We start from the raw sequence: 68,699 nt of genomic DNA, 5'->3' as shown, positions 1-68,699 counted from the left end.
ATATTAACATTTTGAAATGTTAGGCTGAATAAACTAGGCTTGTACTCGTTAGAGTTTAGAAGAATGAGGGGAGATCTCATTGAGACGTATAAGATGATGAATGGGATGGATAGGATAGAGGTGGAGAGACTCTTCCCGCTCAAAAAAGACAGTAGGACTAGGGGGCACAGCCTCAAGATAAAGGGGAGGCGGTTTAGAACGGAGTTGAGGAGGAACTTCTTCACTCAAAGGGTGGTGAATCTCTGGAATTCTCTGCCCGTTGAAGTGGTGGAGGCTACCTCGCTAAATATTTTTAAGAAGCTGGTTGATGGGTTCTTGATAAGAGAGGGGATTAAGGGTTATGGGGAGAGGGCGGGAAAGTGGAACTGAGCCACGACAGATCAGCCATGATCTTATTGAATGGCGGGGCAGGCTCGAAGGAGCAGGAGTAGGCCATCTAGCCCTATTTCTTATGTTCTTATGTTCTTATGAAATGGATTATATAACAAGGGAAATTCCGTAATCTAGTACTGAATTCTTCTGTGCTTTCATTAAGCTTCTTGTGTTTAATTTTACTAAGGTATCTGGTTTGGAGCCAGTGACTTATAAGCTGATATGAGTGCTCCAAGGCAATCAGATAGTGCTTACTGTGGTAAACTGTGTTATTTACAGAAATACCTCATTAAAACAAAGTTCGCTGTTCACCTGGTGCCTCATTCTTCCAGAATACTTCATATGCAGGCAGCATGGGTATGCGTGTGGAACTGGACTCTTAAATTGGACATGAGAATGATTGTCTGGAATCTGCCTGAGCTTGTTTTTATTCGTACATGAGATGAGGACATCACTGTTGCCCATCCCTAAGGGCCCTTGTGAAGGTGGTGGTGAGCTGCCTTCTTGAGCCGCTACATGTACTGTAGGTTCTCCTACAGTGCAGTTAGGGAGGGAGTTCCAGGATTTTAACCCTGTGACAGTGAAGGAACGGCGATATATTTCCATGTAAGAAGTCTCACAACACCAGGTTAAAGTCCAACCAGTTTATTTGATAGTAATCCCACACGCTTTCGGAAACGCTGTTCCTTCATCAGGTTTATGAAGGTTCTGATCAGAGAAGGGCATATAAAGACACACACATCACGATATATCTCCAAGTCAGGGTTTGGAAGGAAATCTCCAGATTGTATGGTTCCCATGAATGTGCTGTCTGTTGTTGAATGCAGTTTGTAGGCCTGAATAACTCTTCATAATCATATGTAGGTGAACTGTAAGAGCTTCTTGACTCTTAGAACTATTTATAAATATACAGTAAACGGTACAAGCCAGGAGCCAACTCCATACTTGCTGGTACACACAACTCTGCCCAATACTCAACTGCCTCTCGGTATTGGTTCTATGCCATCTTACATCACTCTGTGGGCAATACTTTATTCAGGCACAGGTTAACCCTACATGTGCCAGAGCCATATACTACACTGCCCTTGTTCCAGGTGGTAGAGGATTTGTATGGTTCTGTCAAGGGAGCCTTGGCAAGTTGCTGCTGTGCATCTTGTAGATGGTACACACTGCTGCCACTGTGCATCGTGTAGATGGTACACATTGCTGCCACTGTGCATCTTGTAGATGGTACACACTGCTGCCACTGTGCATCTTGTAGATGGTACACACTGCTGCCACTGTGCATCTTGTAGATGGTACACACTGCTGCCACTGTGCATCTTGTAGATGGTACACACTGCTGCCACTGTGCATCTTGTAGATGGTACACACTGCTGCCACTGTGCATCTTGTAGATGGTACACACTGCTGCCACTGTGCATCTTGTAGATGGTACACACTGCTGCCACTGTGCATCTTGTAGATGGTACACACTGGTGCCACTGTGCATCTTGTAGATGGTACACACTGCTGCCACTGTGCATCTTGTAGATGGTACACACTGCTGCCACTGTGCATCTTGTAGATGGTACACACTGCTGCCACTGTGCATTGAGGTTGAGGAAGGGAGTGCCTGGTTAATGTGGATGGGATGCCAGTGGGCTGTTTTATTCTGGATGATATTGAGCTTTTTGAGTGTTGTTGAACATGCACTCACCCAGGTCTAAATTGTAGAGAGAATTGGGAAGAACACCAAGAATTGTGAATCAGATTTGGCCACTGAAGCTCATCAGGTGATGTATTAGATCTGATAAATAAATGGAATAACAGATTGAGGAGATTGTTTTCTATTCTTCATTTCACCTTTTATGATCAACGCATAAATGGCTCGACAAGTCTATCTCTCTGTTTGCTGTCCACACTCCAGTCTATGTAAAAGCAGCAAAAAATCTTCTGTTTAACTTGCGACTCAAATGCAGTGTTGGTTTCAGATTTTCCTTCCAGAGTATAGAGCAGACAAGAAGCCCAGTAAACCCAATCTCATCCTAACGACACTGTTTGATCTGACATGCCAGCTGGATTTGCCTCTCCCTTTCCAAATTCCTTTCCCGTATTGAGATCCCCTGACCCTGGCACTGGGTGGACAATACAGCCTTCGTGACTCTCATACAAACATAGAAATAGTTACAGCACAGGAGGCCATTTGGCCCATTGTATCTGTGCTGTCTGAGAAAGACCTCCCCAACCTAATCGTACCATGCAGCATCGACGTGCAGGCACAAGGAGCATGTCCACGCATTGCACTTTCTTCAACTAATTAAAAGCTTTGGAGGGTCAGCCATTTCCTGATTCATTCCCCCGGCACGGCCTTGACCTGTGTGGTTTGAATTTGAACAAAAGCTTGGCAGTTAACTGTTCTCTGGTGCAGTCTCCACTGGCAACACCTCTACCAATCAGAGTCTGCTTGCTAAACAATCTCTTGCAGTATAAATATTTGTTCCCTCTACTATTGACATTGCTGCAAAGTGTCCTGATGAGTGCAAAATGAAAAGCTTTGACACCATGGGCGGGATTGTACAGCCTCGCTCATCCTGAAAACATAAGATCCTGTTCGAGGAAAACGGACTTTCCCATTGTCCACCGCTCACCCACTCTGACTCCCGATAAAATTCCGGCCCACCTCTCTTTTTTCCAACAACTTGTATTTATATAATGATTGAATCTTCAGAGGAGAGTTCGGGAAGATGGCCAAATCTTGATTGAAGTAGTTTGCTCTGCGAACTTTGGAATGGTATTGGTTGATGTTCTTGGGTTGTCGTGGAAAACAAGGGGTAAAAATCAGAAACAAGGCAGATACCCTTCCAATTGTCTATTCCATTAGCAGAGCGTACAGCAAACTGCTGAATTTATTGCACATTTCACGCACCAGTCAAGGCCAGTTTCCAGAGAGGTAAATGTCCTCATAGAATCATAGAATCCTTCAGTGCAGAAGGAGGCCATTCAGCCCATCGAGTCTGCACCAACCACAATCCCACCCAGGTCCTATTCCCGTAGACCCACACATCTACCCTGTTAATCCCCCTGATCAATTTAGCACAGCCAATCAACCTAACCCACACATCTTCGGACTGTGGAAGGAAATGGGAGCACCGGAAGGAAACACAGGCATGGGGAGAATGTCCACACAAGACAGAGCCCCAAGCTGGGAATTGAACCCGGGTCCTTGGCACCGTGAGGCAACAGTGTTAACCACTGTGCCACCATCCTCAGTCTCAATAATGTCCCTCTGAAATAAGTCCCATGGTGGAGTGAAAAAAAGATGGTCTTGTGGGTGATTCCATCTACACGTCTTGTTTACTTAGTCGCACAGCTAAGACCAGGATCCCGGCGTGGGTGGGGACTATCACACATTTTGGAACGCTTCACTGAATTATGTACGAAGCTAGCAAACTCTGCTTTGCCTTTGAACTGAAAGACAGAACCTTACTCCCACTCTCATTATTCTGCAGAAATATTAATCTTCCTCTAAGGTTTAATACAGCCATGTCTGCCAGTGAGATTTTAGTGAGCTGGACTGTTTTCATTGCTCTCCCTTTCAGCCCTGGCAAACTCAGCTGAGTGACAAGTTTCCAAAAATCTCACAGAAGATGCTGTTTCTTCAAGATGTTGGCACACTTTCTGAACATCGAATAGAAGCCTTACTTGTGAGTCGATGTATAAAATGTTGCCACATCCCATTGTGGCTTAATCATTTCTATATTAATAGAGCTGTCAGCTTGAAGTGGTAAAAACAAAATGAATATTTACACTTTGGACATTGAGGAGCGCACAGCCAATGTGAGCAATCTGCACTCACCTCAGTTCACCTCACCGCACTGCCTTTGAGCTCCTGATTGTGTCAATCATTGAACAGCTTTGTCCTATGACCACAGGATAGGTACCCGAGAAGGTTAACCCCCCCCATTGTCCATCACATTAGCTCAAAGTAATCTTTTAGTTCTTAGCTTGTATTAGACCTGGGGGTCACGTGTGGCCCAGCAAGGTTCTGAGTGCGGCCCGTGAGACATTTTATTGACCGTTGCCCATGCACAAGGTTGCCACAAGTCTCTATCTGCATAGCTTTTTACCTACTGGCCTGAATGAAGTGATACCCACGAAAAACAAGGATCCTGAGACTGCCCTTTCTGTGGCCTCGTGGAGTCCGTGGACCATGTCTACGTTTTGTGTTATCGATTGCACACCCTTCTTTGTTTTCTCCAACATCTTTTACTGATGTTTTGTTTGCACTTCAGTCCCACGCTCCTAATCTACGGGCACCTGAAGCGGAGAGGGGTGTATCGGGACGCCGACCTCCTCGTGAACCTGCTCCTGGGCCTGGTGAGATGCGCCATCAATAGGTCCAGGCAGCGGGCGATCGGGGGTGTCATCCATCCCGACTGTCTGCCCCTCTATTGTGGCTACGTTCGCGGCCAGGTGTCCCTGGAGAGGGAGCATGTGGTGTCCACGGGCGCAGTTGATGCCTTCCGTGCCCGCTGGGCATCACAGGGGCTGAGGTGTGTTATAGACCCCGATAATCACATTTTGATTTAATGTTTTAAGTTTCCTTTGGACTTTGGTTTCTGTTTGGGCCGTTCCCTCCACCCCCCCTTCCTTTTGGGGGGCTGCCCCTTTTAATTTGTCCCCAAGTTAATTTGAGTTTGTTTACTTGTTAGGTATGCAAAAGAGGTACGCACGAAAAACAAGGACAAGTGATGTGAGGTGTGTGCAGATTGCTGACATTGACTGAGAGAGCCCTGCGCTCCTAAGTGTCCAATCTAATTTCGCCAACTTGGATTCTGCCATGACCCCATGTGATATTAAATCAAAGCTTGATTTACCTACTGAGGTGAGTGTAAAGAACCCCATGACATTGTTTGAAGATGACAATTTCTTCCGGTATTCCAACCAATATCTATCACTCAAACAACATCACAAAGCAGGTGATCTAGTTGTTATCATGTTCTGGTCTAGCGTAGCCTCAAGCTTAAGGAGCACAGTTCTTATCTGTTATCGGCTCTGTCCAAAATAGAAAACATTTTCTGGGATGTACCCGCTCAAGTTAAGGGGGAAAGAATATTTGACCAAGTTTTGCATCCAGTTCTGGCACTGAGTCTAAATTGGGTGCAGAGTTCAGATCCTTCAACCCTGTCTCAATAACATCACACAACGAAGGCACTAGCTCAGAGCATCCATTTTGGGTAGCGGGGGTGCTGGAGGCAGTGTATCTGGACTCAGTCCAACCCTGCACTGCAGTCTGCTAAAGCTCTGCTCTGGGAGTGGAGATGTGCAATGTCAGCTGAGGCTCAGTGGATGCTGTTCTCAGGTGTGAGCCCAGGATTCAGATCCTATCCTGGAGACTTCAGCACCTGGCCTGACACTCCTGGAGCGAATATTTGAGGGCAGCTTGGGAGGAATATTTGAGGGCACTTTGGGAGGCACAGTTCTCTGGATGAGCTGCTAAACTGAGGTTTTGCCCACCCTGCAGAAGACAATGGGGTGGAATTTACTGCAAGAGTAAAGGAGTCCTGGCCAATTTCTTTCACTCAGCCAGTACCATCGGGACCTGGCCATTATCATTTTGCTATTTGTAGGGCCTTTCTGTGCGTGAATTGGCTGTTAGATTTCATCCATGACTGGGGAATGACCAGGGGCAAAAGAGCACTCTTAACCCTCACATGGATTGGCACAGTGTTTAGCATTGCTGTCTCACATTGCCAGGGACCTAGGTTCAATTCTGGGCTTGGGTTACTGTCTGGGCAAAGTCTGCATGTTGTCCCCATGGCTACGTTGGTTTCCTCCAGGTGCTCCAGTTTCCTCCTGCAGTCTGAAAGACGTGCTGGTTAGATGTATTGGCCATGCTAAATTCTCTCTCAGTGTACCCAAACAGGCGCCAGAGTGTGACGATTAGGGGATTGTCATAGTAACTTCATTGCAGCGTTAATATAAGCCTTACTTGTGACACCAATAAATAAACTTTAACTTCTTTACAACTGTGACTGCACTTCACTATCGGTGTAATTAAGTGGTTTGCAATAAGATTATCAGAAAAGAATAGAAATACATGTCACTTTTCATTCAACTTTCTATGCCCCAAATGCATCAGTTTCAAATTTGGACAGGAGAACCTGACAGGAGAACCGCCTGCTATCCCTTTCCCCAACCAAATTCCTACCCAACACCCTCCCATGGCTTCCAAGATCGATCATCATTCTAATACTAACACAAGGAATTGGTCTGCTGAAGTTGAATTTGCTGTGGTAATTGTGGGGTGGCACGGTGGCAGAGTGGTTAGCACTGCTGCCTCACAGCACCAGGAACCCAGGTTCGATTCCCGGCTTGGGTGACTGTCTGTGCAGAGTTTGCACGTTCTCCCCGTGTCTGCGTGGGTTTCCTCCGGGTGCTCCGGTTTCCTCCCACGCTCCAAAGATGTGCTGGTCAGGTTGACTGGCCGTGCTAAATTGCCTCTTAGTGTCAGGGAGACTAGCAGGGTAAACGGATGGGGCCTGGATGGGATTGTGGCTGGAGCTGACTCGATGGGCCAAATGGCCTCCTTCTGCACTGTTAAGATTCGATGAATTGCTGAGGGAGGTGAGAATTTCTGCTATTGGTTTTGCAAGGCTGGGTAGGCGGGGGGGGGGGGCGAAATAATTTTACATCCAGTCTACCGAGCATCAGCTCCACCATCCTGCTTTTGATCTGTACCTCAATGAATAAACTAGCACTGTGCCCATGGCTGACCCCAGGGAGTGGCTGGGTATCAATCTGCTGCAGAACCAAGACTGACTTTGGTTAATATGTAGGAAAGTGAACATGGGCTCAACCTAGTGTCATACCATAACCCATGCTGCGTGGCTGAATAATAATTATATTTCTGTGTACACCGTGGCTGTCTGATTGAACGAGACTCCGGTGCTGACCATCTGAAGTGGAGAGAGCAGTGTGTCACTCAGCAGCTGTGCAAAGCAACAGCTTTCCGTTAGTGAACCGACCAAATGTGCTTTCCCAACAAGTGTCATGCAGCCAACTCCTTCGCTGTGTCAATACCTCATTGCCACAGCATTTTATTAACTTACAGTGTGCAAACAGAGACACACACACACACACACACACAGTCAAAATACACATAAACGCTCACAAACAGCATACCTGCAGAAAAACAGACTGACACACAGAGAAATATACACAAACATACAGACAGCACTCACTCAGAAAAACAGATTCACACTACAGCACACACAGATAAACACACACAATCAAAATACACACAAACGCACACATACATACAGCATACACACAGAGAAACAGACACACACTCACACACACAAAGAAATGCATGTCACTTTTCATTCAACTTTTTATCTCCCAAATGCATCAGTTTCAAATTCATTCAGGAGAACCTGCCTCCGCCTGCCATCCCTTTCCCCATCCAAACCCCTAGCCAACCCTTAACCCTTACCCACAGCTTGCAAGATAGATAATCATTCTGTGAACTAACACTAACACACAACAAAACAGAAACCACACACAGAAAAGCTTACGCAGACAAGCAGGCTCACCCATACAGCGAACTTAGGGGAGTCTAAAACTAGAGGGCCTAGGTTTAAGGTGAGAGGGGAGAGATACGAAAGGGTCCAGAGGGACAATTTTTTCACACAGAGGGTGGAGAGTGTCTGGAACAAGCTGCCAGAGGTGGTAGTAGAGGCGGGTACAATTTTAAAAAGCACTTAGACAGTTACATGGGTAAGGTGGGTACAGAGGGATACTGGAATAGCTTAAATGGTAAGAACTGAGTGGGCATGTACAAGTTGGGCCGAAGGGCCTGTTTCCATGCTGTAAACCTCTGTGAGTCTCAGTCTTGAACGACTGAACCTCCACAGATCCCAAACACTCACCACCCTCTGAGTAAGAGATTCCTCCTGGTCTCATCCAAAGTGACCTCCCCCTTACTCTGAGAATGTGTCCCCTGGTTCCAGAACCTCCCCCCCCCCCCCCCCCCCCCCCCCCCCAAAACCAGGAAAAACATCCTGCCTGTCAAAACCTGTAAGAGTTTAGTCTGTTTGAATGAGATCACCTCTCATTCCTTTAAACTCCGGAGAATAAAGGCCCTGTCTTTTTAATAATTCCTCTGAGGAATTCCTGCAATACCGTGGCCAGCAGCCAGGTTTTATTTCTTCCTGATAAGGCTCCTACCTATTTGCCAATGTTGCAGTCACTGACCCGACCATCTCCTTGTGCGCTTCCTTGACGTCCAATTTTTGGTGCCAACGTTCCCGCGGGGCACCGTGGGATCTCTGACTCCGTTAGAATTGCGATATGCATGAAAGACGTTTTAGTTGAATGAAATTAATATGTTTTTGAAAAGCTGCCTGTTTGTAAACTAGACTGGGGATGGCACCCAGAAACATAGTTAACTACCCTGATTATGACATAATGACTAGGTCACTGTAAGGAGTCACTTGCAGCCAAACTTGCAGTGGGGGGGGGAAAAATAAAGCAAGTGGGAGGAAAAAAAAATCGCGAGGGGAGGCGAAAAGGTTGTGTGGAAGTGAAACGGAAATCCAATGGCTGTCAACGTTTACGTTACATCTTCGACAAGTGACAACCTGAGTCGACATGACATGTTAGCCTGGGTCAATGACTCACTTCAGCTGAACTACACAAAGATCGAGCAGCTGTGCTCAGGCGCGGCCTACTGCCAGTTCATGGACATGCTGTTCCCCGGCTCCATCACCCTAAAGAAAGTGAAGTTCCTCGCCCGGCTGGAGCACGAGTACATCCAGAACTTCAAACTGCTGCAGGCAGCCTTCAAGAAGATGGAGGTGGACAAGATCATCGCGGTGGACAAGCTGATGAAAGGCAAGTTCCAGGACAACTTTGAGTTCCTTCAGTGGTTCAGGCGCTTCTTCGATGCCAATTACGATGGCAAGGCCTATGATCCGGTGACGTCCCGGCAGGGACAGGAAGCTTGTCTGCCGCCCGTCACTCACGGCCCAATGTTCAACAAGCCCAAGAAGACATTCAGCACGCTGAGTGCTGCCGCCAGCCCAAGCAGTGCCAGCACCACCATCCTGGACAGGAAGGTTCTGCGGTCATCGTCCTCGGGCACCTACCTCCTGCGCACCAAGGCGGCCCCGAAAGGGGGCAGCGTGGCAGCCGCGCCCAGTTCCACGCAGAAAGGTGCCTCCGAGAGGTCCAGTTTGACGGGAAATGGCGACACGCACATCGCAGAGCTGGCCGAGCAGGTGAAGAGCCTAAAGGCTGACCTGGTGGAACTGGAGAAGGAAAGAGACTTTTACTTTGGGAAGTTGAGGAATATTGAAGTGATCTGTCAGGAGAATCAGCAGGAAGACCATATGCTGATTCAGCAGGTGGAGAAAGTGCTCTACTCCATCGACGATGGATTCACTCCCCAGGAGGCTGTCAGTGAGCAGCCTGAAGAACAAGATGAATATTAACAGGGTGAGCCCATTGCCCTCCAACAGCTAGAGGGCAAAGCCCCCTCATTTGCTGCAAAGTTAGAAAGAATGGTTGTGTGTGCAAAGTTGCTAGTGTAAGCTAAATTAAAATGTACCTCCTTTCTCAATAAGTGGACTTCCTCTAATTGCCATCATTTCCATTCCTGTCTGACAAAGGTGTATGTTTTGGTGCATTCCTTTTTGGGACGTGGGTCCCACCCCAGGTAAGGTTTGGCATTCCTTGCCAATCCCGGTTGCCCTCGGGGTGGTGGTGGTGGTGGTGGCGAACTGCAGGCTGTTAGTTTGGGAGGCCCAGGACTTTGACCCAGCTGTGATGACAGCTGGTCAGCGTCGATGGTCGATGAGGGATACCAGCCTTGGGGAATCCAGCCAAGTGGATTAGAGCCTGTCATTCTCATTGCTCATGTCCGTGGGGAAGTTGAGGGAGCCTCTTACCCTCATGAACCGCGCAACCCAAAACCAACTTGATATATCTCCAGACAGACTGATGCTGCTTACAAATACCCAGATAGGAAGAAAAGCTCTGGGCTGGGGTGCCTTCGATATTGGCTGAGCACACGTGTGTGTGTTTTTTTTCACTCATTCATGGGATATGGCTGTTGCTGGCTGGCCAGTGTTATTGCCCATCCCTAGTTGCCCTTGGAGACTAGTTGAGAGTCAACTGCATTGCTGTGGATCTGGAGTCACATCTAGGCCAGACCAGGTAAGGAAGGCAGATTTCCTTCCCTAAAGGACATTGGTGAACCAGATGGGTTTTTTCCAACAATTGGCAATGGTTTCATGGTCATCATTAGCTGAGTTTCTGCATTAATAGTCTAGCGATTATACCACTAGGTGTGTGTGTGTGTGTGTGTGTGTGTGTGTGTGTGTGTGTGTGTGTGTGTGTGTGTGTGTGTGTGTGTGTGTGTGTGTGCGCGTACATGTATGCGCGCGTGCGTGAAGTGAACATTTTCAGCCAGTGCTTTAGTTGAGGCCTAACCTGAATAAAGTTTTAACCTAACCTCCTTGCTTCTTGTTCTCTGTTTATCTATTTATAAAGCCAAGTCTCCGGGTTTTTTTTTAAAACAAATTTCTCACCTTTTCCTTCCCCGTCAAAGATTTGGGGATATAGAAACCCAACCCCACCTTCTAGGTCTCCCTGGTTCTGCACCCCCTTTAAAATGAGACAATTTCCTTTAAATTGCCTCTCCTCGTTCTTCCTACCAAAACACATCACTTCACACTTTTTGGCAGCAAGTTACATTTGCCACCATGTCATTGCTCTCTGTCTTCCTGAAGCCTCCCCATTGTTTGCTTCACTTCCAAGTTTATTAACAAGATGGAACTGAAGGGAAGCTTCACTCCATGATCTATGGACAGGGTACTTAGCTATCAGGGCAAGTGATGGCACATTCTCAGATACTGAAAGTATACACTCAGTGACAAATATAGTCCAATATCTTCACAGTAACTTTGACTTGACCAAGTGTAGATTGGCTGATAATGGATCAGCCAGCTAATATTTGTTTATATTAATGAAAATTGGGAGTGATGAGGGTAATCTAACTGTTTTATGTAACAGGCTCGGTCAACGTTACCCCCCCCAGAGAGTTTCAAAAGTAACAAACAAAACCAGAACATTCGTGGGACATGGGCATCGCTGCCTAGGTCAGCATTTATTGCCCGGACTTAACTACACAGGAGAAGGTAATGGTGAGCTGGCTGCTTGACTCACTACAGTTCCTGTGATGTAGGTACACCCACAGTGCTGTTAGAGAGGGAAATCCAGGATTTTAACCCAGCGACAGTGAAGGAACAGCCGATGATATGTTGCGGGGCTTGGAGGGAAGCCTGTGGGTGATGACGATCCCATGCACCTAGAATCCTAGAGGGTAGTGGTCATGGGTTTGGAAGGTGCTGCCCAAGGAGCCTCGGTGAGTTGCTGCAGTGCATCTTGTAGATAGTACACACGATTGCCACTGTGTGTGAGTGGAGGGTGTGAATGTTTGTGAATGGGGTACTAAACAAGTGGGCTGCTTTGTCCTTATTGGTATTGAGTTTCTTGAGTGTTGTTGGAGCTGCACCCATCCAGGCAAGTGGGGAGTATTCCATCACACTCCTGACTTGTGCCTTGTAGATGGTGGAGGGGCTTTGGGGAGTCAGGAGGTGAGTTACACTGTTCCTAGCCTCTGACCTGTTTTTGCAGCCACTGTGTTTCTGCGGCGAGTCCAGTTGAGTTTCTGGTAAATGGTAACTCCCAGGATGTTGATAATGGCGGGATTCAGTGATTGTAACTCCATGGAATGTCAAGGGGCGATGGTTAGATTTTCTCTGGTTGGAGCTGGTCATTACCTGGGACTTGTGTGACATGAATGTTACTTTCAGAATCCCGTGGTCATGATATGAACTCCTTCCCTGACAAAGGGAGGTGGGTAACGGGAGTTAAACCCTCAAAGTGTAAAACATGACGGCAATTTGTGTATTAGCGGCTGTTGCCATTTTGATGTGGTTGAGTTATGAGTGGCCATTTGTGTGGGACAGGACAGTGTATTGATGTATTTAAATTTGCTTTCTGTCGTGTAATAAGGAGCTTGATTTCAGTTTAATACATATCAATCATGTGACCCAGGATTGGGATATCGGACAATGATTGGGAATGGGTCAAATCTCCAATTGAATTGCTTTGTGGATTACAAGGAGCAGCCTCTCATCTGCTGGTTGGAGCCCCTCTTTCCCTCCCCCTGCCTCAAGCCCCGAGCATCAGCCGCACCTACACCAAATTCAGCAGGTCCCTCCTGCTCCTCCGCACCCTCCTCACCTCGCATTAACATCACTCACCCCGAGGTTCACAGACTTCCTTTTACCCAAAATTTCTCTTCTAAAACTCAAGCCTGGTGTTTCTGAACCATTAATCCCTGATCTCCAGCAGGAGCTAAAATCATAGAATCCCTACAAGTGTAGGAGCAGGCCATTCGGCCCATCGAGTCTGCACCAGCCACAATCCTACCTAGACCCAATCCCGGTGACCCCACATATTTTACCCCTCAAATCCTCCTGACAGAGGGCAGTATAGCATGGCCAATCAGCCTAATCTTTGGACTGTGGGAGGAAACCGGAGCACCCAGAGGAAACTCATGCCGATGTAGGGAGAACATGGTAGCACAGTGGGTTAGCACTGCTGCTTCACAGCGCCAGGGTCCTGGGTTCGATCCCCGACTCAGGTCACTGTCTGTGTGGAGTTTGCACATTCTCCTCGTGTCTGCGCGGGTTTCCTCCGGGTACTCCGATTTCCTCCCACAGCCCAAAGATGTGCGGGGTAGGTTGATTGGCCATGCTAAGAAATTGCCCCTTAGTGTCCAGGGATGTGTAGGTTAGAGGGGATTAGTGGGTGTAATATGTAGGGATATGGGGGTAGGGCCTGGGTGGGATTGTGGTTGGTGCGGACTCGATGGGCCGAAGGGCCTCTACCTGCGCTGTAGGGTTCTAGAACGTGCAAACTCTACACGGACTATCACCCGAGGCAGGAATTGAACCTGGATCCCTGGCGCTGTGAGGCAGTGGTGCTAACCACTGTGCCACCCTGCTGCTAATATTTAACCCCTCACCCACGTTTCTTGCATCTGCGTCATTAACAAGATGCTCTCTTAGTTGAGAGATAACAGCGCCCACTGGTATGAGGAGAGGTTAGCCTACCACCTGCTGGCATTGCAGAGAATTGCAGCTTGTTCAATCGGTGGATTTCTCCATGGAGGTGGAATCGTCAACCAAAATAACCCAATTTACCAAATGGTCCCTAAAGAAGAAAGTAACAACATGATTTCACCTTTAACACGAATCGGAATCAATATAAGCCAAAAATGAATGAACAGGCGAATGATCAATTTCACTTTAAATAGGCGATGCAACACTTTACAACATCTGTGATCTTACACAACCATAAGCACTCCCATCACTTCCCACAGAAGTGTAGCACTGTGCTGTTACACACTTCCTCATGACGCTCCTCTATTTATGCAGATCCTCTCCAACAACAAGTCTCGCCTTCAGGTTTCACAGTTACAATAATCAATAGCAATGCACACTCCTGTCATAGAACCCCCACGGTGCTGAAGGTGGCCCATCACACTGGCTGTCCAAAAGCTCATCTTGCCTCAGCCCACACCCATCCCTGTAACCGTCACACATTCACCGTGGCCAATCCACTGGCAATGAGTGAATTGGAGCGGAGCCAGGTCATCTGGGAGGCTGGAATTGATTCGTGCCGTGTCTGACCTTTGGAAGCACTTCATAATGATGGATGCCAGAGGTGATAATTAAGGCACACTGCCCGGTTTTCCTTCGGTACAGGGATGATGGTCATTTTCTTGAAGCGTTTAAGGATCTCAGATCGGAATTCAGTCTCCGCTGATGTCGATCTTGGCTCACCCCATCCCGCTGCCAGGGAACCTGCCGTCAGGGCAGGGGGTGTTGCCTTTGGCGGGACCGGAAGATCCTGCTGGTCGGAAGGGCTGGAAAATCCCACTCACAGAGGTGAAGAAAACTTGCAACACAGAAAGCAAGCGATGGGGTTCACGATCTCTCTTGAGAAAGAACTACCCAGCGTTATCAAACTTTCCAGCTCTGGATCCATAGCTCAAGTTTCACCTTTTCAAGCAGCCATCACCACCCTCTGAGTGAGAAACTTTCTCCTCAACTCCTCTCCAGCCCCTGTGGCAACTTGAACCTGTGCCCCAGGAAACTCGACATCCAAATGAATGGCAACAAGTTAAAGCACCGCCCAACTCCAACATACTTCCCGAGATAGGGTCCTGACCTCCAGGAACACCGAACAACAGCTCAGCCTCAGTCAAGTTCAGAAACAACTTGATGGCCAAACCAGCTGGCTCAATGTGGGGCGCTGTCACCCCCTCCCCCCGCCCCCCCACGCCCCCCCGCCCCCGTCCCCCCCGCCCCCCACCCCCCGAACCTCAGGACTTGCATTCTTATGCTCAGGAACAGAATGCTGTGTCACTGTTTGGTCAAGATCAGCACAGACACACACAAACAAACACACACACACACACACACACACAGACATACACACACAGACATACACACAAACAAACACACATACACACACAGACATACACACAAACAAACACACATACACACACAGACATACACACACAGACATACACACAAACAAACACACATACACACACACACAGACATACACACACAGACATACACACACAGACATACACACAAACAAACACACATACACACACAGACATACACACACAGACATACACACAAACAAACACACACACACACACACAGACACACACAGACATACACACACAGACATACACACAAACAAACACACATACACACACAGACAAACACACAGACATACACACAAACAAACACACATACACACACAGACATACACACAAACAAACACACATACACACACACACACATGCGTGCATGCGCACACACACACAGACGCATCCACTCACTGACACACACACACTCATGCACATACATGCACACACACATACACACATATGCAGAACTATCCACCCCCAACAAACACACATGCACACACTCATCCACCCCAACACACACACACACATACTCACATACTCACACACACACACACACACACACACACACACCCACAAGCACACATACAGTTAACACTCAATTGAAACCCAGCGGAATGCTACCATGCGTATCATTACCGGAACACTATGTTTGACACGACTTCCTTGGCTCCCTGTCCTGGCAAACCACATTTCCCACATATTCACTGACTTACAACAACCCGCAAAATGATGGAAGAAGTTTGTAATACCCTCCACCTGCCACTTCATGTTATTCAGGCCGTCCAAAGTGCGGCTCCCATCAAGAAGGCTAATCTGGTAAAACCCCCCCACACAAGACTTCAAGCAGACTCCACCTGGACATACAAATGGGAATCATGGGACACAACAAACAAGTTTCAAACCCAACCCTGCCTGCTTTCAACCTTCCAAGAAAAGCACCCTCAGCAGGTTGAGGAGCAGCCATGCCCCTGCTTGGCCAACCTTCACAGATCTGGCAGTAATATCAGTCCCTCGAGTGTCACATCATAGAAGAATGTCCAATCCACAGATTCAGTGAGTCCTATCCACACACAACACAGCAGAACTGGAAGAAACTGCTTAGCTGCGGGACTTCGCATTCCCTAAATAAATAAATTGACCTTTCATCTAAAGAAAACAGGTCTTTCTTTCATATCCACTTTATCCAGGCCCCTCATTATTTCATACAATTCAATTAAATCTCCTTCTGTTCAAAAGAAAAAAAATCAGTTTATCCAATTTTCCTGATAAGTAAATTTTTCCATTCCAGGTGACATCCTCATAAATCTTTTCTCTTTAGTTGTGATGTCTTACCATCTTAGATTATTTCTTGAAGATTTTCCAGTCCTTCCTGCCTGTGAGATCTTCCAGTTCCGCCGAAGGCAACCTCCCCCTCGTGGTGAATGTCCCTGGTGGTGTGGCTGGCGAGCCAGACAAAAACGCCATCAATGGGACTGGAAGATCCTGCGGGCGGCCAATGGTGAGCTAACTCTGTCACTGGAAAACACGTTGCGGGGGGCAGGAAAATTTTGTCGCTGAGAAATATCCTGATTAATACCACTCAACTTCAGCTAGAGGGAGCCAGATTACAAGACATGGTAATTGGGTTTTCTAAGTCCAAACTCAAACCTCATTAAAGCAGTGAAAAACAGCCAGAATTATTACCTTCTTCCTGACAGACCTATCTACAACTAGCTTTTAGCTGGGTTGTAATTTTCCCAGAAACTGGAAGAGTCTAGATGCAACTCCCCAGTAAATATCCCCCACCGAAAGAGAGCAGGACTCAGGTTCATTAGTCTCTAGGACAGTAGACTAGCTGAGATAATTTAAGTTCTAAGTTTCCGTTTCCCCCATCAGAACTAAGTCATAGATTTTTACTTGCCAACTCAGGGATTTTCACTGCAGTGTGAGCGTAAGCCTGCTTATGACACTAATAAATAAACTTTAAGCGTTATACCATAGAGACTGTGAGGTGTTCATTGTGTATGGTGTAAATGTGGTTCTGTCTAAGTTTCACATAACCTCTCTGTCTTTCAATTCTATCCCTGTGGAAATATACCCCATTCCTTTGCTTGTTCTTTTAATGTGTTGCTAATTTTAGTGACTCATGTATCTGCACCTGCAAAATCCTTCCGTCCCTAATCTATTCATTTTCCAAGGTGTTTGTGTCACCTTTACTCTTCCCGACTGGAGGGTGTGTTCAACTCTTAGGATAGATGTAGGCAACACTGGTCTGAAGCTGAACATCTTTTACTGAGCATCATTTAAAATTAACGTGACTGAAAGCGAGTAAGACTGGAGAGAATTTACTGGAGAGAGAGAGAGACCAGCAGAAGCTGGTCCCAATACAAACTTGATCCAAAACCTTGCACAGGGCTGAATTAAACAGATAGCAGTTCCCACAATATGTTAATTCTTATTTGTGTAATTGAAATGACTAGATACAGACTCTGTCCATCTGCAAACAATTGTGTGGCCGTGAAAGCTTGTTTATGAAAATCTTTGCTTTCTTATGATTAAAAAGCCTTTTCAGCTAACATTGTACTTTTAAATGCAGTTCATTTCTCAGCTCATCTCAGCTGAGTTTCAACATGTGGCTTTAAAGCTTAGCACAGGCAAAAATACCTTAAAATGAAGTCTTTTAACTGAACCGTACAAAGGATCCCCCACTGACGAAATGTCCAAGCCCATGTTTAACTATATTGAGGTGGATTTTCTGACTGAATGCCCATTCTGCAGGAATATTCCTGCATTTTGTCACACTCCTCCTCTGTGGTGACTGGACCCGATTGTTCGGACTTTCATTCCCAAGTCCAAATCGCCATTAAATGTTGAACAGCAATGGTTTGAATGCTTGTGGAAAGCCACTTCCCATTCGCCAATCTGAGTACCTGCCTTTAACTCCTCACCTCTGTTCCCTGTTTTGCTATCCAGTGACCTGTGACTCCACACATTCAGACATTACTCATAAATCTAATATGTGGTAGCTCATAAAAGAAGGCATTTTAGAGATCCAAATATAAGGAAAAAAATGAAGTGAACTGGAGCCAAACAAGATCGAACTGGTGGATGGCAGAAGATGAGTGACTTTGGAAAACAAACGAGTCAGAAGGAGAGAGGTCACTCAAGAGGGAGAAGTGTAATCTCCAAAACCCTCTCACTGTTCAGCCATTCACTCAGTCAGAATCTGCAACAGGACAACATTGGATACAATTACGCTTGACAAAATTAAGAAAAGCAGGATCTTGAAGAAATCAACATATAAGAAGAGAAATGAGTGAAGAAAAATTGGAGGGGAACAGATGGGAAGAATGTTAGATGCAATTAATAGGACAAAAATAGAGAGGAAGTGAGATGAAAAAGCTGACCCAAAAACAAGGGAGGAAAAAAACCGAGAGGATTAATGTAATACATCCTCGGAGTCAGAAGTCCCTTCACCAAGATCCCTTTATTTACAATTCCAACAGCAGTACACTGAGTGCTAACAGTCAGCAGGCTACCTTTGGGAGTGCCAGAGGAACTGACACTCCTAGTTAAATACAAAGAAAAGACTTTCTGATTGGCCCATCAATTGAATCCTTAATCAGGGAGTGCATATTCCAACAGGCCAACCTCAATGAACCTGCCTGAAGTCATTACAGTTAAATCCACAGAAGTGGATTCCTCACCTCCACCCCCATTCACTCCATTACCTCACTGTTTGAATTTACCTCTGCAAAGGGCAGGGTTACTCATGTCAAAGAATGTTCCCAATGAAAGGCAAACCCCAGGGCCTGGGAGGGTAGTTCTGACATTTCTTCCGTCTCTTCATGAAGCCAAGGGCCAGGGCAAACACGGTGAAGAACACGGCCAGCAGAGTGTATCTGTCAAATACAGTGAACCCGGGGAAAGCTGAGAACTCCATGTTCACCAGGGAGATGAACACTTGGCCAGCAGCCAAACAGCAGAGAACAAACTCCACTCAACCTGTTAACTGAGTGTCAGTAAGCTCTGTTTTACTGGGAGAGGTCATTCAGTCTTATGTAACATGCAGCAAGCATTTCATTACATCACCATGTGACTTTAGCTTATAAGAACATAAGAAATAGGAGCAGGAGTAGGCCATCTAGCCCTTCGAGCCTGCCCCGCCATTCAATAAGATCATGGCTGATCTGAAGTGGATCAGTTCCACTTTCCCGCTCTCTCCCCATAACCCTTAATTCCCTTGCCTACCAAAAACCTATCTACCCGTGTCTTAAATATATTTAGCGAGGTAGCCTCCACCACTTCAACGGGCAGAGAATTCCAGAGATTCACCACCCTTTGAGTGAAGAAGTTCCTCCTCAACTCCGTTCTAAACTGCACCCCCCCTTATCTTGAGGCTGTGCCCTCTAGTCCTTATCCACAAACTGTACCAATTGAAATCCTACTAAAGATCAATCATCTTCATTACTCTTGTTTTATTTGTCTCCCTCTTCTAACAGAGTTTGATTAATGAAGTTTTCAACGTGTGAGTCCAGATACTTCAACTAATTCATGAATTCCTATGTTCTGTAAATTCAATTAATGCACCCAGTGGAAGCCTGGATTATATCTAACTAAACCAAAGGTATTATTTGTGTCATTCAGACAAATGTTTAATTAATTCTTCCTATGCCTCTCAGGCACAGATCTCCCCCTCATGTATTTTGAATGTGTTCACAATTTGCTTGGAATGTCATACAGATTTGTTTAACTTTATCACACTAATATTACAAATAGGGATAGCTAATCCAAATTCTTTCCAGACCCGTTTCTCACACTACATCTTATTAGAGTACACAAGAATCCTCCCCTTCTGTGATTTAAGGACTGAACAGTGTGAGATAAACTGTGCACTCACTGAAGGCAAAGCTATAGCAACTCAGCAAATATTAAAATCATTGGTCAGTTGACACCCTGATTCCCTCATCCTCTCTTCTGAAACTGTTCCACTCTTATTCTGTTGTGGAAATTAAGTTACAACAACTATGGCAGCAAGGATGGAAAAGGCTTATTACCAGACAGGGCCTCGTAGAAGCTCAGCAGATGTGTATTCAAGAAAGAGACTAATTTAACTTTGTGTCAGTTTCAGAAACACTGCATTCCCAGCCTTGGCCACAGGATAAAATAAAGACAAGTTACCATGATAAATAGCAAAAAGCAAGATGTGGTGACATATTATGCTAATAAAGGAGATGGTTTTCTATTGGACAAGAAAAGGCAAAAAGCTGTGCTATGATTGGTGGAATGTGTATGCAAATGAAAGATTAGGAAGTTGCTCATTTGCTGTAATTAATTATAACAGCTAATTATCTGTACGAATCAACAAAACATCACAGTAAAACTCACTCTATCTGTTCTCCTTGCTAGCAAGTATTAAAAGCTTAGGAGACGGAGTATTCACTGGTTCGTCCTCAACACTGTTCAACTGCTTTACAGTTTCACTTTCAGGTCTTTAAGTAAAATATGCATCAAACAATCTGGCCCAGCAATCTGACACTTTATGATTAGAAACTACATTGGATTAATTGGAATGTGTCATCAGGGTTTGCGAGGTGGCCAGATCTCACCAAAACTTCAGCCAATAGAGAGACTCACAAAAGCCAGTGTCCCAGTTTAAAGATGTATCTTTATTTGACAGTGAGTTGCAGGGAGAGATTATCAAAGAGTCTGAGTCCCCTCCAGACATCTCCAATAAACTCTGATGTACATAGCTTAGGATACATCAATTATCGATATTTCTTATCAAATTCTCCCACCTTTCATTAACTTTGAACCAATCATCATCAAGACACATATATAATTTATAACACCCGTCACATACTTTAGCTAATTGCATTTTAGCCTCTGTCATGATGGGATTTCATTGGTCCGTACAATCCAGATGCTTGCTGACTCAACTTCCTCTATTGCCTAGCAACCCCAGACGCTGAGCTACAAAGGTCAAAATTAATATTCCCACCAGCTTTCTCCCATGTCAGCAGCCAAATCAGATTAATGCACATTGCCCTGTCTGAGGAGACATTGTCTGAGCTGGGCAGTGAATTAATCCTGTTCCTGAGGACCTTACTGCTCGCAACTCAGGTAAGAATTACACATTCTAACATTTCATTGTTTCCCAAGAATGTGGTTCTGTTTGAATGTCCGAGCCAGCTGAATGTCTTCCCACGAGCCAAACCTGATCTCCCTGACCTTCTGGCATCCCCCACCCCTCTCCCCCATTCCAGATGGCCAACTCCCTTCACCGTCCCATTGTCTCTGACCAATGCCCGATTGGCAGTTCCAAGGTGTCCCTTGGGCACTGCCAGTTTGCTCCTTGGGCAGTGCAGGTGGCCAGCTGGCATTGCCCAAGGGGCACCCTCCCTTATCCCTGGGGAACCTCCATGACATCTATTCCCTCCAGTAGGGTTGGGCCATCTGTTCGCTGTTCGTTGGGAGCAGGAGTAAACACCATTGGAAGAAACCACTCCTGGTGGAGGGAGGTGGGAGACACACCACAGGCCCAGAGGCTTCAGTGCCGGGCCCAGTAGGAGCGATTTTAATATTGGCGCAAGAAATCTTGGGCTGTGACACCCAGTGGGAGGCCATGAAATGGTCTCCACTGATATCTCCTGACCCATTGTGCTGATAGAGCAGTCATGATGTGGAGATGCCGGCGTTGGACTGGGGTAAACACAGTAAGAAGTCTGACAACACCAGGTTAAAGTCCAACAGGTTTATTTGATAGTAAACTTACAAGCTTTCAGGGTTTGCCCCTTCGTCAGGTGAATGGAGCGTTCTGGCCTCAGACAGAGCATATAACAGCACACACAGTTTACAGATTACAGACAGTTACAGATTACAGAGTAATCTGTGAACTGTGTGTGCTGTTATATGCTCTGTCAGAGGCCAGAACGCTCCATTCACCTGACGAAGGGGCAAACCCTGAAAGCTTGTGAGTTTACTATCATATAAACTGGTTGGACTTTAACCTGGTGTTGTGAGACTTCTTACTGATAGGGCAGCGCAGAGGGCTGGGAGAATCGCCCCAATGTTTCTTCTTTCTGACTCTTATTACTCGTTGCTATTATTACTTAGCTAATATTCTGATGAGAAACATCAGTTTTTATTAAGGAACTACAGTAATGACAAGAATGGGTAAATACAAGTCCTCTAACTTTTCAATATAATTGTGTAATTGTGCTCCATGTCAAGTTTCATTTGTACTTTCTGCGTATGTTTACTCAACAACATAAGCATCACACGAGATACTACACCAATATTTATAAAATGGCTGACTGCAGCTATTTTACATGGAATTACAACCATTTCTTTGTGATCAAATGTGTTGTCGTCACTGAACCGAAAACAAATAGTATCTTCATATTCCTCAACCTTGCACCAATCTCCACTTCTTAGTAAATCAAGGTGATAGTTTAACTAATCTGTAGAAATACTTCTGAAGTGTAAGCATTGTTTAGCTGGCATGGTAATTAAATATTGTTATTTAATTAACAATAAGTAAACATTCATTACAAGACTAAAATTCTTTGTGAGCAGTATCATTTAGATTCATCATTGTCTTCATCATCCGATTCTCTGCATCGTGCATAATGTTGAGGACTTTGTCTCTCCCCTTTGTTCAGTGATCATTCTGAAATGCTTATAGCCTGTTCCTTGGACATTCCTGAGATCCATTTGCCTATTATTGTTGTTCCAATTCTGTCTTTTGCTGTAATAGCCAGATCTGATAAAGGGACTTTTATCCTCACTCTGCCAGCCTTTAATCCTTCCATTGTATCCTGGCCTGTTTCTAACAGCTGGACCATTTTGTAATCTGGCAATGATTAAGTTCTCTATTCTTTGTGTCAGTGCAGAATGTCTCACATGTTCCACAGGTTCTGAAAGACTAGATTGTTTCTCGAGTCATCAGCTGATTCAACAGGCTCTCTCTCCCTCTTCTAGTTAGAACTAACATTGAAACAAATGTTTCTAACCAGATTCTAGTTAGAACGAGGAGCACATGAGGCCGTTTAGCACAATCCAACAGTTTAACTGATGGTGCTGATCCAGGCGTCTCCAAATTAAATTTCATTTATCTTTTATACAATCTATCAAAGCCAATAATGCATTCCTCCATGGAATTTTCAACATCAATAGATGTTTGACCCTGTTGCATAGGCATCTAACAGATCATATTTTGGGGGGAGGTTTTATCTAAGAATTCTGGAAAAGGTCCAAACTTTCTTCACTATACAATTGACAGGCAACTTATAAAATTCTTCACTTCTGATTGTATTTCCTATAGGAAGTGGCAATGCCAAGGTCATACCCTGTTTTCTCTTTGTTAAGGTTTTGTTTTATTAATGTCACAAGTAAAGGTAAAAGTAAAGTTTATTTATTAGTCACAAGTATGACTTACATTAACACTGCAATGAAGTTACTGCGAAATTCCCTTAGTCACCACAGTCCAGTGCCTGTTTGGGCCAATGCATCTAACCAGCACATCTTCAGGTACAACAGAGGAAGAATTTAGCGTCATCAATGCACTGAACCAGTACGTCCATTGGACTGTAGGAAGAAACTGGAGCACCCGGAGGAAACCCACGCAGACACGGGGAGAACGTGCACACTCTGCACAGACAGTGATCCAAGCCGGGAACTGAATGCAGGTCCCTGGCGCTGTGAGGCAGCAATGCTAACCACTGTGCCACCGTGCTGCCCGTAAACTTTAAACTTTTAGTTTAAAAATAGATCTATTTGCCGAGTGAAGCAGTCCAGGTATGTATCTCCCGGTTCCACCCGATTCCAGTGTCAGTTTGTGTCTCTTTCTATGTATTCACATAACCACCCAGCCAAAACCCTCCTCCTCCTCCTAAATGTACTTAACTTCAATTGATACGATTAGCAGAATGTGGGTGGCCAGCCAGTCTTGTGTCTAAATAATCAAGAGGTATGAAAGTATGAATGAGGGTTTCAGCAGAAGAAGAGCTATGCTGAGTAGAGCCAGGTAATGTCAGTGTAATAATTTTAATCAGGCAATTGAGGTTGGCTGGTTTGAATATGACCTCCCTGATTAAGGGCCAAATTGATGGGCCAGTCAGGGTGCCCCGTGCTCTGTAAACAGGAGTGTCAGTTCCTCTGGCACTCCGGATGTGGACTGCACACTGAGAGCACTCTGTATAGTGTGGTTGGATCTTGTAAATAAAAGAATTTTGGTGAAGGGAATTCCGCCTCTGAGGACTTATTACAGTCAGACAGGTGGAAAGAAGTGGTCTTGGCGACTACACAGATATGTAGAATCCATCGTAGTGTCACATATAACACTCAGGGTATGAAGAGTCTGCTTCAGAGTCAGACAGTTGCCTGGGAAAGGGATAGAGTCAGCAGTGAGGGGCAAAGACAATGCCTTCAATCTTCCCACTTAACTGATCCAGTTCTGGATGTTGGGATGAGCAGTCCGAAACTATAGAAACATCAAAGGTGGGAAGACAAGTAGTGATGAGCTAGAGTTATCAGCATATCTATGGAAACAAACATTGGGCAGAATTGTACGTGGCTGGGCCTGACATACGTTAGATCATGCAAGAGGACATCAGGATCATTTCCCAGCATTAGCACGTACGTGAATCAGATGCACGCCTGCCAACAATTAAAGAGCCAATTAAGACCATTAAAAGTCGAATGAACAGGAATTTTACATTGCCCGTTTGATTTTTAGCTCATTGCACAGGCAAAACTGGTGGGCGCTCATCTCAATTATTTTATTTCCTCATCCTAGGATGAGATGGAATTTCCCCGGGGCAGTCGCAGTTTCTCTCTGATAGAGTGTTAGAATTGAGTTTAGTTCTTCGTCTGGGTCACTTATTGGGACCCCACCCTCCCCTCCAGCTTTCGAAACAGTGAGATTAACCATGTCCCAAACCTTTATTCCATAAACAATTGTGTTGGGGTGCTTCCTGTCGTGGTGTGAGGGATAGTCCTGTAGTTGAATGAAATTTGTGCCGGTTTGGTCTGTGTGGGTTTTGCGGGTTGCTTCTTCACGCCAAGCTTGAAAGCCTGCACCATTCGGTCAGCGGACCATTCGATGGTGGGTGACAGGGTGCTGTCCTAATGTGTTTGATTCCATTGGAAAGCATGAAGTTCTGGAACTTGGTGTTAGTAAAGGCAGTGCCATTGTCAGAGAGCAGGAATTCAGATACCCTGTGCATGCAGAAACTTTGTCGTAGTTTCTCAATGATAGCATGGAAAGTGGTAGCGTTCATGTGATGTATCTCCAACCATTTAGAGTGGATGTAATCAAGAACATGAAACCCAAAAAAGACCTGGTGGAGTCTACATTCTCTCTCACTCAGGGCCTACCAGGCCACTCCCATGGATGTAGGGAGTCTGAGGGGCGTGTTATTCTCCTGGCACCACTCACACTGGCTGACCAAGTTGGTAATGTCTGCATCAAGGCTGGGCTACCATACGTGGCTAGCATTCGCATCTTCAAAACCCCAGGATATCTATGACGTAATTCCATAAGTATTACACATCACCCTGGGCAAGGCACAACTACGCAGGGACCCCAGAGGATGTTGTCATCCTCAACACGGAACTCATCTTTCTTCATTCAGTAATGTTTCATTTCATCTAAGGCTGTCCTCGGAATCCCCCGTGTAGTATTTTCAATTTAGACAGCACTGGGTCCTTTTGTGTCCAGACTTTGATTTGCCCTGCAGACATTGACAAGGTGTCCAATAATTTGACGTTCGTCATGACCTGTTCCACAGCTGGTCATGAAGTCAGGGTTATGGGCAATGGCAGGTGAATCAGTGCATCGGCATTAGCTATCCAGGTCCCACAGCAGTGCTCTAGGAAGTATTCATAAGTAACAAGGCCTAACACTATCTGGGCAGAAGCAGTGGGGAGCCGGTGGTATCGCCATCTCTCTTTAAAAAGACCCAGCAATGGTTTATAATCAGTTACTATGAAGTTGCATCCTCAGCAGACATATTGATGGATTTTCTAACGCTAAAGACAACTGCCAACCCCTATCTCTCGATCTGGGAATACCTCCACTCAGCTTCTGAGAGGGTTTTGGCTGTGAACACAATGGAGATCTCTGTTCCATCTCTCCAGTGGTGTGCCAGTATTCAAATCCCATTAGGGGAGCCATTGCATGTTAAGATGAGATCCTCTTTGGGGTCAAATGGGCCAATAAATTAGAGGGAAAAAGTTGCTGTTTAACCCTTTGAAAGCCACCAGCTGCGGCACCCCCAAGACCATCTTTGATGTACCTGTAGTAAGGTATGCAAGGAGGCCGAAAAGAAGTTAAATTAGGAGTAAATTTCCCGTAATCATTCACTAACCCCAGCAAGGGTTTCAATCCTGTAGGGTTCCTTGGAGTTGGTGCCTCCTCAGTGGCCCCCACCTTGTCCTCCGCTGGATGAAGGCCCTTGCCTTCTCCCTGATAGACAAATAGGTTACGGTATTGAAAATTGTTGTCTGTCCGGAAGTGTTAAAAGACTGAAAATCCAGCATCTAGCTAACTAATTCTGAAGAAGAGTGTATATCTAGGGGGTATTTCTTTAAATTGGTATGACAGAGATAGCTAAGGATTATATTTTGCCATGTTTAAGCATTTTGATTGGTAAAAGTTATGCTAATTCTTTTTGTTATATTATATCTGCTCCTAAATAAAATTTGTTTTGATAAAAGCTTCCGAGTGGGTCACTTAAATCATACCAGGAGTGAAACATCTTATCTGTTCATCCTGGAGCCAAAATCAAGTGTAAAAGTTAGAGTCGAGGCTAACTTCATAAAATACCTTGAAGTTTCTGATCTGGGACTTAACACTGAGGCAGATTATCTGCTAATCATTTCATTGATGTTTGTGGGACCTTGCTGTGCACAAACTGACTGCTGAGTTTCCAGCTCTACACTTCAAAAAGTATCTTATTGCTGGGGGTTCGCTCTCGGAGGTATTTCCACTGTAAGGTACAATTTCTTTCTTTCAACAAACAATCATATTTTGTTCTTTTGTTCCTGTAGCTAAAGTCCATGAAGAGATTGACAGAGTAGTTGGGAAGGAGAGAAAGCCAATGCCGGGAGACCGTGAGGAAATGCCGTACTCTAATGCTGTTATCCATGAAACCCAACGCTTAGGGAATATTGCTCCAATTTCACTCCCTCATCAAACATACAGTGATACAGAGGTTATGGGACACACAATCCCTAAGGTACAGTCTCTATAAACATTGACTGTTGTACTGAAGCCTCAATAACAGGAAAGGTGGAGATTCTGAGTGATCAGAATTGCTTCCTATTGTCTAAAGGTCTGAGCTTCTTAATAATCAACACTGTTATTAGGGTAGATGGCCAGCTCCTGACGCGAGAAGTCGAGATGCTTCTAGTCATCCTAATAGATCTTCCATGGCATTGCTCATGGTCTGTAGGGAACAAGATGTTAAGAGGTTTTTTGGTGTATCGTTGTGAATCTGTAAACATTTCTGGGCTGGAAACATAGAAGAGTACAGCACAGTACAGGCCCTTCGGCCCTCAATGTTGCGCCGAGCTATGTCCAATCCCAAGATCAAGCTATCCGCTCCATGTGCCTATCCAATAACCGCTTGAAAGTTTCAAAAATGTCCGACCCCACTATCACAGCAGGCAGTCTATTCCACACTCCAACCACTCTCTGAGTAAAGAATCTACCCCGAACATCACTTCCAGACCTCCCACCATGAACCAGAAACATATCTCCCACATATATCCAGAAACTAAGCAGTGGTCTTAATCTCATGGTGGTGGTTTGAACTCTATCTGTCCGTAAGAGGTGGAACAAACACCTGGGACTGTGGATTATGGACCTCACCCACTCACCGAATATAAGTATCGAGCTCCTCCTTATTGCTCTCATGGTCAGTTACAAATATATTCTCATAACTTCCAGGGAACAATGATCATTCCAAATCTTACCTCCGTCATGTTTGATGAGAAGGTTTGGTCGACGCCACATCAGTTTAATCCGGGTCACTACCTCGACGCCAAGGGGAAGTTTGTGAAACCAGAATCCTTCATCCCGTTCTCTGCAGGTAGGATTTGAGGAATCGTTAACTGTACTGGAATATATGACTGTGGATTAATAATGGATGTCCAACCACATCTCTGTGTAGCGTTCGGTGTCACTTCCTCATCATCAAAGGAGGATGTTGTAACATTTCAGAAATTGCAATCTAAATTAGTATCAGTTCTCGAAGCTCCTGGAGTTAACCCAGTTTCTAAAGAGTTATTTTTACCGTCTTCAAAGTGCTATGCCAAGTGGAATCGAGGTCTCCCAAACTTTCCGATCACAGCAGAAGTGGATGACCTGATTCTTGGTGTTCAGGTTAAGCCAATCATTGATGTTGGCTTGCTGCCTCCTTCGCTGTCTGCCTCTTATTCTTCATCCATTTTTTTCTTCCAAGAATGCTTAGGCATTTCAACACTTCTGCACAGACCTAAAGAACTCCATGTATCTTCTTCTGATTTTTTTTGAGTTCTCTTGTTCTTCTGCCTCATTCAGTAGTTCTTTGGTAGCTCTTTTCTCCTCTTTTCTACACACATTTTGAAGCTGTTTTCTCTTAGAATATAGAAAACCACAGCGCAAACAGGCCCACACTGATGATATCCCTACTTACCAGGCCGACTCTCAATCCCATTAAATCCCACGTACTCATCCAGAAGTCTCTGAAAAGACCCCAGCGAGTTCGCCTCCACCACCACCGACAGCAGCCGATTCCACTCACTCACCACCCTCTTTCCTGATGTTTCAAGTTTCACATCCATAACTTGTTACTAACCGGATAGAACATTTTTGTTCAGGAATTCTGATTTCAAGACTCCATGTAAAGTTTCTTATAATGTTGCTAAATTTTGTAAAAACACTTCAGGCCCATCCAGTCCTTTTCAGATTTCAGGACTGCTTTTGGCATCTGACATTACTGTGCCTCCTAATTAGTTGAATTTATTCATGTGTTCTAATTTGCTTCTATTTATTGTGATATTATACACAACTGTTTTTTTTCTTATTGTCATTATTGTTGTATGCATTTTCTTCCAGTTGAGTCGAAATCCATCTTTAGCACTTTGCAACCACATCAATTAATTTTTCTTTTCATGCTCTAAGTACAATGTTTTTGACGTATCGTTGTGAATCTGTAAACATTTCTGGGCTGGAAACATATATCTGAGTGTTCCAGAAACTAAGCAGTGGTCTTAATCTCACGGTGGGTGGTTTGAACACCATAAGAGGTGGAACAAACATCTGGGACAGTGGATTATGGACCTCACTCACCCACTTCCCATTAATGGCTGTTGTTGATGACTCGATCTCCTACCTTTATACCATCCGTGCTTTCAATTCTTCTAGGAATACACTAACTGTTCAGAATCTGGTGAGAGAATGCAGCCTTATCTGACCCCTTTTTTTGATTGCTTTCCAGTCACCAAGTTCATTCTTACAACTGATCATCACTATCTGATTCTAATAAATATTAATGAATCAAAGACCTTTCCTGTCAAAGCCTTCCAGCAGGATAAAGGGAAACACGTGTATTTGCTGTACTTAATATTCCATATTTAAGGCCCCTATGTGAGAGTGCTTGGTGTCGGGAGTAACATGTTCACATGGACAGAGGATGGGTTATCTAACTGGAAACCAAAAGTAGGTATAACTGGGTCATTTTTAGGTTGACAAGATGTGACAAGTGGAGCACCACAGGGATCAAGTGCTGGGGCCTCAATAATCTATATCAGTGACATAGGTGCAGGGATCAAATGACAGGGAACTTAGCTGACAACACAAAGAAAATCAGGAAAGTAACTTATGAAAAGGACTTTAAAAAGCCTGCAAAAGAATATAGACAGGTTAAGTAGGTAGGCAAACATTTGACAGACAAAGTTCAATGTGGGAAAATGTGAACTCAGGCCCACTTTGACAGAAAAACAGCGTATTACTTAAATGCGCAAATATTGCAGAATTCTGAGGTACAGAGGGATCTGGATGTCCTGGTACATGAATCAGGAAAAGTTTGTATCTGGGTACAGCAAGCAGTTAGGAATGCAAATTGAATGTTGGTGGCACGGTGGCCAAGTGGTTAGCACTGCTGTCTCAGTGTCAGGGACCAGGTTCAATTCCCGTACTGGATCACTGTCTGTGTGGAGTTTGCACATTCTCCCCGTGTCTGCGTGGGTTTCCTCCGGATGCTCCAGTTTCCTCCCACAGTCTGAAAGACAAGCTAGTTAGGTGCATTGGCCATGCTAAATTCTCCCGCAGTGTACCCAAACAGGTGTCGGAGTGCGGCGACTAGGGGATTTTCACAGTAATTTCATTGCAGTGTTAATGCAAGCCCACTTGTAACGCTAATAGCAAAACTTTAATACAGGGGAATGGAATATAAAAATAGGGATATTTTGCTAAAGTTGTACAGAGCATTAGTGAGGTTGTGTACAGTTTCCTTTCTTTAAGAAAGGATATACATGTGTTAGAAACATATCAGAGAGAAGGTTCAATCCACTGATTCCTGGGATGAGGAGTGTTCCAAGCTGGTCATGGTGGGCTTGTATCCATTGTATACAGTTTAAAAATAAAAGGTTTTCCATTTAAAATTGAGATGAGGAGTGGCCATGAATATTTGGAACTCTTTGACCCTAACTCACTGCTCTCTGGGTAATTGAATATTTTGAAGGTCGATAGATTCTTGATTAATGAGGGAGTCAGAAGTCATTGGGGATAGTCGGGAATGTGGAGTTGAGGCCATACTCAGATCAGCCATAATCTTCTTGACTGGTGGAGTAGGTTCCATGGGCCAAACTCCTGCCCCTAATTCATATATTAGATGCTGGGGGGTGCTGCCAGGGTGCTATTTAGGACTGCGAGGGAACCAGTTGCTGTTAGATCCCTGTGACCCTGCAGTGACCTTCCGTCCTCTCTCCTGCGCTCTCTAATCACTCTGTCTCTTCGCCTGGCAGGCCATCGTGCGTGCCTGGGGGAGCAGCTGGCAAAGTCCGAACTCTTCCTGTTCTTCACACATTCAACATTCCGCCCCCCAGAAAATGAACCAAAACCAAAGTACACAGAAGCCCAATACGGAATTACCCTGAATCCACTTCCTTATCGACTGTGTGCTAAACTCAGATAAGGTGTGCTCAGGAGTGGGGAAGTGATACACCTTCTTCAGATTGAAACTGATCTATTCAACAATTGTTTTCCTCTCCCCTTGTGTATGAAATTCGAACAGAGATATCTCGTTATGGAGTGAACATGCCTGGTATGTAAATAGAGCACATTTGCTTCTGAGGTTTAAATTCTGCTCCAGCCGAGACCATCAGCCAAAAAGATATCATTCGAGTCTCTTCCTGTTGTTGGTGAAATCTCTTTTGTAACCAGAACGCGCTGAAATCCCAATGAACAAGAATTCTCAGCCCAAGTTGTACAGATATTCTGTACTGATTCGTTGCTATGCAACAATGGGGATAAATTCACCTTTAGCCATAGTGAAATATGAACATTAGTGAATCACAAACCCCCTCCTCCCCATTGTAAATCAGTTGCCCGACATCAATCAGCTGTTTTGTACTATCACCAACTTCCAATTTCACCCCATTGAACAATTGGCCATGTCTGTTCAAATAACTTCTCCGTCTCTCTCTGTCAAAGTGCTCACTAATTTACAGATACAAATTTGTACAATCCTGTATAAGTCACTTAATCACTTGTCTTACGCATTTAAGAAACAATAACAATATTCCAATCCCTTTATGTTGAAACAATTATTCTCAAGGTCATATTAATTATTCTCTCTTTTTTTGCTCTTTCTCTAGTGAGTGCAGTACTTTCTGCCTATAGCTTCAACGGATCAGTGTAACAATGTTGTGATTATGTCCCCCACATGTATTTAGTTAAATAAAGAAAATGTTAAAAATTTGTAGTAATTCTGCCAGCGTCTGAACTTTCAGACTCATGACCTGTTCAAATTACAGACTTGCCCAGAATAAATCTCATCACAAACACACTACAGATTGGAATGGTTAATGAGTGCCAGATCCTGCCTGCATTATCAGGAAACATTTGAAAGCTGTGTGGTGTTCACAGTTAATGATACTATCAGGGCAAAGCTGTCACCCGTGTTCACAAAATAACCAAAGTGTTCTCAATCAAATAAATTGAGAATAAATGATCGTAACAGCACCTTGGTGCTTATCTGAAATAATGTGGAGATGCCAGAATTGGACTGGGGTAAACGCAGTAAGAAGTCTCGCAACACCAGGTTTAAGTCCAACAGGTTTATTTGATAGTCATCCCACAAGCTCTCGGAAACGGTTCGTCCTTCCACTCACTCCAACCGTGACACCCCCAACTGGGCAGATCGTGATGAGGTCAGCCCCATGCCGCCAGACCGGATCCACACAACTCCCCGGACCCTTGAGGGACACTTCCTTTGGCAGCAGTAGAGGGGCAAACGGCCACCGGACCTTCCTCCTGGAACCCCCCCCAGGCCAAAGCTTCAGTGCCAAGATGCAGCGCATTGTTGGCATTGCCAAAACACGCGGCCTGATTGGGGATGGCGAGTTGGAAGTTGGGTCAGTCACCCTGTGTGGGGTGGGGAGGGGATTACCCATTATTTATGGTTGGGTGGGGAGGAAGGATGCCCCCCTTTGGTTGGTAGTTAGTAATCCCCTTGGTCTATGTGGGTGGGGGCCCACCATTCATGTTTCTTTGCGGAGGTGAGGGGGGTGGTGGGGGGGAAAGGGGGGCTGCCTCCCAGCATGGAGACTGGGGTCACCATTTAAAAATGGTAGCCTGGTCTCGGAACAGTGGCGCTGGCCAGCAGTTTGTCTGAATCCCATCTGATAGATGCAGACAACGCCAGCGGGTGGGGGCACTTTGATGGCCAGTAATCTTGAGTTACTGGAAGTTGAAAGAAGCATATGCCCAGTAACTGCCCTCTGTTCTTCTACAATCTGTTCCGCTGGTATAGTTCATCAGAGTCATATCTCAGTGACTAATGTTTTTACCTTAACAATCAGGGAAGTTGCTTCAAGCCCCACTTCCAGAGACTCAACTGCTAAACCTGGGCTGAAAGTGCTGTGCGATACTAAGAGGGTGCTGTACTGTCAGAGGTGCTGATTTGAATGAGACCTTGAAGCATTGTTATTAAACAGTGTTCAGTTCCATTCACAATGCCTCAGGTGATGAAACAGTTTGTGTCTGCATGTTTCAATTTTTTAAGATTTGAATAGCAGGTTAGCTGTGAAGATTTGCATTCTAATCGGTATTCTGTAAACTATGTGTGTCTTTATATGCCCTTCTCTGACCAGAATCTTCCACACACCTGACAAAGGAGCACCTTTTCCAAAAGCTTCCAAAAACACGTTAAAGAAGTCATCCCCTATGGACAAGCCCTCTGTATACAGAAGATCTGCTCAGATGAGGGAGGATCGCAACAGACACCTCCAGACGCTGAAAGATGCCCTCATAAGAACAGGATATAGAATACGGCACTCGACTCAACGATCGACAGTTCCGTCGCGCTACAGTGAAAAACCGCACCAACTTCTTCAGAAGACAAACACAGGACACGGCGGACAGAGTCTCCTTCGTCGTCCAGAACTTGCCCGGAGTGGAGAAGCTACCACATCTTCTCTGGAGCCTTCAACATGTCATTGATGAAGATGAACGTCTCGCCAAGGCCATCCCCAGACTCCCACTTCTTGCCTTTCAAACAACCGCACAACCTTAAACAGACCATTGTCTGCAGCAAACTACCCAGCCTTCAGGAGAACAGTGACCACGACACCACACAACCCTGCCACAGCAGCCTCTGCAAGACATGCCAGATCATCGACATGGATGCCATCATCTCACATGAGAATACCATCCACCAGGTACACGATACGTACTCTTGCAACTTGGCCAATATTGAGTACCTCTTACGCTGTAGGAAAGGATGTCCTGAGGCATGGTACATTGGGGAGACGCTACGACAACAGATGAATGAACACCGCTCGACAATCACCAGGCCAGGCTGTTCCCTTCCTGTTGGCGAACACTTCAGCGGTCACAGGCTTTTGGTCTCTGACCTTCGGGTAAGCATTCTCCAAGGCGGCCTTCACGACACACGACAGCGCAGAGTCACTGAGCAGAGACTGATAGCCAAGTTCCGCACACATGAGGACGGCCTCAACCGGGATCTTGGGTTCATGTCGCACTATCTGTAACTCCCATGACTTGCTGGGCTTGCAAAATCTCACTAACTGTCCTGTCTGGTGACAATATACCCTTTAACCTGTGTTTAACCCTCTCTCTACTCACATCATCTGTACTGGATCACCTGTAAAGATTTGCATTCCAACTATTCTTTTATAAATTGAGTTTGTGTCTTTATATGACCTGCTTGTGAACAGAACTCCCACTTACCTGACGAAGGAGCAGTGCTCCGAAAGCTCGTGGCTTTTGCTACCAAATAAACCTGTTGGACTTCGACCTGGTGTTGTGAGACTTCTCACTGGGTTCACCCCAGTCCAACGCCGGCATCTCCACCTCATGAGCTCCAATCATAGAGAATTACAGAGCTCACTCTCTGCCCTGTTGTGCCATAATTCAAGATTGCTTTTGCAGCCTGAATGCACTTCCCCTTTAAGTAATACAAACTTTACTTGGCACTAGCCTCACACAACCTTGGGCTTCCTACTGAGACAGGCAGACGGCACCCACTCTCAGCTGCTCCTTTAGCCCGTGCAGTTACCATGTAAATCTGCAGGAAACCACAAGTTTCTGAGCATTGAAAGCAATGTGACAGTTCAAGTACATCACACTACTTTCATGGGAGTTACAGATAGCGTGACATGAACCCAAGATCCCGGTTGAGGCCGTCCTCATGTGTGCGGAACTTGCTATCAGTCCCTGTCTGAGTTTACAGCCATTGAATTTTTCTGCTACCCTAAGGAAGCTTCTAGAAAGATAGGCCTTGATCGCACCGGAGCAGGCTTTGTGTCAGAACAATCCAAAATCATCTGTAACTTGGGTGACACGGTAGCACAGTGGTTAGCACTGCTGCTTCACAGCTCCCGGGGTCCTGGGTTCGATTCCTGGCTCGGGTCACTGTCTGTGTGGAGTTTGCACATTCTCCTCGTGTCTGTGTGGGTTTCCTCCGGGTGCGCTGGTTTCCTCCCACAGTCCAAAGATGTGCTGGTTAGATTAATTGGCCATGCTAAGAAATTGCCCCTTAGTGTCCAATGATGTGTAGGTTAGAGGGATTAGTGGGTATGATAAGGGGGTAGGGCCTGGGTGGGATTGTGTTTGGTGCAGACTCGATGGGCCGAAGGGCCTCTTTCTGCACTGTAGTATTTCTGAGCTCCAAAATCACCTTCAGTTTTTTATTCAATTAATCTGGTTACAAAGTTGAATTGATGACAATTTGAAGAATAATAAGGAAGTGATTGACAGATAAGTTCTTTTATACAAACTCTGGGTCAGTAAACAAAGTCACATGATACTGTAATGAAATGCTGCATGTTACATAAGATTGAATGACGTCTCCCAGTAAAACTCTACAGCAGAGCTCGCTGCCTGCTAACAGACTGAGTGGAGTTTGTTCTCTGCTGCTGGGCAAGTGTTAGTCTCTCTGGCGAACATGGGGTCTTCAGCTCTCCCCGGGTTCCTACTCACAATATATGACAAATTCACTCTGCTGGCCGTGTTCTTCACCGTGTTTGCCCTGGTCCTTGACTTCATGAAGAGACGGAAGAAATGTCAGAACTACCCTCCCGGGCCCTGGGGTTTGCCTTTCATTGGGAACATTCACCAGGTCGATTTCAGCAACCCTCACTTGTCATGTACAAAGGTAAGTGAATGGGGCTGGCTGGAGGTGAGGAATTCAGTCCTGTGGATTTAACCCTCTCGGTTTCTATCTGTTTGGCTTTTTCATATCTTCCTCCAACCGGTCCCCTCTTAATGTCTCAGTTTCTCTCTTAAACTTGTTGTAAAATTCCTTCTTTATGATCGATTTCAGTAATGTGATCACTTTTCAATCTCATTGTGATGTTGCTCCAGGTTTAGATTATGTGAAGATTCCAATAATTCACAATTCCACAATAAGTATATAATTCTTACACAGTGCAAGGTTAGCTACCAATGTGTGTAATGGTTGTTTACAGTTTCAGATTCCAGTGAAACTTCAGGCTGACGTTCATTGCAGTTGGTCAGCAGAAGACGTGTTAATTGCAGAGATAGGAGAGAGAAAGACAGCACTCGAGTGCTAAAATATTGAGGAGGAAAGATAGTGAGGATTACATTAAGCACTGTTTTGTTGTAATCCAGCTTTGATCCTGGAAATGAGATTGATTAATGTGTAACCCTCACTTTAGTCACCAGTGTAACCTACATCTGGAACGGTCAAAGTAAATAAAGGGGTGAATTTTAAAGCCCCCCTCCCCCCCGACCATCTCCCTGCTAGCATAGTTGAAGGCAGAGGGGTTTCATAAATGAAAGGAGTGGCGGACACAGTGGTGTAGTGGTAATGTCACTGGGCCAGTAACTTGGAGGCAGAGACATGGGTTCAAATTCCACCAGGGCAGGTATTCAATACATAATATATCACAACTTGAAAAAAGTCTCAGATCGTGATGACTGAAATCATCATCGATTGTTGTAAAAACCCAGATTGTTAACTCCTGTAGCTTAGGGAAGGAAGCCTGCCATTACCTGGTCTGGTCTGTATTTGACTCCAAACCCACTGGGACTCGCTAAATACATTTAAGTCACGGGTAGATAGGTTTTTGGTAGGCAAGGGGATTAAGGGTTATGGGGAGAAAGCGGGAAAGTGGAACTGAGCCACGACAGATCAGCCATGACCTTATTGAATGGCGGGGCAGGCTTGAAGGACTAGATGGCCGACTCCTGCTCCTATTTCTTATGTTCTTACTCCAGAGCCACTGTTCAAGGGCTGTTAGGAACGTCAGTGGTGCCTACATGTCATGAAAGAGTGAAAAAACAAGTCCCTCTCAAACTCCCATATTCTGGTGGGACGGCGTCAAGTTTTTCTTGGGTCTGTTGAGGCCCTTAAATGGCCAATTAATGGCCTGTTAAAGGCCTCATTCTGCCTCATTCATGTAGCTCATTGATGCAGCTTTCACTGGCTGGCTCATTCAAGAAAGGGGGACCAGTTTTTGGGGGGCAGGCAGCTATCGATCTCCAACCACCATAAGCAGCAATATTGTATAGTACTTGTAGTGCATAAACAGGTCATTAGGTCCCACAGGTCAATTTCTTATGTTCTTATGTTCCCATTTTTCTTCATCCAGCAAATCCTTCTGTTCCTTTCTTCCTCTTGTCTCTACCTGGCTTTCTCTTAAATGCACATTTACCACTTGCCTGAACTATTAGTTGTGATAAAGTAAATCCATCATTTAAACCATTCTGAATAAAAACATTTCTTCTGCTTTCTTTAGCTCAAAGATCTCTATCAGCTCATCCCTCAGTCTTCATTTTTCTAGAGAAAAGAGACCCAGTCTGCGCAGTTTTCCTGAACTCTCTGTACCCGAGGGTGAACTCCAGCCTCCACAGTGACAGCGAGTCCAGCTGCTCCTTAAGCTCTGAAACCCTGGGGTTGGCCTGAGCAACTGGAGGTGCTTCCTGCACACGTGGGTGTCGCTGGCTGGGTACCATTTGTTGCCCATCCCTAATTGCCCTTGAACTCAGTGTCTTTGCCAGGCCGTTTCAGAGGGCGTTCAAAAATCAGCACCTTGCTGTGGGTCTGGAGTCACCTGTAACATAAAAAAACATAGAAAAACTACAGCACAAACAGGACCTTCAGCCCACAACTTGCGCCGAACATGTCCCTACCTACTAGGCTTACGTATAACCCTCTATCTTACTAAGTTCCATGCACTTATCCAAAAGTCTCTTAAAAGACCCTATTGAATCCGCCTCCACCCCATCACCGGCAGCCGATTCCACACACCCACCACCCTGAGTGAAAAACTTACCCCTGACATCTCCTCTGTACCAACTTCCCAGCACCTTAAACCTGTGTCCTCTCGTAGCGACCATTTCAGCCCTGGGAAATAACCTCTGAGAATCCACTCGATCAATACCTCTCATCGTATTATACACCTCTATCAGGTCACCCCTCATCCTTTGTCTCACCAAGGAGAAAAGACCAAGCTCTCTCAACCTATCCTCATGAGGCATGCCACTTCATCCTTTCTGTAATGGGGCGACCAGAACTGAGCACAGTACTCCAAATGGGGTCTGACCAAGGTCTTATACAGCTGCAGCATTATCTCCCGACTCCTAAACTCAATCCCTCGATTGGTGAAGGCCAGTACACCATACGCTTTCTTAACCACTGCCTCTACCTGAAAAGTTGCTTTGAGCATCCTACGAACCCAGACCCCAAGATCCTTCTGATCTTCCACACTGCCAAGAGCCTTACCCTTAATATTATACTTCCGTCATCCTATTTGACCTGCCAAAATGAATCGCCGCACAATTATCTGGCTTGAAGTCCATCTGCCACTTCTCCACCCAGCCTTGCATCCTATCTATGTCTCGCTGCAACTTCTGACATCCCTCCAGACTATCCACAACACCACCAACCTTTGTGTTATCGGCAAACTTACCAACCCGTCCCTCCACTCCCTTATCCAGGTCATTTATAAAAATCACAAAGTAGGCCAGACTGGATAAGGATGGCAGATTTCCTTCCCGAAAAGTGTGAACCAGATGTGACAATCGATGATAGGTGTCATGGTCACTATTACAGAGAGTAGCTTTCAGTTCCAGCTTAATGAATTGAATTTTAATTGCCCCAGGTGACGGGTGGGATGAGTTCTATGAAGTGGAATTGGGAGAGCTGAAGCTCTGAAGCTTCATACAACAATTTGCAGATGTGGCATACTTGCACAACATTTCTTGGTGTATCCTTAGAAACCATAGAACCCAACGGTGCAGAAAGAGGCCATTCGGCCCATCACACCTGCACCGAACACAACCCCACCCAGGCCCTACCCCCATATCCCTACATATTATACCCACTAATCCCCTCTAACCTACGCATCCCTGGACACTCAGGGGCAATTTCTTAGCAACCTAACCTGCACATCTTTTGGACTGTGGGAGGAAACCCACGCAGACACGAGGAGAATGTGCAAACTCCACACAGACAGTAACCCGAGCCGGGAATCGAACCCAGGACCCTGGAGCTGTGAAGCAGCAGTGCTAACCACTGTGCTACCATGCTGCCCCAGAATTTTGGTTAATTGTGCCGTTGGAGGCACAGAATGTTGGGTGGGTGATTGCAATAAAACATGCACTGTACATGGAGCACCCAACACTGATGTACACGTCTCTTTAACCTATGCTAATGCTCTCTCTGCTCGCATTGTCTGCATCTTTAAGACTTGAATAGCAGGTTAGCTGTAAAGACTTGCATTCTAATCAGCATTCTGTAAACTGTGTGTGTCTTTATATGCCCTTCTCTGATCAGAACCTTCCACACACCTGATGAAGGAACAGCGTTTCTGAAAGCTAACTATCAAATAAACCTGTTGGACTTTAACCTGGTGTTGTCAGACTTCTTACTGTGTTTACCCCAGTCCAACGCCGGCATCTCCACATCATGGCATTTTGGAGCCCAGCACCAATGGGGCCAGGTGTATGGTTCTGGGTAACTCACTGCATCTATTTCCAATCATTCCAAACTGATCAGTTTGCATTGACCTGGAAGTGATCAGTGTCAACCTTACAATATTAGCTCATGCTTTCCCCCCCGTCTGTTCATTCATTTTTATTTCTTGAAGCTGTGGAAGGAGTACGGCAATGTGGTCAGTTTAAACTTTGGATGGGGAAACACAGTGGTGCTGAACGGTTACGAAACTCTAAAGGAGGCACTGGTGAAGAAATCCGAGGATTTCGCTGAACGACCGGACTTAAAGATTTATGAACATTTAAATGAACTCGTAGGACAAGGTAAATTCACAAGGCAGATTCATAAATCAGAGGGGTGGGTTGGGATTGACTTTAACTGTTGGTAATCACTGAACTTTCCATTGTTCAATTTACAGGGCAGTCAATCGAGGTATTGGAGAGCAGGGAGTGCAGAGGAGGTTTACTAGGCTGATGCCGGAGTTGAGGGGATTGAGCTATGAGGAGAGGCTGAATAAACTAGGCTTGTACTCGTTAGAGTTTAGAAGAATGAGGGGAGATCTCATTGAGACGTATAAGATGATGAATGGGATGGATAGGATAGAGGTGGAGAGACTCTTCCCGCTCAGAAAGGATAGTAGGACTAGGGGGCACAGCCTCACGATAAAGGGGGGGCGGTTTAGAACGGAGTTGAGGAGGAACTTCTTCACTCAAAGGGTGGTGAATCTCTGGAATTCTCTGCCCATTGAAGTGGTGGAGGCTGTCTCGCTAAATATTTTTAAGACGCGGGTTGATGGGTTTTTGATAAGAGAGGGGATTAAGGGTTATGGGGAGAGGGCGGGAGTGTGGAACTGAGCCACGACAGATCAGCCATGATCTTATTGAATGGCGGGGCAGGCTCGAAGGGCTGGATGGCCTACTCCTGCTCCTATTTCTTATGTTCTTATGTCACAGTGAGCCCGGGGTGAGAGGTCACAGTGCGCCTGGGGTGAGAGGTCACAGTGCGCTCGGGGTGAGAGGTCACAGTGCGCTCGGGGTGAGAGGTCACAGTGCGCTCGGGGTGAGAGGTCACAGTGCGCTCGGGGTGAGAGGTCACAGTGCGCTCGGGGTGAGAGGTCACAGTGCGCTCGGGGTGAGAGGTCACAGTGCGCTCGGGGTGAGAGGTCACAGTGCGCTCGGGGTGAGAGGTCACTGTGCGCTCGGGGTGAGAGGTCACTGTGCACTCGGGGTGAGAGGTCACTGTGCGCCCGGGGTGAGAGGTCACTGTGCGCCCGGGGTGAGAGGTCACTGTGCGCTCGGGGTGAGAGGTCACTGTGCGCTCTGGGTGAGAGGTCACTGTGCGCCCGGGGTGAGAGGTCATTGTGCGCCCGGGGTGAGAGGTCATTGTGCGCCCGGGGTGAGAGTTCACTGTGCGCTCGGGGTGAGAGGTCACTGTGCGCCCGGGGTGAGAGGTCACTGCGCTCGGGGTGAGAGTTCACTGTGCGCTCGGGGTGAGAGTTCACTGTGCGCCCGGGGTGAGAGGTCACTGTGTGCTCGGGGTGAGAGGTCACTGTGCGCTCGGGGTGAGAGGTCACTGTGCGCTCTGGGTGAGAGGTCACTGTGCGCCCGGGGTGAGAGGTCATTGTGCGCCCGGGGTGAGAGTTCACTGTGCGCTCGGGGTGAGAGGTCACTGTGCGCCCGGGGTGAGAGGTCACTGCGCTCGGGGTGAGAGTTCACTGTGCGCTCGGGGTGAGAGTTCACTGTGCGCCCGGGGTGAGAGGTCACTGTGTGCTCGGGGTGAGAGGTCACTGTGCGCTCGGGGTGAGAGGTCACTGTGCGCTCTGGGTGAGAGGTCACTGTGCGCCCGGGGTGAGAGGTCATTGTGCGCCCGGGGTGAGAGTTCACTGTGCGCTCGGGGTGAGAGGTCACTGTGCGCCCGGGGTGAGAGGTCACTGCGCTCGGGGTGAGAGTTCACTGTGCGCCCGGGGTGAGAGGTCACTGCGCTCGGGGTGCGAGGTCACAGTGCGCTCGGGGTGAGAGTTCACTGTGCGCCCGGGGTGAGAGGTCACTGTGTGCTCGGGGTGAGAGGTCACTGTGCGCTCGGGGTGAGAGGTCACTGTGCGCCCGGGGTGAGAGGTCACAGTGCGCTCAGGGTGAGAGGTCACTGTGCGCCCGGGGTGAGAGGTCACTGTGCGCTCGGGGTGAGAGGTCATTGTGCGCCCGGGGTGAGAGGTCACAGTGCGCTCGGGGTGAGAGGTCACTGTGCACTCGGGGTGAGAGGTCACTGTGCGCTCGGGGTGAGAGGTCACTGTGCGCCCGGGGTGAGAGGTCACTGTGCACTCGGGGTGAGAGGTCACTGTGCGCCCGGGGTGAGAGGTCACTGTGCGCCCGGGGTGAGAGGTCACTGTGCGCCCGGGGTCACTAAGGAGAAGGTTCTGGGGAAACTGAAAGGTCTGAAGGTGGATAAATCACCAGGACCGGATGGACTACACCCCAGGGTTCTAAAAAAGTTAGCTGAGGAAATTGTGAAGGCATTGGTGGTGATCTTCAGGAATCACTGGAGGCAGGGAGGGTACCAGAGGACTGGAAAGTAGCTAATGTAACACCGCTGTTTAAGAAGGGAGGGAGGCAGCAGACGGGAAATTATAGACCGGTTAGCCTGACTTCAGTCATTGGCAAGATTTTAGAGTCTATTATTAAAGATGAGATCGTGGAGTAAATGACAAAATAGGACTGAGTCATGACGGCTTCATCAAGGAGAGGTCATGTCTGATTAAATTTGTTCAAGTTCTTTGAGGAGGTAACAAGGAAGATAGATAAAGGAGAACCAGTGGATGTGATTCATTTAGATTTCCAGAAGGCCTTTAACAAGGTGCCGCACAGGAGACTGTTAAATAAGTTTTGAGCCCATGGTGTTAAGGGTAAGATCTGGCCTGGATAGAGGATTGGCTGACTGGCAGAAGGCAGAGGGTGGGGATAAAGGAATCTTTCTCGGGATGGCAGCCGGTGACTAGTGGTGTGCCTCAGGGATCTGTGCTGGGACCACAACTTTTCACAATATACATTAATAATTTGGAGGAAGGAACTAAAGGCACTGTTGCTAAGTTTGCAGAGGATGCAAAGATATGTAGAGGGACAGGTAGTATTGAGGAAGCAGGGGGACTTCAGAAGGACTTGAACAGGTTAGCAGAGTGGACAAAGAAGTGGCAGATGGAAAAGTATGAGGTTATGCACTTTGGGAGGAGAAATGGAGGCAGAGACTATTTTCTAAATGGGAAAATGCTTAGGAAATCAGAAACACAAAGGGGCATGGGAGTCCTTGTTCAAGATTCTCTTAAGGTTAATGTGCAGGTTCAGTCAGCAGTTAGGAAGGCAAATGCAGAGTTAGCATATCAAGAGGGCTAGGGTACAAGAGCAGGGATATATTTCTGAGACTGTCTAAGGCTCTGGTCAGACCCCATTTGGACCATTGTGAACCCCTAAGGAAGGATGATGTGCTGGCTTTGGAAAGGGTCCAGAGGAGATTCATAAGAATGATCCCTGGAATGAAGAGCTTGTCGTATGAGGAACGGTTGAGGACTCTGGGTCTGCACTCATTGGAGTTTAGAAGGATGAGGGCGGATCTTATTGACACTTATAGGATACTGCTAGGCCTGGATAGAGTGGACGTGGAGAGGATTTTTCCACGAGCAGGGAAAACTAGAACCAGAGGGCACAACTTCAGGCTAAAGGGACGATCCTTTAAAACAGAGATGAGGAGGAATTTCTTCAGCCAGAGAGGGGTGCATCTGTGGAACTCATTGTCACAGAGGGCTGTGGAGGCCAGGTCATTGAGTGTCTTTAAGACAGAGATAGATAAGTTCTTGATTAATAAGGTGAGCGAGGGTTATGGGGAAAAGGCAGGAGAATGGGAATGAGAAAAATTTCATCCATGATTGAATGGTGGAGCAGACTCGATGGGTCGAATGGCCCAATTCTGCTCCTATGTCTTATGATCTTGTAGAATTCTTTGAGGGTGTAACAAGTAGAGCTGACTGAGGGGAACCAGTGGATGTGGTTTATTTCGACTTTAAGAAGGCTTTTGACAAGATCTCACATAACAGATTACTATATAAAGTTAAAGCACATGGGATTGCAGGTAGTATCATGAGATGGATGGAAAGCAGATAGGAAGCAAAGATTGGCATAAATGGGTCTTTTTCTGATCGGCAGTTCTTGATTAGTGGATTCTGCAGGGATCTGTGCTCAGACTATTCAATTATATAGTAATGATTTGAAAGAGGGAACAGAATGTATTACATCCAAATTTGCAGATGATACAAAGTTGGGAGGGAGGGTGAGCTGTGAGGAGGATGCAGAGTGATTTGGACAGGCTGAGTGTCTGGGCATGTGCGTGGCAAATGCAGGATAATGTGGATAAATGTGAGGTTATCCACTTTGGGAGCAATAATAGGAAGACAGATTATTACTTGAATGGGTGCGAATTGAGAGAGATGGACACTCAGCGACACCCTGGGGTCCTCGTGCATTAGACGCTGAAAGTAAGCGTGCAGTACAGCAGTGAGTAAAGAATGGTATGTTGGCCTTCACAGCGAGAGAATTTGAGTGTAGGGATAGGGATGTTTTACGTCAATTATATCGGGCATTGGTGAGACCACACCTGGAGTGTTGTGTGCGGTGCTGGGACAGAATTTTACTGACATACCCTTCCCGATTCTGGGGATGGGGAAGACTTGGAGAATGGCATTCTAAGGCGGGATTATACGAAACTCAGCCGGATGTGCTAGTAAAATTCTGCCCTTGGTGTCCTTATCTAAGGAAGCATGTCCTTGCTATAGAAGGAGTACAGCAAAGGTTTACCAGGCTGATTCCTGGGATGGCACATGAGGAGAGACTAAGTCGGTTAGGATTATATTCACTGGAGTTTAGAAGAGTGAGAGGGGATCTCATAGAAACCTGTAAAACTCTAGTAGGTTGAGACAGGGTGGATTCAGGAAGAATGTTCCTGGTAGCGGGGGGAGAGTCCAGATCTAGGGGTCATAGTCTGAGGATAAGGGGTAAACCTTTTAGAACTGAGGTGAGGAGAAATTCCTTCACCCAGAATGTGTGGAATTCACTAACACCGAATGTAACTGAGGCCAAAGTGTTGCCTGATTTCACGAAGAAATTAGATATCGCTCTTGGGGCTAAAGGGATCAAGGGATGTGGGGAGGGGGATCAGGGTATTGAATTCAAGGATCAACCATGATCAAAACGAATGGCAGAGCAGGATCGGAGGGCCGAATGGCCTACTCCTGCTTCTTAGTTTTTATCACTGAACCTAGCAAACAGCTGGAAATGTGGGTTGAGCGCTCTCTCGAACTCTGCGCAGCGGAGAACTTTTCACCGAAGGAGTTCTCCGAATCATTTCGGATTTTACTGTCGTGGAGAATCTGGACAGGAAATCCACCAAAGGAGAGTTCTACAAGAACATTAACATCTTATTCATGGGTAAAGCCCAAGGAAATGACAACCTCACACCTAAAATCAGCAACTCCGTGAACTACTGTGTCTCTGTTGGAAGGAAAGATTTGAGCCTGAAGGCAGTTGTGAAATAGTCACATTGTACAGAAATAAAGGGGTTCACAGTGACCGCAACAATCACCGAGCTATCCCCTTGATAAATATTATGGGGAAGATCTTTGCTGATGTTGCTCTGAGCAGATTGTAGACTCTGGCGTCACACAACAGTATAGCTTAAGAACATAAGAAATAGGAGCAGGAGTAGGCCATCTAGCCCTTCGAGCCTGCCCCGCCATTCAATAAGATCATGGCTGATCTGAAGTGGCTCAGTTCCACATTCCCGCTTTCTCCCCATAACCCTTAATTCCCTTGCCTATCAGAAACCTATCTACCCGCGTCTTACATATATTCAGCGAGGCAGCCTCCACCACTTCAACGGGCAGAGAATTCCAGAGATTCACCACCCTTTGAGTGAAGAAGTTCCTCCTCAACTCCGATCTAAACTGCACCCCCCCCAGCTTCAGAGCTGGCAGGTCAACATTTTCTCACTTTGGTGCTGCAAACAACAGGAACGATTTTTCATTATTTTAATAGAACTCCCCGAGGCCTTTGATGATCTACTGCAGAAAATAGGTTTCCCGTCTGGAATTCTGGGCGTCATTTATCCTTTCCACAAGCGCGTGCACGGTTCTGTCGGTTACAACGAGGCAACATCAGCAGCGGGGGAAGGCAGGGCTACACCTGGTGCTAACTCCCTTTGGCGTTTCTTTTCTGTGCTGTTTTGTACGCTTTCGACGAATCAAATGAATGTGTCCATCTGCGTGCCAAACCTGATGCTAAGGCTGTGCGCCGTGACCAAAGCCTGCATTTCCTAGTCTGTGAGTTCCTCTTTGCTAATATCACAGCACCTTGCAGCGACTTGTAGATCAGTTCTCCCAGGTTTGCAAGGGGTTTGACTAACCATCAGCATCAGGAAGAGCAAAGTTATTGGCCACAATGTAGATTCCACTTCAACCTCCCTCTGGAGTTCAGCTTCACGTATTTTGGGCCAAAAATCACCATTAACTGGTTCCAGAATTGCCAAGGATTGCTGCAGCTGTTAGATCAAAGTTCAGAAGTCAGTTGTGGATCAAAAGCAAATTATCCAAAAATACAAGGCTTCATCCATACAGGTTTTTGTTCTCAACACCTTCCTTTACTGTAGAGAGGCATCGATAACTTAGGCAAGGAAAGGAAAGCTCTCACCTCCACTGCCTAAGTGAATTCTAGGCATCTCCTGGCAGGAAAGAATGCCAAATTCAATACCCCAGTACGCAGAGATCCCCCAGAATGTTTGTCTTCTTTGAGTCAACTCCAGTGGCTGGGTGACATGAGCTGAATGGATGATGGTCACCTTCCCAAAGACAGGGTCTCCTGCTGATAGCAAGCTTTCCACAGGCCAACAGGCCACCCACACATCCACAACCGCAATACACAAAGTCTGCAAGAGAGACTTCAAGTCAATCGGGACTGGAGTCATTGCACATGAAGGTGCTGACGGAGTGCCGAGAGGCCAGGAAAGGTGTGGAAAATGCAGAGGGCAAAAGAAATGACCAGGAGGCGGAAAAGAGCCCGGGGGGAGGGGGACTTCAGGCCGTCTGTGCCAGCTGCAGAAGGGGTTGCCACTCTCAAATCAGCCTCTATGGGCCACAACAGATGGGATTCAATCCAGAAGTGACCTACGCCCTGGGTTCAGTCCATCACCTCCCGAGACAGACTGACACCTATTCCTATCCAGCATCATCGTTTAGGCAAAGTAAACTTTCGCCAGTTTCCACCTGTCTCAACACACCTGTACTGCCCAGGTTACTCAAACTGAATAAATTCCTGTTACGGTTTCAGCTGCCCCTTAATTATCCCTTCCGATTTTAATTTCCTCAGATGTTTGAAAAGATATTCTCCATTTTACAGTAACGTTCAAACATAGCAAGTTTAACAAGTTTTTTATTGTACCCCTGTAGGTATTGTCTTTGCAAAATATGGTCATTGGTGGAGAGAGCAGAGGAAGTTTTCCCTTGCAACAATGAGAAACTTTGGGCTCGGGAAGACATCTCTGGATTTGCGAATCATCGAGGAGGCCGGATTCTTAAACAAAGAGTTTGAAAGTGCGAAAGGTAAGGAAATGAACTTTACTCAGAGGGTAGTAAGGGCGTGGAATGTCCTGCCTGCAGCGGTTGTGGACTCGTCAACTCTAAGGCCGTTCAAATGGTCGTTGGATAGGCATATGGATAATATCGGAATAGTTTAGGTTAGAGGGTCATTAGATTGGTTCCACTGGTCGGTGCAACATCGAGGGCCGAAGGGCCTGTACTGCGCTGGAATGTTCTATGTTCTACACGTCAGATGCACTAACTAGCTGCTGTGGAGGTGAATTGATAGTTTAGGCAGATAGCAAAATGCAACAGGAATTTACAAGGTGAGACAAAGTTTCACGTCAGCTATAGATTTTGATTGGCAGGAACATTAATGATCTTGGAGCGGATCTCAGAATTGAACTGCTGAAGTTTCTGAGGCCCTGCTAAAAGTGCCAGTGACACTGACTCTAAACACCAATCTTCAGATGAATCATAGAATCCCGACAGTGTTGGGGTGGGGCCATTCGTCCCATCGAGTCTGCATTGACAACAATCCCACCTAGGCCCGATCCCCATAATCAGACATGGTTACCCCACTTGTCCCTCGAACCTACCCATCCCGGAAATGAAAGATCATGGATGTGTGTGCTGTCCGTGGTTACTCGAAGGGTGCCATTGATGAGATTGAGGGCATTGAAGGTATAGATGATGGAACAGTTCGGGTCAGTGCAGCAGAGGGCCTGCAGCAAGCTGAGAACTGAAGAGACAAGAGTGTTGGGAGTGTTGAAAATGAGTTTGTGAGAGAGGTGGGGAGAATGTTCCTGAGGAGCAGCTGGAGATTGTTGAGATTGTGGCAAAGCAGTGCAGTGTTCTCTCCCACAGAGAGCACTGGTCATTGTATATATTCAAGGTTGAGTGAATGGATTTTTGATCCACAAGGAAGTCGAGGGTTTTGGGGGCGGCAAGAAAGTGGAGTTATAGCCATAGATGGATGATGGAGCAGCTTATATGGCTGACTCTGCTTCCCATTTCTAATTCAGTATAGCTTTCATAAGAGAACTGGATAACCATCTCAAGGGAAACATTTACAGGGATATGGAGGAAAGGCAGGAAAGTGAAGCCAGGTGAGCTCCACTTACAAAGAGCTAGCATGATGGGGCCAAATGGCCTCCTTCTTTACTGTAACCCGTCGAGTGACTCTTTTCCCGAGAGTGACCCGGTGCGAATTGGTCCACGTGGAATAAGTGGAATCTGGTTTAGATGTTCTTGCCCTACAGTCACTATATTTAAGAGTTTCAGCATGTTTGTAAATGGGGAATCTTCATTCACAGTCTGTCATCACTTCTCCAGGTCTCCCTTTCGATCCACACTCAAATATTAACAACGCAACCTCCAATATTATCTGCTCATTTGCCTTTGGAGAACGTTTTGAATATCGAGATGAAAAGTTCCTTGAATTTCTTCATACAGTCGAGGAAAGCTTTGTCTTGGAAGGAGGACTTTGGGGTCAGGTAAGACAACATACCAGGAGGGAGTGGGATTTGAGCATCAGACTCAGTCTCATATGAAACAAAGCCAAGGTTGAGTCCCAGTATCAGGTGAGTCTAAAGAACATACGGGAATGACTTGAGAGTTCGGAGAAATACAAAGAACATTTTCGTTTCTGCCATCATAACTTGGCCAATGTGCTGCTTAATGGAATGGAAATAAGGTGATTTGATCTCTACCCTTTAAGAACATTGATGTGGGCAGGTGGGAGGTTGGGATTAATATTGAATGGTGAAGAAAATGGAGGGGAGGGAGGATGATGTACAATGGACAAAATCAATACCTTTTACTTTATGCTACCACAAGTCAAAATAAATCTTTGCATTGTATGTTTATAATGGGATGTTGCCAGATATTCCTATGAGGGCAGCACGGTAACACAGTGGTTAGCACTGCTGCTTCACAGCTCCAAGGACCTGAGTTCGATTCTCGGCTCGGGTCACTGCCTGCGTGGAGTTTGCACATTCTCCTCATGTATGCGTGGGTTTCCTCCGGATGCTCCGGTTTCCTCCCACAGTCCAAAGATGTGTGGGTTAGGTTGATTGGCCATGTTAAAATTGCCCCTTGGTGTACGAGGATCTTTAGGTTAGAGGGATTAGTGGGTAAAATATGTAGGGATTGGGGGGTAGGGCCTGGGTGGGATTGTATTCGGTGCAGACTCGATGGGCCGAAGGGCCTCTTTCTGCTCTGTAGGGTTCTATGGTTCTATTCAAAGTAAAGAGAACATCATTGTAATAGTGAACCGCAGCTGGATGATCATAACTACAATACAAAAACCATTTGCCAATCCAGATGAAGTGCTCCGGTTCACTCATACACATTTTGGCAACCTTGGAGTGGCAAGACTTTAAAGAGACAACCAGCAATTTTTCCTCATCTCCATTCAAAATGGTCTACCCCATATCCTGAGACACCATCTTCCGGCTGGAAAATCCCTCCCGCGGTCAATGGTCTGCCCCTTCATTTGCTACGGTTCCCATGGTGGGCAGGATGGTAAAATCCAGCGCCCCCCGCCACACACACACACACACACACACACACACACACACACACACACACTGTGTCTCCTGCCTTTAGATTTCCCAAACAGGGAAAACATCCTCCCTGCATCTCATTTGTCCAGCCGTTTTAGAATTTCATATGTTTCAATCAACTTTCCTCTCATTTGTTTTTTAATCTCTAGTGAATACAGTCAGACCAAGTATTCCACCGCACGCCTGACTTGTGCCTTGTGGATAGTGGACAGGCTTTTGAGTGTCAGAAATGAAGGCAGAGTTCCCGATCTCCACTGCAGTATTTAACTGGTCGATCCAGTTACATTCCTGGTCAATGGTCCATTCTCCTGTTGATGGTGGGGGATTCAGCAAAGGCAATGCCATTGAATGTCAAGGGCTAATGGTCAGGTTCTATCTTGTTGGAGAGAGCCATTGCTCCGTGATGCGAATGCCCCAAAATGTAGATATGCCAGTAAGTTGATATCTGAGCAACAAGTTGATATTTTGAGATACCAACAATGTATGCTTTTCACCAGAAAGAAAGGACAACTTGCATTTAAATAGTCAGATGATCAGGGGTTCAAATCTCACTTCAAAGAGTAGAGCAGATAATTTGACCTGACAGGCAGATAGGCACATGAGCGGGATGGAGATGGAGGGATATAGGAGACTGTTTTAAATAAGGATCAGGAGCCTTGGGACATCCCTGGGAATCAGTTGATTCCTATGGACCTTCCAACATATTTTCTGGCTCACTTGTTTTACTTTTGAACTTCTGGGGATTCCCTTGAATGTTTGCGTAAGGATGTGCATGGTATTGATGTTTTTCTTTTTTAATCCACAGGTGCTTTGGTCCGCCTTGTTGTCCAACAAGGGGCATACACGCGGTGGGTCGTGCGAGGGCTGCTCTTGGATGTTTCGAGAGTAGTCTGAATCGTGCTGGGACCAGAGTGCTGGCGAATCGAGTAAAGAGGACTGTAGACAGGGCTTTAAACTAATTAGGGGGGGGGAGGGTGCGAGGGTAGGTGATGTTAGGAGGTCTACAGTTAAGGATAGGGTACAGGTAAGGGAGGAGGCTGAGGATGTCCCAAGTGGTGGCGTTACGGCAAATAGGGTCCAGAAGAAGGCTGGGATGAAAGCGCTTTATCTGAATGCACGAAGCATTCGGAATAAAGTGGATGAGCCGGTGGCGCAGATCGACACAAATGGATACGATCTGGTGGCCATTACAGAGACGTGGCTGCAAGGTGACAGGGACTGGGAGATGAATGTACAGGGCTATCAAGTGTTTAGGAAGGATAGGCAGGAGGAAAGAGGGGGTGGCGTAGCTCTGCTGATTAAGGACAGCATCAAGGTGGTAGCAAGGGATGATATCGGAGCCAAAGAGCAGAAAGTGGAATCGTTGTGGGTGGAGATTAGGAACAGCAAAGGGAGGAAGACGCTGGTGGGTGTCGTCTATAGGCCCCCGAATAATGATCTGGAGGTGGGGCGGGCTGTTAACACGCAAATAAGTGCGGCGTGCAGGAATGGGACGGCAGTAGTTATGGGGGATTTCAATCTGCATATTGATTGGTCGACCCATGTTGGACGAGGTGGGCTCGAGGAGGAGTTCTTGGAATGCTGCCGGGATAATTTCCTTGAACAGTGTGTGTTGGAGCCGACGAGGGAGCGAGCTATCTTGGATCTGGTGCTATGTAATGAGGCGGGTAGAATTAGGGACCTTGAGGTGAAGGATCCTCTTGGAGAGAGTGATCATTGCATGGTGGAGTTTCTGTTGCAGATGGAGGAGGAGAAAGTGGGTTCCCGGACACGTGTCCTTTGTTTGAATAGAGGGGAGTATGGTAGGATGAGAGAAGAATTGGCGAATGTGGACTGGGGGAGCGCGTTGGAAGGTAGGTCTGCTGAGGAGCAGTGGAGGATCTTTAAGGAGATCTTTCTTGGTGCTCAGCAGAAATTTATTCCGATGGTTAAAAAGGACAGTAGGAAGAGAGGTAATAAGCCGTGGATAACGAAGGAGGTGAAGGAAAGTGTTAAATTAAAAGCGGAGGAATTTAGAGTAGCTAAGAGCAGTGGGCGAGAAGAGGATTGGGAAAGGTTTAAATGTCAACAAAGATTGACAAAAAAGTTGATAAAGGAGGGTAGAAGAAGCTATGAAGCTGGGCTAGCGCTTAATATAAAAAAGGATAGCAAGAGTTTTTATAAATATATAAAAAGGAAGAGGCTGGCTAGGGTGAACGTTGGTCCCTTAGCGGATGAGAAAGGGGACCTAGTGGTAGGGGATGGGGATATGGCTAAGGTCTTGAATAACTTTTTTGTTTCTGTCTTCACGGAGGAGGACGTGAATAATTTGCCGGGTGTTAGCGATGGAAAGGTGGTAGGACTGGAGGGTCTTAATGACATTACTGTTACTAGAGAGGTGGTGCGCGACAGACTGGAGGGGCTGATTGTGGACAAGTCCCCAGGACCGGATGGAATGCATCCGAGGGTTCTGAAAGAAATGGCGGAGGTGATAGTGGATGCCTTGGTGGTTATTTTCCAGACGTCGCTGGATTCCGGGGAAGTGCCGGAGGATTGGAAAACGGCTAATGTTACGCCGTTGTTTAAGAAGGGTGCCAGGCAAAAGGCGGGGAATTACAGGCCGGTTAGTTTAACGTCTGTGGTAGGTAAAATGTTAGAATCCGTCATTAAGGAGGAAATTGCGAGGCATCTTGAAGGGAATTGCTTGATAGGGCAGACGCAACACGGTTTCATTAAAGGGAAGTCGTGTCTGACAAATTTACTGGAGTTCTATGAGGATGTGTCTAGGGCGGTGGATAGAGGAGAGCCGGTGGATGTGGTCTTTCTGGATTTTCAGAAGGCGTTTGATAAGGTACCTCACAAGAGGTTACTGCAGAAGGTCAGAGGACATGGAGTTGGGGGTAGGGTGTTAGCGTGGATAGAGGATTGGTTGTCAAATAGGAGGCAGAGAGTGGGGGTCAATGGGTGCTATTCGGATTGGCGGTTGGTGACTAGTGGGGTGCCCCAGGGGTCGGTGCTGGGGCCTCAGCTATTTACCATTTATATAGATGATCTGGAGGAGGGAACCGAGTGTAGGGTGTCGAAATTTGCTGATGACACCAAGATTGGGGGAAAGGCAAATTGTGCGGAGGGTGTGGAGAGTCTGCAGAAGGATCTAGATAGGCTGGGCGAATGGGCCAGGAAATGGCAAATGGAATTTAATGTTGGCAAGTGTGAGGTGGTCCACTTTGGTAGGAAGAATGGTAGGAAGGACTATTACTTACGGGGCGAAAAACTGCAGCAGGCGACGGTGCAGAGGGACCTCGGGGTCCTTGTGCATGAGTCGCAAAAACCCAGCCTGCAGGTGCAGCAGGTGGTCAGGAAGGCGAATGGGATGCTGGCCTTCATAGCGAGGGGGATTGAATATAAAAGTAGGGAGGTCTTGCTGCAGCTGTATAGGGCATTGGTGAGGCCGCAGCTGGAGTACTGTGTGCAGTTTTGGGCGCCGCACCTGCGCAAGGATATTTTGGCCTTGGAGGGAGTGCAGAGGAGGTTTACTAGGCTGATACCGGAGTTGAGGGGGTTGAGCTATGAGGAGAGGCTGAATAAACTAGGCTTGTACTCGTTAGAGTTTAGAAGAATGAGGGGAGATCTCATTGAGACGTATAAGATGATGAATGGGATGGATAGGATAGAGGTGGAAAGACTCTTCCCGCTCAAAAAAGACAGTAGGACTAGGGGGCACAGCCTCAAGATAAAGGGGGGGCGGTTCAGAACGGAGTTGAGGAGGAACTTCTTCACTCAAAGGGTGGTGAATCTCTGGAATTCTCTGCCCGTTGAAGTGGTGGAGGCTGCCTCGCTAAATATTTTTAAGAAGCGGGTTGATGGGTTTTTGATAAGAGAGGGGATTAAGGGTTATGGGGAGAGGGCGGGAAAGTGGAACTGAGCCACGACAGATCAGCCATGATCTTATTGAATGGCGGGGCAGGCTCGAAGGGCCAGATGGCCTACTCCTGCTCCTATTTCTTATGTTCTTATGTTCTTATGTTCTTATAGTCTAGTGCTTCACATCATTAGTGTGTGCTTAAACTGGACCAGATGCTGGGCAACACAACAGCTCAGTGACTATCACTGTTTGCTGTGCAGATACATGGATTTGGGCCGGTGTCTGTGGGAGTTTGCGCATTCTCCCCGTGCTTGAGTGGGTTTTCTCCGGGTGCTCCGGTTTCCTCCCACACCCCAAAGATGTGCTCTTAGGCTGACTGGTGTAACAAATTGCCCCTAAATTAGTCTCCCCTCAATCTGGTTTCCAATGTGCAGTGCCATAAGCGTAGACAAAGGGTCACGGGTGGAGAGGGGACTCACAATGTTTGAAATGGCGGCGCGGGCTCGTTGGACCGAAGGGCCTGTTTCCCGTGCTGTGTTGTTCTTTGATAGTTGAAGTGCGGTACTGAGGGAGTGTTACAGGGCTGGAGGAGCTGTCAATAAATTGAAATATTAAACTGAAGAACACTTTCAGATCAAAGAAAAGGAAAATTGTCTTGGGTAACACGTTACTTCTCAACCAGTCACTAACCTAACAGCAGTTGGATCATGCTGTGTGAAAATTGACTGCTGCAGTTTCCACTTAACAACAATGACTACATTTCGAAGAATTTAATGTTTTGAGAAGCTGTAAGAAAATGCGATTTTTTTTTTCCTTCGGCTCCGTGGTAAACATAGTGGAGTAAATTTCTGTGCGTAAGGTTTACAGTTAAATTGGAGACGGGTTAGGAGAAATGAAATATCTTTCAGTTCGCACTCTGTGTTTGTTGCAGCTGGCGAACACGTTCCCCTGTATTTGCCACCTCCCAGGCCCACACAATAAAATCTTCAAAAACCAGCGGCTGATAATCCGCTTCGTGCAGGAAAAAATCACAGAGCATAAAAAATCCTGGAATCCAGATGAGCCCAAAGATTTCATTGATGCTTTCTTAACAGAACAGGAGAAGGTATGTGACAGAAATTGGAACGTATCACGGACAGTGTTGGCTGGAAAGAAGTAAACTACTGCAGATGCTGGAATCTGAAGTCCAGGAGAGAAAGTGCTGGAGAATCTCAGCGGGTCCGGCAACATCTGTAAGGAGAGAAAAGAGCTAACGTTTCGAGTCCAGATCAAAGGGTCATCTAGACTTGAAACATCAGCTCTTAAGTGTTATAGGGAGAAAGCGGGAAAGTGGAACTGATCCACTTCAGATCAGCCATGATCTTATTGAATGGCGGGGCAGGCTCGAAGGGCTAGATGGCCTACTCCCGCTCCTATTTCTTATGTTCTCTCCTTATGGAAGGCACCAAACCTGCTGAGATTTTCCAGCATTTTCTCTTTTGGCTTCAGTTCTGGGGTGGATGTGTTTCTTATCCATTCTTGGTAACACTGAGCCATAGGTGTTGATGCATAATTTTAACCATTCTTAAAGAATCATATCAGCACCAGGCACTTTGACAGATTTCCTGCCTCCCTCCGAGAAATATTTATCCCGATTCCGCTGACTGTCCGATTCCTGTCGGCCAGCGATCAAATCTGATGTGTTTCCTCCGCACTACAATAGGCAGCGCGGTAACCCATTGGGCCTCCAGAGGAGTATGTCAATACCCCTCGAATCAGATGGAGCCCAGAGGAATCTTGGCACACATTAGCAAAACACAGTGGAGCCACTGAATTAAAAGATCTAGCCTTGCCCGATGTGAGGGAGGGGAAGGTTCATTCCCTTCTGACAACCTCAAATCCACAATCCATTGGGACTGAAAATGTCAAGTCAAACAGCAAAGAAATATCCATTGACCCTGTTGACAGGAAAATCATTTCTCTTTCCCTGTGATAATTCCATTAGAATTGATTATTCTTCCTGATATTTGAATCCATGTGTTTCGTATTTAGATGAAGGACAATCCCAGGACAAGTTTTGTGGAATCCAATTTGATAGGGGTACTCGTGGATCTCATCTCTGCTGGTTCAGAGACCACCTCCACCACCCTACGCTGGTCCCTGCTCTTCATGATGCTACATCCTGATCTTCAGTGTAAGTATGACAACATGTCTCGTTGCCCAAATTAGTTGTCAGGACATAGAGACTCCATTACTCGACCTGGCGTTTATAGAATCCAGTGCCTTCCTTTTGAATCCAGTAGAAAACGCAGATTGTACATTCGCTGCAAAGTTGGGGGTGGGGTGAGGGGGTGCACCACACCGAGATAAATGCAGGGCCCTCCCATTGACTACATGAACTGCACAGACGCTGGAAGGTACCGGTGTTTGGCGTTTGATGCCAGAATTCTACTGCCCCGCCTACCACAGAATCAGAGCGGGCGAGGCACAGACAACGGAAATAATTTTTTCGTAATTTTCCAGTCTCAGGTTGAGCGAGGCTGTAAAATCAAGCCCCGAGTCTCTCTGGGTCAAAAGTCCTTGTTGGGGAGGATCATGAACCTTGCCCCTCTGACAAAATAAATCTTGTACGTTCTACAGTGCTATTCATAGTGCAGGGGCAGTGGGTTCATTCAGAGCTTTAGTTATCAGCCCATGTCTCAGTGCATTTTCAGTGTAATTCGATGTATTTTCTGTTGAGGTAAGTTCTTGTATTTGGATTTCTATCAGTTTCTTTCGAAGCTATTTGCTTAGACTTGTTGGCTGGAATTCTCCAGCCATTCTTGCAGTGGAGCGCCAGATTCTCTGTCCTTGCTCGCAGCAGGGGCGGGGTGTATGACATTGGAGAGGTCCGACTGTTTAATTTGACACATGGGAAACCAATGTTTGAACTTGTCACGCAGGGAAGCGTGGGAGATGCCTTCCACCTTCAAAACACACCTGTGCTGGATTTTGCATAGCTTGCAGTCTGGCACACTCGTAATCAAAACGATCTTCGATTTACCAATCTGCTACCTTCTGATTAACGGAAAAGATTTTGTGAAAAACAAATCTGGAGAAGACTTCAGGCCAATGTTTACCCATCAACCAATAGCCCTAAAGCAGATTTTCAAATCATCCATCGCAATGCTATTTGTGGGATATTATTGAGCACACATTGGTTGCTTGCACTTTCTACATTACACTTCAAAGGTGATTTTCAAAATATTTTGTTCTTTTGTTCCTGTAGCTAAAGTCCATGAAGAGATTGACAGAGTAGTTGGGAAGGAGAGAAAGCCAACGCCGGGAGACCGTGAGGAAATGCCGTACACTAATGCTGTTATCCATGAAACCCAACGCTTAGGGAATATTGCTCCAATTTCACTCCCTCATCAAACATTCAGGGATACAGAGGTTATGGGATACTCAATCCCTAAGGTACGAGTCTGGAATTAATCTCGAACATGTAGCTTCTTCTTCTACCCGGTTAACCTGTCCCCCCTCTGAAAGCACAACTTCTCCCCAGTTGGAATTGTTACTTCTCAATTTTGATGGTTTGTGCTGATAATAGGAAAGATGGAGATTTGGACTTGGCTTAAAGAGCTGAGCATCTCTGAACAAAGAACAAAGAACAACCCAGCACGGGAAACAGGCCCTTCGGCCCAACAAGCCCGCGCTGCCGCATCACCCTACACCTATTCTACCCTGCGTGTCTACGAATGGAACCCCTGACTTAGCCAGATTCAGGGGAGAATAGTGTCAATTTGGTAAAACCAATCAGCCTAGGAGCACATCTTTGGGGTGTGGGAGGAAACCGGAGCGCCCGGAGGAAACCCACGCATCCACAGGGAGAATGCACAAACTCCCACAGACACAGGCCCAAATCCATGTATCTGCACAGCCAGCAGTGCTAGTCACCGAGCTGTTGCGGCGCCCGTCTACCGGTCCAGGATCAAGCACACACACCGACACGAAGTACTAGGCCACTCCCGGAACCTCCAGGAGCAGCCCACGCACGACCCACCGTGTGCATGCCCCTCGTTTGACAACGAGGTGGACCTCCACCTGCGGAGTGAAAAGACAAAAACGTTAATCACAAGCCTGCCTTTCCGGTGTCTCCCGAGGTTCTAACCCTTATTCAATAACCCCTACCATAACCCTCCATCCTCGTTTCACTCATGTGTCTATCTAACTGAACCTTAAACGAGTCCAACGTTCCCGCCTCCACCACCCCACTCGGTAGCGCGTTCCATACCCCGACTACTCTCTGCGTAAAGAACCTTCCTCTCATATCCAAATTATACCTCTCCCCCCTCACCCTTAGATCATGTCCTCTTGTATTCGTAACCAATCTAGGGAGCAGTCTCTCACTATTGACCCTGTCTATTCCCTTCAGTATCTTATATACCTCAGTATCTTATATACCTGAAAGCAGATACCTTTGAGGGAATGAATATAGAATCATAGAACAGCAGGAGCTTAGTATCCTAAGCAAGATCAACATGGGGAGTCTCACTACTTAGCCTTTCCTAAAAGGCTTGCAAATGTTTTCTGGTCAGATGTTGATCTGATATCCTTTTGAGGGCAGTGATTGAACCTTCCTCCAGCCGTCTCACAGGCAGTCCCTAATCATTCAGATTCATTGCATTGCAAACAAGTCTTCATGTCGGCAATGGTTCTTTTGCCAAACACTGACTGGGGATTAAGATCTTTAACCCAGAAGATTACATATCCTGCTCCGAATTCAAGTATCGCTGTGACAGTCAGTTACAAATATATTCTTGGCTAATGCGTCTCATTATTTAAACACCTTTTCAGGGAACAATAATCATTCCAAATCTTACCTCCGTCATGTTCGATGAGAAGGTTTGGTCGACTCCACATCAGTTTAATCCAGGTCACTTCCTCGATGCCAAGGGGAGGTTTGTGAAGCCGGAATCCTTCATCCCATTCTCCGCAGGTAATGCAGGATTTGAGGAATCATTAACTATACTGGAATATACAACTGTGGGTTAATAATGAATATCCAGCCACATCTCTGTGTAGCGTACAGGTTCTTAGTCACTTTCTCGCCTTCAAAGAGAATTCCAGAGACTACAATCTAAAGTAATGTCAGCTCTCAAAACTCCAAGTGTTAGTTTCTAAAGAGTGAATTTTATATTGATTGTGTAGAAGGAAGTAATATAACATCCTCTGAGGAGTGAAAGTTTGGAATTGATTCAGTGAGGGTTTTGATGCTGGGGGATGCTGCCAGAGTGAATTAAATATTTAAGACTGCGAGGCAGCTTGTTGCTGTTCAATCGGTATGACGCCACAGTCACATTCGGGCATTTCTCCTGCGCTCTCTAACCACTCTCTTCTCCTGCGCTCTCTAACCACTCTCTTCTCCTGCGCTCTGTAACCACTCTCTTCTCCTGCGCTCTCTAACCACTCTCTTCTCCTGCGCTCTGTAACCACTCTCTTCTCCTGCGCTCTCTAACTACTCTCTTCTCCTGCGCTCTCTAACCACTCTCTTCTCCTGCGCTCTCTAACTACTCTCTTCTCCTGCGCTCTCTAACCACTCTCTTCTCCTGCGCTCTCTAACTACTCTCTTCTCCTGCGCTCTCTAACCACTCTCTTCTCCTGCGCTCTCTAACTACTGTCTCCTCCTGCACTCTCTAACCACTCTCTTCTCCTGCGCTCTCTAACTACTCTCTTCTCCTGCACTCTCTAACCACTCTCTTCTCCTGCGCTCTCTAACCACTCTCTTCTCCTGCGCTCTCTAACTACTGTCTCCTCCTGCACTCTCTAACCACTCTCTTCTCCTGCGCTCTGTAACCACTCTCTTCTCCTGCGCTCTGTAACCACTCTCTTCTCCTGCACTCTCTAACCACTCTCTTCTCCTGCGCTCTCTAACCACTCTCTTCTCCTGCGCTCTCTAACTACTGTCTCCTCCTGCACTCTCTAACCACTCTCTTCTCCTGCGCTCTCTAACCACTCTCTTCTCCTGCGCTCTCTAACCACTCTCTTCTCCTGCGCTCTCTAACCACTCTCTTCTCCTGCGCTCTCTAACCACTCTCTTCTCCTGCGCTCTCTAACCACTCTCTTCTCCTGTGCTCTCTAACTACTGTCTCCTCCTGCACTCTCTAACCACTCTCTTCTCCTGTGCTCTCTAACTACTGTCTCCTCCTGCACTCTCTAACCACTCTCTCCTCCTGCGCTCTGTAACCACTCTCTTCTCCTGCGCTCTCTAACCACTCTCTTCTCCTGCGCTCTCTAACCACTCTCTTCTCCTGCGCTCTCTAACCACTCTCTTCTCCTGTGCTCTCTAACTACTGTCTCCTCCTGCACTCTCTAACCACTCTCTTCTCCTGCGCTCTCTAACCACTCTCTTCTCCTGCACTCTCTAACTACTGTCTTCTCCTGTGCTCTCTAACTACTGTCTCCTCCTGCACTCTCTAACCACTCTCTGCTCCTGCACTCTCTAACCATTCTCTTCTCCTGCGCTCTCTAACTACTCTCTTCTCCTGCGCTCTCTAACTACTGTCTTCTCCTGCGCTCTCTAACCACTCTCTTCTCCTGCACTCTCTAACCATTCTCTTCTCCTGCGCTCTCTAACTACTCTCTTCTCCTGCGTTCTCTAACTACTCTCTTCTCCTGCGCTCTCTAACTCCTCTCTTCTCCTGCGCTCTCTAACTACTGTCTTCTCCTGCGCTCTCTAACTACTCTCTTCTGCGGTCTCGAACTACTCACTTCACCTGCGCTCTCTAACTACTGTCTTCTCTTGCACTCTCTAACTTCTCTCCTCCTGCGCTCTCTAACTTCTTTCTTCTCCTGCACTCTCTAACCACTCACTTCTCCTGTGGTCTCTAACTACTCACTTCTCCTGTGCTCTCTAACTATTCTCTTCTCCTGCGCTCTCTAACTACTTTCTTCTCCTGCGCTCTCTAACTACTCTCTTCTCCTGTGCTCTCTAAGCACTCTCTCTCTTCACTCGGTAGGGCGTCGTGTGTGCCTGGGGGAGCAGCTGGCAAAGACCGAACTCTTCCTGTTCTTCACGTCCTTGCTCCAACATTTCACATTCCACCTCCCGGAAAATGAACCAAAACCAAAGTACGTGGAAGCCAAATACGGAATTACCCTGAGTCCACCTCCTTATCGACTGTGTGCTAAACTCAGATAAGGTGTGCTCAGGAGTGGGGAAGTGATACACCTTCAGATTGAAACTGATCTCTTCACTAAATTGTTATTCTCTCCTCTTGTGTATGAAATTCGAACAGAGATATCTCGTTACGGAGTGAACATGCCTGGTATGTAAATGGAGCACATTTGCTTCTGAGGTTTACATTCTGCTCCAGCCGAGACCATCAGCCAAAGAGATATCATTCGAGTCTCTTCCTGTTAATGTCCTGTGCTATTATCACCAGAACGTGCTGAAATCCCAATGAACAAGAATTCTCAGCCCAAGTTGTACAGATATTCTGTACTGATTAGTTGCTATGCAACAATGGGGATAAATTCCCCTTTAGCCATAGTGAAATATGAACATTAGTGAATCACAAACCTGTTTTACTTCCCGTTGATGTTGGGCAACTGATTTGCAATCACTTGTTTTTGTCCTAAAACCAAATTCCATCTTCACTCCACTGAACAGCTGCCCATGTCTGTTCGAATAATCACCATTTCTTCTCCGTCACTCTGTCAAAGTGCTCATTAATTTACAGATTTAAACTTGCACTAACTGATGGAATAAATTGTTTAGCTAGTAATGTGAAAAAATGTTGAAATCAACAAGGAATGTGAAATCTCAAGCCAATACAGAAGGAATCATATGATGTTGTAGGCGCCTGTCCTGTGCCCAGTTCGCAGTCGTATCCAGTGTTGGCCAAGGCTCCTTGGGTGGTTCTGTTGCCTGTAAACCAACGTTCAAATCCCATTCCGGTGATCTCATAGAATCTAGAATCCCTACAGTGCAGAAGGTGGCTACTGGGCCCACTGAGATGCACCAACCACAATCTCACCCAGACCCTATCCCCATAGCCCCATGCATTTACCATAGCTAGTGCCCCTGGCACTAAGGGGCAATTTAGCATGGCCAATCCACCTAACCTGCACATTAGCTCGTTGGGCAGCACAATGGCACAGTGGTTGGCACTGCTGCCTCACAGCGCCAAGGACCTGGGTTTGATTCCTGGCTTGGGTCACTGTCTGTGTGGAATCAGCACATTCTCCCCGTGTCTGTGTGGGTTTCCTCCGGGTGATTCTGTTTCCTCCCACAGTCCAAAGCCGTGCGGGTTAGGTGGCCTGTGCAGTCTGAGAGAGTGCGTAGGGTACTGTCAAAAGTTGTATTTTTTGGGTAAAAGGTTAAAACCACCCTCACCTATTAGATGTAAAAGATCTGTAGCATTATTTGAAGAAAAGCCTCAAATGCTGTGTTTGATGCTTATCCCTGAAACAACACCAGTAAAACAGATATTCTTGTCATGATGGCATTGCACTGGAGCACAGTGGTTAGCGCTGCTGCCTTGCACCACAGGGACATGGGTTCGATTCCTGGCTTGGGTCACTCAGTGTGGAGTCTGTATGTTCTCCCCGTGTCTGCTCCGGTTTCCTCCGGCTGCTCCGGTTTCCTCCCACAGTCCAAAAGACATGCTGGTTAGGTGCATTGGCTGTGCTAAATTCTCCCTCAGTGTACCCGAACAGGCGCTGGAGTGTGGCAACTTGGGGATTTTCACAGTAACTTCACTGCAGTGCTACTTCTGACACTAATAAATAAACTTAAAATGTATTGCTGTTCGCGGGGATTCGGCTATGGATAAATTAACTTTCCTACACTACAACAGTTCCTTTGAAACTATTTTGTTGTTGCTTGTGAAGTGTTTTGGGATAACCTGGCTTTGTGAAAAGGGCTCTTGAAATGCAAGTTTTTGTTTTGTTTTGTGTGGCTATTGAGCGATTGTGTGTTACACTGCTCGATCACTCTCAAATGATTTGCTGTTCAAGACTATTGAAGATATGAATGTGCAAGAAGCTGTCATTTGTAAGTTGCAACAGGATGTGTGCTCGATTGGAGAATAGCTTTGCGCGGTGGGCAATGTAATGTGTGAGAATGTGGGTCATTGATAATTTGGCAGCAGGTTGACAGACAGAACTTTACGGTGCATCGGGCAATGAGCGGAATTTTACGATGCCACCGAGGTGGAGGTGGGGGCATCATGAAGTGCTGTCAGCCGTTCAAAAGTCCCATGATTTCGGAGAGACCCGAAAATCCGCCGGCGTGAGATTCCAACGGCCGAAATCTTCCGTCCCCATTCGTGGCTGGGATTTTCCAGTTCCGCCGAAAGCGAGTGGAGTTGTGACCGGAACACCAGATTTTCCATTGTCGCTCGCGATCGGTCCTGCCGCAGACTAGAATTTCCATCTTTTTTCCTGATGCAAGCTAATGAACGTGGAAAATGTATCTGGCCAATTGTTGAGGGTTATAGGCCAGGTATTTGCCATCCAGCCCTGCATCTTAACTCTCATCTCATTTTCCTTTCTCAGGAGCAGGCCAATAGCTTGAATCTGGAATCAATGGAAAGGTGGGGGGGGGGGGGGGGGGGGGGGAGGTGAGGAAAGGGCCCCCCACTACAGGCACTATCACTTGTTATCAGCACCATGTTAGGAAGATGCACCTTGGGCAGGTTAGACAGTGAAACAAAATAGAAGGATTCAGGGAACACAGGAGCAGGTTACTGTAGTAAAGAAGAAGAGGACTTGGAGACCCTTTGGGTGCTGAAGGGGACAGGAATGTGGTACGCAGCACCAGCTCTTTTAAAAAAAAAATGGTTTTCGTGCAGGGAAAGTTATGGGAGTCTTTAAACTATTATTATAATCCTACCTAACTAGACAAGTCAGATCCCAAAGTGACCTTGACGGATTCTAACTTTATTTTTTTAAAACTGCAAAGGGAAGTTACTGAACAAATTCTCAGGTGTCTGCTGGTGAACTTTTAACACGAGGAGTAAAATATTTAAGAAAGGTTAACTATATTACACAAAAGATTTGGAAAGATCTCAATGTAAACACAAGAAAATGATTCAAATGCTTACTATTTCTTTTAACTCAGAAACACTTTTACAGACACGTGGAGAAAGCTTCTCAAACTCCCAAAAAGGTGTACAACTTTTAAATATTCCTTTTGTTTTCAGGGACATTCCTGTGTACGAATATATATCCTTTCTTGCAAGCATAACAGAACCGTGTACGAGTTTGACTACTGCTAAAAATTAGGGGAAATTAAGATTAAAAATCAAAGTTAAAGCAGGGAGTTGATTAGAGGCAGATAGCTGGAGAAATGATGAGATGTGATTAATCTAGCAAATCTTTTACACATCTGACTGAAGCGAAGAGTATGGGGCAATAGAGGTAGCAACTTCAAGGCAGGGAGATGAGAAAATTGACCTGCCAAAAGCCGACTTCACAGGAATAAAATTAAAGGAACGGGGATGGTATAACGGTACAGCACTAAGAAGAAGCTAACATCAGAACTGCTGCAAGTTATAGCTATCGTTTCCCAAGAGCAGTAGCTATTTTCTGCCTTTACTGAAACGGAAGACTATTTTCCCATCGTGGCCACCTTAATGGTTGTGGTAATTATTTGCTGGAACTAGATCCCAGATTTACTTAAATTTGGAGTCGTTTGGGAAAAGTGGTGCTTCAGAGTTGAGATAAAATGTAGGTAGTTTTGGGAACCAAGGGATAGTTTCATGTAAAATTATGTGTGTAAAGCCATCAGTACCCTTGAGTGTTATAAGAGTATTAGAATTCTTCTTGCTGTGCATACTTTTGTTTCTCTTTGAAGTTAATAAATATTCTTTATTAATTGTTCATACAATGATTGGACTGTTTTCTCATTGAGTTGTACATTGTTCCTCTCATAATACCAAAAACACAACATATACACCACTGAGAACCAGTGTTCCAAGTTACCCTTGTGGGTTTTGGGATACCCTCACCCATAATATGAGCAACACTGATTAACTTAAATTGATTGTTAGTATAGATATTGGGTGATGTTGCAGAGGTGGAAATAGGCAGTCTTATTGATGGCATGGATATTATGGTCAAAATGTGTCTCCGGGTCAAATATGAAATCAAGTTTGCAAACAGTTGGTTCAGCCTCAGGCAATTACTCGAGAGAGGGATGGAGTTCGTAGTTAAGGAATAAAAATTGTGGTGGAGATCAGCGGTTAGCGCTGCTGCCTCACAGCGCCAGGGACTGGGGTTCAATTCCGGCTCGGGTCACTGTGTGGAGTTTGTATGTTCTCCCTGTGTCTGAGTAGATTTCCTCCAGGAGCTCTGGTTCCCTCCCACAGTCCAAAGATGGGCAGGTTAGATGCATTGGCCATGCTAAATTGATCCTATTGTCCGGGGAATTAGTATGGTAAATATGTGGGGTTATAGGAATAGGGTCTGGATGGGATTGTGGTCGATGCAGGCTTGATGGGCTGAATGGCCTTCTTCTGCACTGTAGGGATTGTACGAAAATGGCTTTGGCCTTCTCAATATTCAGCGTCAACAAATCCTTTGTTTCATTAATCTGGCTGTGAGGATTTCTGAATATGGGACGATGAACAGAGAAGAAACATTGTACTTCAGTAGATAATTTTTTATGATTGTTTACTGATCCAGTCTTTGTATAATTAAATCACACAGTGTTGTAATAGATCAGAGGCTGATCGCAGTAAAACTCTGAAGCGCCCAGCTAACAGACTGCATGGAGTTTGTTCTCTGCTGTTTGGTTGCGGGCCAAGTGTTGGTCTCTCTGGTGAACATGGAGCTCTCAGCTTTCCCCTGTTCACAGTCTTCGACAGACTCACCGTGCTGGCTGTGTTCTTCACTCTGTTTGCCCTGGCCCTTGACTTCATGAAGAGATGGAAGAACTACCCTCCCTCCCCTGTGGTTTGCAAAGGTAAACTCTCAGAGGGAATGAATGGGACTGGAGGTGACGTGCGTAATGATTCAGTGGAAGTTTCAGGCCTACTGTTATTGCAGTCAGTGTAGGACAGTGATTTCAGAGAAAGTGGGAGAACACTGGAGAGCTGAACCAATTCTATGAATACCGAGCAGGAAAGATAAGGAGTTCACTGAACTTCTGGTTTGTTATAATCCTGTTTTGATCCTGGCCAATGAGGCTGATTAATGTGTAACTCTCACTTTAATCATTGGTATAAATCATGTAGGGAACCTGCAAACCAAACAAGCAAATAAACTTGTTCCATCTAACCGTTGTCAAATATGAATTTTGAGGTTAATGTTTGAGAGACTCAGCAATCATATTTCACAATATATTTTGTAATATTTATAAAATGTGAAATATATATAAAATCTTTTCCTCCCACCGCAACTGTTTTCTCCACCCCATTGCCTCTTTCCATTTCCTTGAATAATAGATATTACAGTAGGAGGCCATGTTTGGGTGACACGGTAGCACAGTGGGTTAGCACGGCTGCTTCACAGCTCCAGGGTCCTGGGTTTGATTCCCGGCTCGGGTCACTGTCTGTGTGGAGCTTGCACATTCTCCTTGTGTCTGCGTGGGTTTCCTCCAGGTGCTGCGGTTTCCTCCCACACCCCAAAAACGTGCTCTTAGGCTGATTGGTGTAACAAATTTTTGCTAAATTAGTCTTCCCTCAATCTTCCCCAACAGGTGTAGACAAAGGTCATAGGTAGAGGAGGGCACTCATAATGTTAAAATGGCGGCACGGGCTCGTCGGGCCGAAGGGCCTGTTTCCCGTGCTGTGTTGTTCTTTGTTCTTTGTATCTAGGTTAGAGGGATTAGTGGGTGTAATTTGTAAGGATGGGGGGGTAGGGCCTGGGTGGGATTGTGTTTGGTGCAGACTCGATGGGTCGAAGGGCCTCTTTTTGCACTGTAGGGTTCTATATGGCTCATTCTGCTTCATGCTGGTGTTGGCTTTGTAAATGGAGCTAATCCCAGTTCCCTGTAATATCATTGCATTTGTTCCTCTTCAAGCCCCGAAGAGCTCCTTACCTCTTGATAATAGTACAAATCTCAACAGTCCAGTACCTCAGCTAGTCCAGGCCCATAGTTCTTGGGGCCATAGTCTACCATCGGTGGCAGAACTCGCTCCTATTGAACAGTTTATCCGTCTATGACGTAGGGATCTAACAGTTTCCATATCCATCAAACGTCCCATGATTAGAGATTGGCCATTCACGACTGAGATGAGGAAAAAGTGTCTTTCCTTTGAGGGTTGTGGATCTCTGCCCTCAGTCATTGAGTGTATTCAAGGCTGAGATGGGTGGATACTCCGTCTCAGTTCCATTTTTGCATCCCCATACTGCTGATTCTCTGAGACCAATACTCTGCATATTCAGTCTTCAATACAAAGGTAAAACCAGCATTGTCCCAGATAACCAGAGGCCTTGAGGTGGAGATTTAACCTGGGGATCACCCACCTCAGGCGAGGGGCAAGATTAAGAAGACAGGGCCCTCATGAATAACCTCAGCCGGTAAACTCACTCTGTTAGTGTTACTCAGCATCACGAGCAAGTTATCCAGCCAACTAAGCTAAACTGATCCTAGTCTTGAACACACTTGATAAGACCATAAGACGTAGGAGCAGAATTAGGCCACTCGGCCCATCGAGTCGGCTTCGCCATTCAATCATGGCCGATATTTTTCTCTATAACCTCTGATCCACTTATTAATCAAGAATCTATCTATCTCTGTCTTAAAGACACTCAATGACCTGGCCTCCACAGCCTTCTACAGCAAAGAGTTCCACAGATTCACCACTCCCTGGCTTAAGAAATTCCTCCTCATCTCTGTTTTAAAGGATCGTCCCTTTAGCCTGAAGTTGTGCCCTCCGGTTCTAGTTTTTCCCAGTATTGGAAACATCCTCTCCACGTCCACTCTGATGATTAAGCATCCACAAACTTCCTAGAACCCTTTCAGTGCAGAAGGAGGCCATTTGGTCCATCAGACCTGCACTAACGCTTTGGAAGAGCATCTTACCCACTCACCCACCCTTACAATGCAATCCTGTGAATTCACCATAGCCAAATCACCAAATCTGCACATTTTTGCAGTAACAATTTCTAGGAGGCGATTTCCAAAGGTTCACAACCCTCTGAGAGATGAAATCCTTTCTCACCTCAGTCCTAAATGACTGGCTCATTATTCTGAGACTGCGTCCCCATGTTCTAGATTCCTCAGCTGGTGGAAACAATTCTCAGTGTCTACCCTGTGGAGCCCCTGCAGAATCACAGAATTGGTGGGGCGTCAAAAGGGGACATTGGGCCCCTCATGTCTGCACTGGTTCTCTGAACAAGCACCATGATTTAGTGCCATTCTCCTGTACCCCTGCACATTATTTCTATTCAAGTAATCATCTAATGCCCTCTTCAATCAAACCTGCCTCCACCACACTTCAAGGCAATGCCTCCAGACTCAAAACTCACTATGTGATAATGTATTCTCTCACATTGCATTTCTTATGGTTCAGTGAGATCATCTCCCATTATTCTAAACTCCAAGGAATCTAGGTCCAACCTCAGGCACTGGTGGAGCACAACACACATCCCCCAGGAACCAATCTAGAGAAGCAGCAGGTGTGAGGGAGAACACACGTTCATTTATTGAGTGTTCCTGAGTGTCAATCTCCAAATACACAACAAAACTGGTGACGAGGATAATGGATGTGTGCTTGCTAAGCCATTCAGAAGAAAAAGTCAGAAAAAGAGAAACTTTTCGTACGTATCTGCCAATTTCTGTCTACAGGGAAAATCAGCTGGCCAGTTTGGGCATGAGTAAAAAATAACTGAGAGACAGATTCTAGAGACAGCTGTTGTAAATGACAGAATGAAGCTCAAATCAATGCCTTGTGTAGATAAGAAAATTGAGGTAGCTGCTGGGGGCGCAGTTAGAAGTGCCACCCCCCACACACACTCCCCCCCACACACACATGCCACCCCCCCCCACCATGATCAATGCTGGCATTTCCCCCCTGACCACACATACATCCCTCCTCCTGCCCCATGAGGCTCTCACTGGGCTCACCCCCTGCCACCTGGCACAGATTGACAATGCCAG

The 68,699-nt window shown here is 46.2% G+C and overlaps 2 protein-coding genes across 6 annotated transcripts; both read left to right on the top strand.

Annotated features, from left to right (window-relative positions):
- Positions 1-8,919: 8,919 nt before the first annotated feature.
- On the top strand, positions 8,920-10,019 carry LOC145357285 (microtubule-associated protein RP/EB family member 1-like). Of its 4 annotated transcripts, none has more exons than XM_080210502.1 (2): positions 8,920-9,367; positions 9,425-10,019. In XM_080210502.1, exons 1-2 carry the CDS (start codon positions 8,955-8,957, stop codon positions 9,846-9,848), a joined length of 837 nt encoding a protein of 278 aa, XP_080066628.1. In that variant the 5' UTR covers positions 8,920-8,954; the 3' UTR covers positions 9,849-10,019. The 4 variants fall into 4 exon arrangements, with proteins under 4 accessions (XP_080066628.1, XP_080066629.1, XP_080066630.1 ...); XM_080210503.1 differs by having other exon boundaries at positions 8,920-9,446; positions 9,519-10,019; XM_080210504.1 differs by having other exon boundaries at positions 8,920-9,450; positions 9,532-10,019.
- A 22,839-nt stretch (positions 10,020-32,858) lies between these two features.
- On the top strand, positions 32,859-63,202 carry LOC145357237 (cytochrome P450 2J6-like). Of its 2 annotated transcripts, none has more exons than XM_080210400.1 (9): positions 32,859-34,048; positions 39,764-39,932; positions 47,090-47,242; positions 48,554-48,714; positions 54,561-54,734; positions 55,661-55,802; positions 56,877-57,064; positions 58,445-58,586; positions 60,607-63,202. In XM_080210400.1, the coding sequence occupies exons 1-9, from the start codon at positions 33,620-33,622 to the stop codon at positions 60,786-60,788; spliced, it is 1,740 nt and encodes a 579-aa protein (XP_080066526.1). In that variant the 5' UTR covers positions 32,859-33,619; the 3' UTR covers positions 60,789-63,202. The 2 variants fall into 2 exon arrangements, with proteins under 2 accessions (XP_080066526.1, XP_080066527.1); XM_080210401.1 differs by lacking the exon at positions 32,859-34,048 and adding an exon at positions 35,435-35,805.
- The last annotated feature ends 5,497 nt before the right edge of the window (positions 63,203-68,699 follow it).

The sequence above is a fragment of the Carcharhinus amblyrhynchos genome, chromosome 23, assembly GCF_965287045.1.
Source record: "Carcharhinus amblyrhynchos chromosome 23, sCarAmb.v2.hapA, whole genome shotgun sequence".
Taxonomy (NCBI): domain Eukaryota; kingdom Metazoa; phylum Chordata; class Chondrichthyes; order Carcharhiniformes; family Carcharhinidae; genus Carcharhinus; species Carcharhinus amblyrhynchos.
This window is presented reverse-complemented; position numbering and strand designations above follow the sequence as displayed.

Excerpts from the sequence above, each read along its gene's own strand:
- LOC145357285 (XM_080210501.1), top strand. The coding sequence starts at position 8,955 with ATGGCTGTCAACGTTTACGTTACATCTTCGACAAGTGACAACCTGAGT.
- LOC145357237 (XM_080210400.1), top strand. The coding sequence starts at position 33,620 with ATGTCATTGATGAAGATGAACGTCTCGCCAAGGCCATCCCCAGACTCC. Across the intron at positions 47,243-48,553 it reads AGAGTTTGAAAGTGCGAAAG|GTCTCCCTTTCGATCCACAC; the intron begins GTAAGGAAATGA and ends TCACTTCTCCAG. Across the intron at positions 57,065-58,444 it reads TGGGATACTCAATCCCTAAG|GGAACAATAATCATTCCAAA; the intron begins GTACGAGTCTGG and ends ACACCTTTTCAG.